Source organism: Galendromus occidentalis, unplaced genomic scaffold (genome assembly GCF_000255335.2).
Source record: "Galendromus occidentalis unplaced genomic scaffold, Mocc_1.1 scf7180000075612, whole genome shotgun sequence".
NCBI classification, from domain to species: domain Eukaryota; kingdom Metazoa; phylum Arthropoda; class Arachnida; order Mesostigmata; family Phytoseiidae; genus Galendromus; species Galendromus occidentalis.
Window position 1 is genome coordinate 571,671 of NW_003803602.1, and position 68,006 is coordinate 639,676.

The window sequence follows — 68,006 nt, forward strand, 5'->3', positions numbered from 1 at the left end:
CAATCCGAATACCTCGGCTGCACGGCACATCCCTGGACTATAATTGGCGAATTACAGGACACGGCGAAGCTTACATGCCGCTCCTTCATCCCGATTTCTCGAATCGGAATGTCCATTTTGGTTCTGTTAGGAGAACTTTCGGATGCGGCATCGAAATTGACAATACAGATGCATATTTGAATCATTCAAGATACCGAGAAACTTCTCTGAGATGTCCCGACTATGCTCATGCCCGCAACTAGATAGTCGTATACATATACTGTACAGGTGAAAGAAACTCCAGCCTCGAAGATATGAACAGGCAGGCTGCCTAAGCTACCGACATACACACATTCAGATCATTGAGATTGAGATGATAATGATCCAGGTCTGGAGTCCAACCTCTCCCGTCATTCCCAACATTCATACATCGATGATGGTAATGACGCACAATCAATGCTTCGCCTTCCCGGAAGCTCTGAACAGAAGATCTGACTTCCCCCGATCATGGGGTGGGGAGTTGCGGGCCTCGAGCTTGACATCGATGTCAACCACCATTCGAAACGTGATACAGATGTGCCCGTCGCAATACTGCCGTCACGTTCCGGATTCCCGCTCCGCGTTTTGAGCTCAGAGAATTTATCATTCATCATCTGCACTACAGACTTAATCTCCAGCTCGTGATTGTATAAACTCGGGGATTAAAGTCGGGTTTCCTGGGAAGACGTCCACATTCTCAAGGTGAGTATCGAGCGTATCATCTGGAATGGCGCGACGGGAAATATCGGCACGTGCGACGAATTTACCGACCAGAGAGATCCGGGAGACCCGGAAGCAGGCACTCTGACTGACTGACTGACTGACTGAGTCGGCAAGCCGCCAGTCAGTCAGTCAGTCAGTCCGTCCGTGCGTTCGACAGTGGGCGAGTCTGTATATTGGCTGCGGTGATGGCAGACCGAATCTCTGCGAGGCCTTCATTGAGCTCGTAAAGAAAGCCACGACAAGGAAGGCCGACGTCGGAAATAAATTCGAACCGGATTCGAACAACTTTTGAGAGAGAAAGCAGAAAGAGGAAAAATTGCTCGAGCCCACGGCGAAGTTTTTAGAAGCCTAGAGAGGGGAATTGAGGGACCGAGGGATAAGGAGGAGGGGAGCAGAGCTCGGACGAGAAACAAGAACGATTGAGCGCTTAGAAGAGGTCTTGAGTAAGAAGAAGAGGTTCGAGGAGATGGCTGGTAGTTTTCCTCTCTCGCTGTTACGAAGTTTGTTAAAAATTCGCGCTGTGTACACCGCTACCGCTCGATCGATGCTACGAAACCTTTGGCGAGAGGCTAATGCGCCGCCGAAGGAAACGTCGAGAAAGCACCAGATGTCGCACACCCGAGAAGGGTACGTCGTTACCTACTTCTCCGTCGAGCGGCGCCGTGCGAGGAACTTGGGAAACGCTGAGAATAGAATTCGCTGGGTTTTTACTCAAATATTTGGGGAATCGGAGGTGGATACTCGATTCACAGACGGAAAACACATGACTCTATCACCGTTTCGGAGCGGGCGAAGAACGATCCCTGATTCGAACGAGCTTCTCGATCCTCATTGACCGGAACATTGGGAAATTATTGCATCTTGAGCTCCGAACGCTCGTTGGGAGAGCGTGAGTCCCTCGGAGCGAGGAATGGAATTCCCAAGGACTTCTCCGTTCGAACATCCGAAGTTTGCCTCGTGAGAACCGCGTACGCGTCCATTCTTTGCGAGCTCCAAGCCTGAGTCCGTAAACTTCTCTCCCGCTGATCCGGGATCGGGTCTGAGCCGGGCCTAGCTCCTTGCGACATCCAACGAGCTCTCACTGATTATCGCCGGCGATAACAGCCGAGTTCCTTTTCCACAGTCGAACACACGGAGCCCATCCATCACCGACTGGCCGAAAGCCGGCCGAGCCTCTGTCATTCGTCTTATCGTCACCGCAAGCCTGACTTCTCACATACGCTCCAAATGTACTAGTTGAAATGCATCGGAGCATTAATACACTCGCGAGATTATTCTCGGGAACTTGCGACTGCTTGATCGAGACCGTCGACCACACCACGAGGACAGCAACCAGATCACCGGGCGAGCGAGCATCAGGGGGATGAGTTGCCAGACCGAGGCTTGTTCCTCACGATTCGCCAGAAACAGGCTTCCAAGCATCATAGATAGGGACGAATCCTCCAGCGAGTTTCGGCTCGAGATACAATTATTCTGTCTTTCTCGTCGTGACATCTGCTCCGGGCAGTCGGTGGACACCAGCTGCTCTGTCCCCGAAGTAAAACGGAGCAAAATCACACGCTCAGGAAGGGACAGCTGTTAACTGGACGTTAAGCCAACGGGGCGACGACGACTACTTTACGCGCCGTACTGTCGCAAAAGCTCGACTCTTAGCGTTCCCTCGATCAATGTGTCATAATACGGGATCGTGATGGCCCTGGTACTATCACTGCATCGACCTCCAACGGACCATCGGCATTTGAGCCTCGTACGCGTTGAACTTCCCTCGCATCTATGGTTTGTGAGAACTTTTAGTGTAATGGGGGGATCATCGTTTTCATTAGAGCTTCCCGCCTAGATTACTCAAGGACGCAATCGAGATTGATTTCTTTTCTTTCTCGCAGAAGTAGCCAGAGGAACCGAACAAAATGTTTGCTCGTAAGGGCTTTGTTCAGGAAACGTGATTTCCCTTCTTGCACCTGCTCTACCGGATCTGTCCTTCGTCGAAGTGTCGTACGGGCGGTTGAGGAGTCGTGGCGATGGGGCTCCGTTGAAAATGTCAACATCGTCCGCGGAGTCCGAGTACTTCGTGATAGAGGCGGGCCCAAGGAGGGGACTCGGGGAACAAACAAGGGAGGTGATCACTTCGGATGAGCAACGACTATAGAAATCTCTCTTGTTACTCATGCTGCTGGCGCTGACACATACAGCACCCTTCGACTCGTAGCAGGTAGCTGGTTCGATGCTCTACCCGTTGCTGAGCTTGCGTACTCTCAATTATGCTCCGTATGAACGTGATAACGGAACAGGTTGGATTACACCGCGTGACTTGTTCACTCGACATGACTGTCCCTCCAACCGGGCACATAGTTCCACGGAGTAACATCTATTGCCCAGGTTTCGACTGCTGATCCAGTGGCTACGAAAATACGGCGTCGCAACTCCACCGCGCAAAACCGTCGACTGCACCCGCAGAGGCCCGAACCCGACGATTCAATAAGCTGCCGTTCACGTTCATTAGATAGAGCGTAGATCGTGAGAGGGTACACATTTGCCAGATTCCACTGCGGATAGCAGCTGCCTGCTAAAGCAAAAATGAGCAATTGCTTAGCCGTATATAATAAGCAGCTCCCATATATATTATAGGCGCTAGCCTTTGCATCCCACCCTGGTCTACGGTGCAGACATTCCTTGTAGTCATATTTCTTTTCTCGTTCTCTCCGCTCGCTCGTGGCCGAAAGCACTTATACTGTCAACGGCACGGAGCACGGCATGATAGATGCAGCTTTTTTGATGATTTTCCTCTTCCCTTGCTTTGTCGCTCGTATTATTACAAGTGCTCATCTTCACAATAAGTATCTGGCACACAGGCAGGCGAGCACTCAGAACCCACGGGGACGAGGCGGACAGATTCAAGCGAGCCAGGCCATTCGACTCAGCGGTGCTTCCGTCCACTCCTTGCCAGCAGCTCACTCGACGGATCGCATACTCAGCGTGGCCGTCAGCGATGATCTCCGGTTTTCCGAAGTGCTGATAACGAAGGCAGAAGGGACTCGTTATCGAAGGTCGACCGACGAAACATTGCGTTGCTTAGAACTCGAGGGAAGCGTGCCTTGCTTGACGTATGTATGATACAACGCTACATGTATGACAGCGATCGCGACAATAGATGAAACCCCGTCCGAAGGTCTGGTTCTGCAAGGCTCTGACGAGGATTAGGAATTCTAATGACGGGTGGGTCGCTGTGCAACGAGCATCATGTGACTATGGGAGAGGGGCCAGGGTCAGCGATGGTGATCCCAGTGATAGGGAGGAACTCGCCGGAGAGGAACGCGCAGAGGAAAAAGAGACGGTCACCGCAATTACTGATCTCTGCAGAGGCAGCGGCACTGGTGGTGTTGTCCTGGCCTCCACGAGCCCATTATCGTTCGTCTCATTGCTCCTTCGTTTGCCACGGCAATTACCCGGAGCGAATTCGCAGGCTCCACTCGCCCGTTTCGCAGACCAGGACGAGAATATGGCCGACTCGGTCAGATATACTTCCTCGATGGTGTGTACGTTCAGAATTGCTTCCAAGCGTTGCTCCTATGCACTCCACCATATAGGTACATACTGAGCAAGGAATCGCTTACGCGGACGCAGCATGTCCGACTTACTCCCGAGCGTCTCGCTACAGTCCGAGAAGAAGAAGAAGATAGGAATTTATGTGAATTGACGAAACCAAGAATCCCGTCCTTGGCGCGGCGGAGATCCTATCCGTCACGGAGAACTCCGTCGGGACTTACGCATCCAGAAAATATCGTGTTGTCGGGAACACTCTAGATCTAAATGGTTATATGGGGTGGCATGGCGCTTGAGGGAGACGTTCCGTTTCCGTTGAGCAACACGGAGGATCTCCTTCACGGAACGCTTTCCAGACAATGAATCGCGGCGCGCCGTATCCCGCAGTCTCTGGACTCGGGCAGAGTGTCCGCGCAGGCTACTTTCTTTCCCGCAGTCTCCGGCTTGGAATCAAAAATCGAGGGGGAGTAGAGAGGTCCAACGGGTGATCACAAGCTATTCCTTCGATTCCTCGAGGAAATCTAATCCTTCTAGCCCGGTGTATATATCGTGGTGAACTCGTCTATCCATTCCTCCCTCATTCGTATAGCCAAATGTCCACCGTGACGGGTAAAAAAGTGGTCATAGGCTGCTTCCCCTCACATATATGTATATGCATCAGGGATATTCAGCTGAGGCCACTGCGTAACCGTCTAAAGCACGAGCGACTTGAGGCTGTGAAAGTTTTATGTCCAAGAGCGGCATTCGCCTATTCACGGTGTCGCTCCATTCGCTCGCTCCTCTTCTGAGAGAGAATAGTGTTAATCTGAAAAGAGGGAAGAGGCTCCTCCGTAAGCGGACGGAGCTGCTCTCAGGGAGAACGACAACGACGTCGAATACGACGACGTCGGCGGCGTCACGGAGAAGAACAACTTGGCGTTGAGCGTCACTAACGAGCTTTGAGATAAAAGACGCTCGCTTCCCGCGCGCCGATATAGGAATCGCTATCGCAAACCCATTTAAGCGAAAAGCTTCGGTCGAGCAGAAGCGGCAACCGCGTCAACGCTACCAACGACAGCCGCCTTGCAGGCAGTGGAGGCGTCAGCAGAGGCATCAACGACAGCAGAACAAAGGAAAACTTGCTCCAAACTCGCTGGTGATTCCGCAAGCTGCTCTCCCACACGCAGGTCTTTCAGATCACTCACAACCCTATCCGAATATTTGATCCGCTCTCCCACGCTCTCGCAGAACTCGATTGGATGCGCGGGCGGACGAAGCACGATGCTGGATTCGCCCTCATACCAGCGTAGTTGGCGTGTTGCTCTTTCCGTCGACGACGTGTTCCTCCGACTCGCTCACGCTTCATACAATCAGGCCTATAATTAGGTTGAGCCGATAACGAGCGCAATGCAACACGCCCAATAAAACCCCATCTGGAGAACTGCGGAGAGGCACCAGTACCGAAACGACATAAGGTAACGACGACACGATTTGTTTCTTCTCATAAACTCACGCCGGGCTGGAGGAACACTGTGCGACCACCCAGTTCGGCAGCCGTAAGGGCGACCCGCATCTGGTGGATCACGCGAGCTTAGCCTCCCCTCTGTGCTTCGCGAGTCTGTCTCCAAGAACTCAATCCTTAGCTGAGGCAACCTCGCAAGTTCCCGGAATCCGCCGCGATACCCTTCTCTTCATGTCCTCCAGAGAAACGGAATTCTTCGGAGCAGCATGCGAAAATGCAGATGCGGACTGAAATGGGAGGAGACAGAACTGTTGTCTCAATGTTTCCCCGACTTCGATTGTTGCCGTTTCGGAAGTTCGCGCACAGAGTGGGCTCAATCGAATTGTAACGCGATCTGGGGTACATAGTGGAGAGGAGGTGACGATTCAGGCGACGCGAGCTGATAGGGAATCCATTTTATTCCTTGTCCTCGATCAACCCTGAGCACAACACGTGGAGCGAATGGGTCGCGACGGCAGAAGACGGGTTGAAAGCATTCCGCTCTCGTCGCGAGTCCCATTCGTTGGGCTGAGCACGCAAACTCGCACGATCCTACCCGGAACGGATATTTGGGAACTTTTTTGAAAAAGATGGCGCATTGCGTTCTCCGAGGTGTCTACATGCTCGAAATGTGATACACGAGCTCGATATTTCTCTAGATTTCCTGCTCCATCAAAGCCCTCCGTCAAAGTGCCCAGAACAACCCTCGGGAAAAGGTCGAACGGAAACCAGGGAAGATTCTCTTTTTCGGGTAGCGTATTCACGGGAAGGCGTCATGTGTATGGAAGTACCAATCGAGCCTGCCGTCTCTCCGGCTAGTCAGCGTGTCAGCGGATTGAACTGCATCTACGGATGCCTTACATCCGGAGTCATCGATTCGCCCTTATTCTTCGTAATTCGCCGATGAGTTGTCCTTTCGTGCTCGCTTCCGGGGAAATAATGGTTTCGAGGGACCGGTGACGAAATCCAGCCTCGGTGGAAGTTTTCAAAGCGAAACTTTTTTTTTAGGAAAATAAGTTTCTCTTAAGACTACGCTCGTAAATCAACTCCGCTAATCCTCGACAAGATGCCCGTCGACGAAAATGAACATTCTTTAGCCACAAGTTGGGATCTCTCAGTTCTTGGGATTCCGAGCTCATAATGCGATGCTTTCATGATAAGAGTATTGGTCCTCCGATTCGGTCTCATGAGGGAACGACGGGAAAGGGGGGAGAGGAATACCGAGCGGCGACGCGATGGTCGCAACGATGTCCGAATCTGACCGTTGAGAATGCGATTGCATACCAGCTCTCGCCGGAGAACCACCCCGCGAGAGGGAAGAGCTGACTTATACATATCGAGCCCGATGAGTTTTCTGGTGATCGGATATCTGGCGGAGGGATAACTCGCGCAGAATGGCTCTGACGCTCGCGCAAAACTCGAACGCTTTTCCCAGTCAACGTCCCTTGCGGAGCCTCAGAGCCGGAGGTCAATCCGACGGTCTGCTCGCGGCTCTTAAGAGACCTGCGCCCCCACAATGGTCATCGATGACTCTGCGCAAGTCCACATGTCACAGAAAGTTTCCGAGAGTCGAGCCTGCCTACCAGGAGCCTCTCCTATGCTTCCGTTGTCCTTATAGGTATTCCGGTGCATCGGTGGAATGGAACGAGCGGCTCCCTAGGTCTCGTTCCGAGTCTTGGGTGAAATTCCTAAACTCTGTTTGTTCTTCGCGGAGCTCACTGCGCCGATCTCGTTTTCCCTCTTCTCCTCCCGGACCAATTTCTCTAATTGGAAGATTCGATCAGTCAAATTGGCGCCATTTGCTACCACTGCTCCGGCCACCCGTTGCTTTGCGTCGTTGATAACACAACGTGCATTACAAGTAGGTCGACACAGACGAAGCACAAGAACGTGACGGCTCCGGTGTCCCTGCAGTTCTCCTCGAGAGACAGTGGTGGAAAAAGCGAAGGAGAATGCAAGGGAGGAGGAGAAAGAAAGATCTGAGTTGGCGTGTTGACGTGATGACCTCGTAATTACGTTACACATACTTTCCTCCAGAAGTCACGTATTTCTGTGCATAAGTGCCCGAATATTCAATGCAGATCCTCCGTTCAACGTCTGTCTGCGAGGTCTGTCCGGAATGTATACGCGTTCATTCGTTTGAACTTCCGTTCGCTCTCGGAATTGAGTGGAGCCATTGTCTGAATTCCGATGGCAGCTCCGCGGAAAAAGGAGCACCTCGAGTGGTATCCAGTAACGGGAGTCGACTCTCCACGAGCTTCCATATTTGTAGAACTTCGGATATCATGGAGGAACAGTCTCGTTGGGTACGGATCGATCGAGGTTGCGGATACGGAGATAGGGATCCATCCTGACGGGGAAACGGATCGGGCCCGACTGATCGGTCTTATGCGGAAGCCTCGGGGTGAACGGTTTCCAGCGGTGCTCAACTCTTCAGGCAGATAATGAAAGGCTTGCTGTCGGTCTGATTGATGATTCGGTTGCATCATAGGCGTGCACTCTATGGCTCTTCAGTCTGAGTAGCTCTACGACTGCGTAGGCTGGACGCCTTTTATGGAAGACCAGGGAATAACCAGCAACTTCTCCGCCCTCGTCATGATTCGCTACGTTGTCATTGCTTCGTCGGGGTCGACACAGATTTGGAGAAGTGAAATAGAACGACACCGATCGAAGCCGAATCCGTGATGGGGAGCTCATATCCCTTTCTTGGGATCTCATGTAGATTTTTTTCGAACCTTAATGGCGCCCTCTACAGGGTTTCCAAAAACTCCGTAGAAGTCTCCCACACATTCTCCGGGCAAGTCTCGCTCGGTCGAACACCAACGTCGATAATAATCGATTCTGATGAGGGATTATTCATGAAGAATAATGAGCGACGCTCTCAAGTTGCACGTTCTTCTCCTGAGTTTTCCTTCTCGTTTCGCCATCATTCCTCCCAACTTCCATCGATGCGAAACGAGTCGTGTTTGCTCTCCGCAGGCGCCTTTGAGCTTGCGAACGAGGCCTGATGATTTCGATCCATGTGAACACCATTATGTACTAGACACGCCAGATACTGTTAGATGAACTACCATCGTACATTGGAGCTCTGTCAGGATGAATAATAATCCATGCCTTCATGAGTCATGTTTTTCCATGTTGTTCCGTGAAATAAGGGCTGCCTCCAATCTCCGAAGCTCAATCGCCCCCCGCAGAGATCTCCTGCCAGAAGCCCCGCGTGACCGGTTTCAGCTGTTCAGACTTGATTGTCTTGAATTGAGAAGGAGGGCTTGGGCTCACCATGCCAAGCTTTCGAGAGGGCTCGCAGAGGCATCATCGATCGGGGGGTGGGCGATACATCAGTTGAAAAAATCGTACGAGGACCAACCGGGGGCGGGTCCAGCTTTTTTTCTCGGGAGAGGGGGGGGGCAAGTCATATTTTCAGGGGGAACAGAGCCGAAAATGATGACGCGCCACCTCGCGGCCTATGCTTTTGTATAGGGATCGGAGATTCTAGGGGGGGCATGGCCCCCTGCCCCTTCCTGGATCCGGCACTGGGACCAACGCTCCAGAGTAGTGCCTGTGACTGCACGGAGGCCACCTGTAACTGTACACATGACGGAATCAGGATTTGCCTTCCGATTCAAGAGCGGCATGCGAAGAAGTTTATCTTATTTCGGAATACGAATATCATATTTCGCGAAAGGCAACGAACGAACGGACCAAGAGAACAATCACAACAAAGTTCGGGTATCGGGTAGCTCGAGTTCGAGTTCGAGCAGAACTCCAAGAATGGTTTCGGGATCCAGTCAGAGAAATCATGCGGGCTACTTCCGGACCATAAACCGAGACTTGGAAGATTTATTCGCGGGACAGGACATTCACTCGGGCTCTTCGTATTCTCGTATAAGCTTGTTAGCCCATATTTCTTCTCGATCGGAGTTAACGTAAACAATGTGCTACAAGAAGGCCCGGTGAGATAGCACCGCTGAGTCTTCGTTTCCGCTCGGAAAACAATTATGTCCTGCACAATGAGGACTGCGGGACTCCCTCCAACCCCCTTCCCTAGAGCCTACGATCAGCTATTCATGTCCACGAGGCACGGAAGCGTCATTTTCGTTCGAGTACGGGATGTTGGAAATCTCTCTACGGGGGATGCAAGCTTCGATTAATTTCAGGGAACCGCGAGTGTACGCGGTTGCGCATGAGAATCAGAGCGGGTGAGATCCAAACGAGCCCTTTTCCCTTTCGATTTCGGATTGCCCCCCGAAACATTGCGCCAATGTGAATCAATACGAAAGCGCTCCATCATGGGCGAGCATTGCTCGCAAGGCAATAGGGGTCGGGATCGCGAATAAATACATATATTCGATTTCCTTGAACGAACAATCGCAGACACTTCCCAGATTGGACGCGACGTACGGGGCTCCCCCGCTCGGGATGCTATGTTCCGAGTTCCGATTCCATTAAATGCAACCAGAAGGAAGACAAATGACTGACCCTTACCGATCGCAATGCTCGAAGCGAAACATACTCGAGGCTTTTTTCGGAATTCAGCCGGTTACCATCGGTCCAGACAGACGAATAGACACAGCAACACGGCGCATAGCGATGCCTCATCCGGTTGATGCTCCGGAGGGAGCGACGAGATTCATTTCGGAACCGGGTCGCATCGGGTGAAGGTTTCGCGAAAACTGCAGGATCGTCTCAGTTCACTAAGGACGCAGCCGACCCTGTGGCGATTATCATTTGGACAGGCGCGGCAGCCGGGGAGCACGACGACCCGAGATAGAAAAAAGACTTAGAATAGGGCGCGAGGAGGGGGAGTAAGGGTTGACCGCACCAGGCAGGAACCACGCTTGTTCCCACAGGAAACTATCAAGCATATCTGGTACTATTCTATGGGGGTCTTGAGCCTGTGTCATGGGGTCAGACGCGGTCGAGTTTCCCGGAGTTCGCTGATAACTATCGGATTCACATATGTGGGCGCCGAATTCTCCTCTTCATTGAACATGGGAAGTCTTGCAGGGCTCCTCAAGCAGCTCCCGAGCTGTTGGATTTGCAATCGACTCAGAAGCCCCTAGTTCGTTCGCCCCATTGGCAGCAGACACGGAACGATCGTCAGGGTAAGGGGTGTTGGTGCGCCATATCGAATGTGTACGGAAACCTTGCCGTTGAACACTGATCGAGGACGTCGGAGGCTCGTGGAAACTGATAGGGGAATACCACACTCGGAGATGTGAGCGGGGAGATTCGCAGAAGCTCGAAGCCTATCTCGTCGAATCGGAAACGCACTTCTTCATTATCCATGAGGAAGGATCGACAACGAGCTCTCGGAGATGTAAATTTGAAGACGAATAAACGGCTGGCTACTCATGATTATAAGCCAGCCGCCGCTTGCAACTGAGTGTCATCCCGATCGAGACAACGTAAGTCTGGGCACGCGGTCCGCATTCGGCACAGGGGCGCGTAGGAAAATCGGCTTCTCGGCGTTATCTCGCAAGCGTATCTAGCTTGAACTACTGAGTCCTGGAGTAGAGGTAACTTTTGATCACGTATAGAAAAAGTCTCTCCAGCGTTTGTGATTTTGCATCCGTCCGCTCCGATTCGTGATTGCGATCGAGAGCGATCCCTCGCATTCGTCGCGATGGACTCTGAGTGCCGGAAGTTCTTGATGGAAAACCCCTTTCGCGAAATACAGAAGAATTCTCCTATGTATTACTCTCCCGCGAACATTCGAGTGGGGGAAGAGTTTGCCACGAAGATTGATTCGGGAACTTTCAAATGAATTTCGACCGATGCAGTCGCAATCGTCACCGCCGCCCGCGATGGCTCCGATCCAACCTTCACAGACAGACGGCGACCTTGGATCGTCATCGGAAGGCCCCCGATTCGCGAAGTTCCGGGTCGACCCCCACCCTCGAGAATCCTGGCCCTCGTCAGCTGACGGAGCGTCGATTAGGTCGTCAAGAGACGATAATCTGGCTACAGTGGCGAAATCGAAAACAATCCATCGTCTAGTTGAGGGGTGTGCAGAGAGTTACCTAGGAACATAGGCGGCTTCCAGTCTATTTCGCGGATTGGGAGATATTCCCCCACGAAGGGTCCGCTTCGAGAAGCAGCATAAATTGATGCTCTCTACGAGCACTTCAAGACGTTCTGAGAGATGCGAGAGTTCAGTATGTCAGTGTCTTCCATGCAGCCTCCGGGCTGTGGCCTCCACAGAAGCGACTGAAGGACGGCCATGCCGTCACCTAGTCGAGAGCAGAACTTAAGAGACTACTTTGTGATGTAAATCTTTTGAGCGAAGAGGCCTTCACGGAAGAGTTTCTCGGTCAGTCAATGCTGGATCTGCCGAGGGCAGGGAAGCTCAGACATCATCAGCACGAAGAGGGACTGGAGAGGTCGCTCCCTCCCCAGGCCGGGCGACACATCGGGGGAGGTAAGACGTGGACTCTCAAAGCTCAGATCAAAAGTTCGCTTTCGTCATTCAACTGCTTTTCTGTGTGTGCCGCTTTCAGAAGTGTAATCCTTCTTCTTCTTCTTTTCGACGAATCTTGACTGTCTGGCTACTCGGGAAAACCAACAGACCGACTGGCTCACCGACTAAGCCAGCGGCAGAAGCCTTCTTTCCTGCAATGATGACCTCCTGTTCTCTCTTTGGAATCCTTCCGCGCATCTCTCGCCGTCCGATTCTAAGCCTCTCCCTTTCTAGCGTGTGGTGGCGGAATAGCGCTACGGATGTTCTGCACCAGAATCACGGCCGAGAAAGTCGCTCTGTCGTTGTTTGTTCAGCCGTTTGTCTCACCGACCGGTTTCTTGTGTGCGGGAGTGCCTCAGAGCGTAAGCTGAACATTATTCAAGGCCCGGAGCGAGACTCACATGGAGGGAAACTGAGCGTATTTTCCAAGTGAGCCTGAAGCTGAACTGGCCAAGGCTGTTCTTCGCTGATTCGCCGCAACAGAAGGGCTGGGTCTTCTAAGGGGTCAATCCATTCGAGGCTACTCGCTCAATGCGAATACAAAACAACCTGAGGAGCAAGCAAGCAAACTAGTTCGCAGGGGAGCGCGCAACTCGGCTCTCCAGCCGGCCTTCATTCCCTCGGCCACTGAAATATTTACGCCCCGCTCTGATGACGCGAAGGAACACAATCAAGGGTACGAATTGGCTTCGTTGTATGAGTGCTGAATTATTTTCCGTGTCCATCCCGGCTCCTGGTTCTGTAGCCTTCCCACGGAGGACTGGAAGTCGGTCGAGTCCATCAGAATAGCCGAGGGCATTGTCACGACCGACATCCCCGGATTTATTCCATTTTCCGGAATTAGTTTACCAAGGACGAAACTCCACGGCGATTCGAATATTGCAAAATTAGGGAAATGAAAACCAACGACAGGCCAGCATGTGTCTGGGAGAGCAGTCGGACGCATCAATAGGGCTCGCGAGAGACAAACAGCCCGCCGGTGAGGGCGGGCATCGCGTCGTTTCGAAAGTCTCGCTGGAAACCTCGTTCCCTCCGTTATCAGCTGAGGATGAGGCCATTAGGGTGTGTTGGGAAAAAGGAGATAGTGCCTCGCCGTCTCGGGAGAAATTTATTGCGCAGAGTGTAATGTGGAGACGGGGGAGACTGTCTGGAAGAACGAAAGCGAAAGGGTTTAGCGGAGATAATGTCTTCCCCGCAAAATAAGTGACATTCTCGATACTTCCCCTCTGACCGAAAACGGCGACGACGACGACAAGCAACGATGTCGATTCGGTTGAGCTTCGAGCCGGTTGGGCTCACAGTCAGGAAAACGCGCCAGAGCAGACGATGTGGGGAAAGGTCTTCAAAGGCAACAGCGGGTTGGCAGAGTTTATCTGACATTCCGCAGGGACAAGACACGGTGATTGGACAGAACAGTTGCCGATGAGAGCGGAATTCCTCACTCTTCGTCCTCGACAGAGCTCTGGGCCTCAGGGTCGAGCGGCACGATTTCTCGTTTGGAGGAGGTCTTTTTCATAATCACGACCCGCCGCGGAGCGACCGAGAGCTGCGCACGGTACCCTCATGCCCAGAACACGCCAGCGCCGCGATGATATTCACCTTTATACGTTTGCTCCTGAGTAGCGGTGGTAGTCCACGTTTTTACGAGCGATAAACATCCGCCGCCGTTACCAGCTGCTCCTACGCGGCGTCAATGCCCTCATCTACAGAGCTTACTCTCCCGCAGAAATTCAGTATCCCGGATATTGCCACTGGTAAGGAGTCGGTTATGAGGCGCGTTTGATCTACCGCACACAATGACTTCACAGGAAACGCAGCCTCATCCTATGACCTCGCGTTATCATGAATAGATGGATGTTTCGTTACATAGTGGACGCCAAGTTCTCGTTATTGGCACCATTTCTTCATCTGGAAGGGAGAAAGGAATCTCAGGTCAAGGGAATCACGCAGTCACGCGGAGACGAATAACAACTAGCGACCGCTGCGCTGAAACTCGCGTGTTTCCGGATCGTATTATCTATCTTCCTGGCCTGCTTGGAAAACCAATGCTCAAAGCGGTTCCAGAGAGTCGAGTCACCCCGTCCTTTGTTCAACTAATAGTTTCCCTTCCGTTATTCTCAGACTCTGTTGCTCAGAGAGAGATTCTTTTAAATTTGATTAACGAACGTGTGGGCGTTCTCTTCTTCATCAACGGAGAGCCCACTGGAGGCTCGCGCGAAGCTATTAATTTCCAGAGAGCAACAGGTAGGAAGAAACTGGCGCGGAAAAAAATCGACGAGGGAGCCATAAACAACGGTTTCCCCCAAGAGTCAAACATGGAAAAATAATCGAGTCAGGGGAAATCGATGATTGATCCACACGGATCTGGACTTCCTGCTGGAGCTCCCCGCGACAACTCCTATCGACTCCTGGATACGGACTCCAATCGCATATCCAAAGTTCCATACAGACTGGAGTCAACAAAGGAATAGGTTGCTCCGCAAAAGTCTAACGAGCATGGCGCGTATATTCAGGATTCGGAGGCGGGCTCAGATTCAGGAGATTGTGCTCGTCGACAGGTCGCCTCCACAACGCTGGGGGGTTGAAAAATGGATGGAAAGCACAGCACGACTTCAATGAAAGTCCAGGAGAGCTCTCCTATTCATGCGCTCCAGATTCAAATTCCAGCAAGAAAAAAAGTGCCGCCCGGCCGCTCGGAAGGACGAGTCGAATAGGCAGCTCGCGGAACCCCCCGAAGAATAAGCTCAGAATACGTGGACGAGCGAGTCAACCAGCTAGCCGCTTGTGCGTTGCAGATTGCGTAAGAATGAGTTCTGTTGCCCACGGCGGATCAGATTTGGGGGACTCCGTGGCAGGAGCTCTGGGCGACAGATGTGCCTTATTCTGAGAATTCCAATCTCGAATGGAGAATCAGGGACCGTTTGACCCCGATGATCCTAGTTCCGGCTCCGGCAGTGATACACCCGATGATGGCCTCATGGAATCGGAACATTTCGCAGCAAGCTACATTATTCTGTCGAGAAGAGAGTCTTCCCGATTCGTCCCGGGCGCACGCTCCGTATGACGGAGACTCTCCGTCGGGAAGGGTGAGCTTTCGCAGATATCGAATTCAGGAAACCCCTCTGGTTCGCCGAATTAGTCCTTCACCGCGGATCCGCACTACATGCAGCGGGCGGTACCGCTGCTGCTGCTGTTCCTGTTAGAGCACTCCTTATCGTACGGAAAAATACCAGAATTGCACCGCGATGACACGGCGCGGATTCTTTTTTTTTTGGTGTCGCAGCTCGCAAAGGGATGACCCTATAATTCTCAAAAGGAACTGCGAGTGCGAAAAGGGGGAGGGGGACTGGGGGGAAGCTAGGAGGAAAAGGTGAAAGAGCCATAGGAAAAAATGCATTGACGCACCACCCAGAAGAGTGGAAAATTCAACCGGAGTGTGGGGCTCATGTACATGATACCCACTAAAAAAACCTATGGCTCTTTACCTGAAGGGAGAGAGCGGATAGTGTTGGATTTGAAGAGTTTCGGATCGTACGTTGGAGGGAAGACATGAGGGGGAAGGGCATTCCATAGACGGGATGTACGGGGAAAAGAAGTGGAGGCGAATTGAGCAGTACGATTGGAGGAAAGTTGGACAGAGTAGGGATGCTGCTTGGTACTTCTCTGGATTCCTCGGCGATCCTTACCTCATCGAGCCATTGCGAGCAGGAGATCAGCTCCTTGAACACGAAGGCGGACGCGATGCTGGCGGCCTCCCTCCTATACTACATTCGGAAAGTAGCTGAACACCAAGCGGCTATCTGCGATGGAGACGACGTCGTGCAACGAGCGTCTACCGACCCTACTCCTGGAGACCACCCGCGAGTCCGGAGACTCGAGCGAGACGATCTTTCGCACAAAATGTTTTCCGCTCAAGCCTCCGAGAGGCATGTCAATCGGTGATTTGCGACCGTAACCTGACCGATCGAAGCTCGTTTCCCGCCAATGACGTCTGAGTCCGGGGCTTCATCCCGCGAATACACGTCCCCTAGGTGCTGGAATCTCTCATGAAACCAGAACCGTGCGTAGCGGCACGAAGATCAGAATAAGGAATGCATTCCAGCCGCAGGATTCAGACAGACTGACTCCTCTTGTATGGTTGATGGTGTGGGTTGCAATCGCAGCGAAAAAATGTCGTCTTCGTCGAGTTGAAAGCCGGCGGCCATAAAAGCGTACTTTGAATCGTTATTTTATTATTCGCCGTTGGTCTCGTTCCTTTTGTTCGAGTCGTCGCCTCGACGGCGGGGCCGAACGATGAAGCTTTCAAGAACTTCTTAGAGACTGTCGATCGGAAGAAGTCTCCGCTGGTGGCCTCGAGCGATGCGTTGCTCAAAGATCGTCGTTCCGACATGTCCGTTTGTCTATACTGGGCGCTCGAAGCCATTTCGAGCATCCGATTCTCCGTGTCCAGCAGCTCTCGACGTTTCCATTCCCGACCCGGTCGTCGCCGTCCGTCGTCGGTCTGTCGTTCGGTCGCTTGCTTGGTCGTCCCTCTAAGCTGTACAATGACCCTCGCTCACAAACTCAATCAGCCGAGTGGGCCAGTGTCCCTCGTCATTGCGACCGGCGAGCGCAGGAAAGAACTTGAGAGAAACTCTGCTTGGGAAGAGTGGGCAACGCACTCGAGTCGATCTGCGAGAACACTCATTGCCCGACCGCACATCGACTCCAGAGAGATCGAAGTCGAATATATATTCTTATACATATATCCCCTTATAGGAGATTCCTCTGTAACCGGGAGACGTCTCGACAGCGGCGCGGCGTCGCGTCGTAGGGTTCGTCCCTGGTCCGCGAGAAGGAATTAAGAAATTCACTCTCCTTATGCTAATAAGCCGCAGTGAATCTGACGACATTCCCAAAATGGGTCGCATTCCCACCATCTGGAGATTTCCGGGAGTATTTCCTTCAGGGCAGGAGGAACTCACAGGGAACTGATTGGTTCCGTGAAGAGCTTAATTATACAGCCAGAATCCGATGCATAACATAGTTCTTACTCGTCGGAGAATCCCATCTGACTCGGTCGGGAAGTATTCCATGCTGAATTAAAATATATTCACGAGATGCATCGCACAATCGGACGCTATTAGCTAGGCAGCACCGGGATGCGGCGAGCGCGAAGTGGGGGAGGGGAAAGGCAGAGGAACACCACCGCGGATGCGGGCACCGGACCTGACGGACGGTAAGGCGCACCGATGGACGAAGGGGATACATACAGGGTGCGAACGGAAACGCCGAAGGCTAATTCTCAATCAGTCGGCTGTATTGTGGATGCTGTACACGGAACCGTTTCCAGCGTCCCGCGTCGTTCTGTCGCAGCATCGACGAATGCTGGTCAATAAACATGTGTATGTCAGCCCGTATGCAGGAAGTATGCTGATGTCAATTTGACCATATCATTCGCTTCCCTAGGATTCTCGGGACTCAATTTATCCTCCAATCACGTTCTCCGTTGGGCCGTGATCAAAAACCGGTCCGGTCTTGAAAATCGAACTCAATGACGAACGAAGGGAAAATTTCTCATGCGGATCCTTGGTTCCACACGGGCGGCCAGTGATCTCCTCGTTGGCCGCGCCTGATAATTTTCGAAAAATAATTTTCGTGCCCATACTGTGGGAACCTGAATCCGCTCACCTATCGGAGAAGTTGATTTTCCTCGCTTGCCTCTTTTGTTACACAAAGCGATGAGTCGGGGATTTGGCTCAATGGGAAATGGGATCATACCTACCGCCTTAGAGACGATCTACTCTCATCGGGGATCGCTGCCTAGAATAATCTGTTCTGCATGCATTCAAGACGGGAGCCAACTACAGCACACCAAGGCGCTAGCGGACTTCAGTCGGACGGGGAGAAAATCAGAATTTCTCGGAGCATAGCCTTCGACTTCGTAGGGATTTCAATCTGCCGTTAGAATTCATTGCCTCCGGACTGCCGAAACGAGATTTCCGCGGATTAAAGATTTCCTTCGCTCGGGGGCGCGCTATCGGGGATCCGTATCATCGGTCGCTCTCGATCATCTAACGCGCGGTTTCCAGACGCTGAACACGGGCTCTTCATGGATGTCTCATGCACTCCGAACATTCCCAGCGGATTCGGAGTGACTTCTCCGAGAGGGAATCCCCTGGAACGCGAATGTGCGCAGCGAATGGAATGGTGAGTTTCTACGGATGATCCTCCTCCTATCCCGGTTGTCTGCAAAGCTCTTGGTTTACCGTCTGGCATCAGACAGAGCGTATTGAAAGTCCTATGCGGAGAAGGTTGTCGCTCCGATGTATCAATAATGTGGGTAATGATGATGAATGTAGAATGATGAATCTACAAAATACTATCCGCGGGAATCTCTCTCGGGATCTGTCCTCGGGAGCAGTGCCCCATCGGTGATATCCGGAACGTCAAAGGTTTGGCTGTGTGGTACAGGAGTTTTTTTCTTCTGATTCAGATCGCGAGCTATGCATGCCATTTCCCCGAGGTTCAGTCGTCATCCAAGGCAAATCTCGGTGCTCCGATCAGAAGGATCGTAACCGTTCCGCAAACCGAAAATCTGACCACGATGACGCGGCGTGGAAAACACGATATATTCCCGAAGATCGGAGGATTGAATCCGAGGCGTTCTGCTGCTAGTCACAGAAAATGCAATTCGGAAGATTCGTGTATCTAAAAGGGAGAAAGTTCAGACCCCATGAATTACACTTTCGATGGCTCGAGTCAGAAGACGGGATTTTTCGGAAGGGGCGCCGAATCCCGCCCGGTCCTCACACCGCCACGTCACGTGATTGCGTCGGGGATTCCTGCTGGTCTCCCGATCAAACTCATGCTTTTCCTCGCTCATTCATCAAGTGATCCGCTCGTTTTCGTGGAATGCGTTTCATGTTTTATTAAAATAATAAATCGGTTCCTCAATTGTGATCGTCAAGTTCTAGAGTTCCTTTCGACGACTATATCAAAATAATAATCGATCACTAAGCGTTCCATTTTTATATACAGACCAATGAAATTATATCTTCCTCAAACAAGCGCGCGCTCCATGGGAAAGAAGCGTGACATCACATCGATCTCCGCCGGATTCTTCAATACCCAGAAATGACGATCATTGAGTTGTAGTCAATGCTCGAGTATGCCCTGTCCTCCACGGGATTTCGATCGACCCGGACCCCCTCCATGCCTACGTTGCCCCACGTTCGACGATCACCGATGACCCGTATCCGGAAGAAATATTATCGATTGCGCACCTCACCTTCCTGATCTGCTCCGATCGTCAGAAATCGGTAATTCTGTGCGTGACGTCCGCGTGGTCCGATGTCCACCTCCGCGTCGACTATCAGCTGGCGGCAAATAAATATTTGAATTATTGTAAGGGCAGATTGTTGGCCTCGATCGATGGGACATTGAAATCGTTGCCCATGGACGCGTCATTTATTAATGAGTCCCGGTGTCGAAAGCATTAGTATACCGTGATAAAAATGCTTGTAACCTGCTCCAGGTCCGTGCCTTTCATCGCTACATATATATAGTATACACATTCATTGGAGACGTTCACAACTTTAACTGCCGCCTAAACTGTACACGTCATTGGATTCGGGGAGGTAAAATGAACAGTAACAGATTTGTCAGCTAGGGAAGACTGTGGTTCTGCATCGTGGAGTAGTTCTGGGATCGCGCTTATATTATTTATCTATAAATTTGACTCGACCCAACGTTCCGCGTGTCTCTTGGGCATTGAATCCAGCGAAACCAATCAGAAACTACTTTCGTGTCCCGCGAGAATGAATAGATTCGACGGTCCGGTCGGCTTGTCCACGCCACGACTCTCGACAACGATGACGCGTTCTCCGATCTCGCAGCCCGGATCCGCGGCTGTGAAACCGATGTACTTGCTGTTGTCCGCCGTGAGGACCCGGAGTATTCTCGTTGGATCGCAGATCTCCTGGACCAGGTCCCCTGTTAGAAGACTCTTGCCTTGCATTCCTGTGGAGGAGAGAAGGAATTAAGTCAATCAGGTCGAAAATCTCAACCCGGCTTTAGGAGTGAGTTACAGCGAAGGTTATACGGAGCAAGCGTTCGGAAATCCTCCGTTCTGGACGGATATAAGCCCGAACGTGCATGGAGAGTCTCTCACCGTTTTTGTGGAAAGCGAGTACGGAGTCAGACAGGCAGACGATTTGTTCGATGTTGAAATCGAACTCCAGGGTATCGGGCCGCATCGAGGTCGATTTGACGCGCCCGCCGAGGTTCACGATCTTAATCTCTCTATCCATGCAGACCAACAGTTCGTCTTGTTCGAGTTGGAGCGCGCTGAGCGCGTTGCCTTTAGCCGGAACCATTGTTTCCGCGTCTTCGTCGTCTGGAGAGCCGGTCGAGTTGACGAGATTCAGGTCGATCATCTCGAGCTTCATGTGCTTATGATTCGATGTGGCGTGCGCCCCGATACAGAGGATCGGAAATTCGGCCTCCGAAGAGACAATCATTTCACAGAATCGAATTCGCGGCGGCAGCATCATCTCCACCTGTTTGACGTGCATGAATTTCGCCATTGGATTGTACCATTGCATGAGAAAAACTCCGCCGTGCTGGAGAACTCCACAGAGATATTTAAAGCCATTGTAGGGGTTTCGACCGACGCAACACTTGAGGCAGCCTTTCGTGTCCTGCACTTTGGCGCTGGTCGTGTAGCGTCGCGGAACGAGTTTCTCGGGAATTCTGTTCAACGAGAAGGCGGTCTGACCCTTTCGATTGTGTAAAGCGATTAGATCGTGCCGGAAGAGCTGAGCGTTCTTCCCCGACAACGACATGAGTACGTCACTTATCACGAACAGCCACGTGGTCCGCCGGGGGAAGATCTGGTCCAGACAGGCGTCTCCAACCTCCTTCAAATTCAGAGTGTAAATTCCTTCCTCGCAGCCTAGAATAATATGTTGATCTCGGGTATCGGGGTGGATCCAACTGGCGGCCGAGTTCACTTTCAGTGGGCATTCGTTGAAGATTTTCGAGAGACCGGCACCCATGTGCACCTTGGGCGTGGGCGGAAGTCCATTAGTACTGATCCTGCACGCCGTTTCTTGTTGTTGACCGTCTTTCCGATCGTCCTGTTTCTTCCGCCGTAATCTCGGCGGAGGCTCGGGACCTTCGGGAGACGGAGTTTCTTCGTCGCTCCGGGGCGGGGACGTCGCCGGTACGGGCGGGGGGAGAGCCTCTTTGTGATGTGCCCACTGCGAGTTGCCCATTAGCGATTCTCCCATTGGGAGGGTGGCCCTCTGTTGGAGTTCCTCTTCGACGACTTCGAGTAAACTCTTTTCCAGATCTCTGATCTGAACCTCCTCGTCGAGTCTCTTCGCCTTATCTCGTGGCGACGGCTGCACGGATGGCCTCCGGTCCTCTCTGCCCCGAGAATCCACAATTTTCTGCGGGACGTTGTTCACCAGCTCGTCCTCCTCTTCGTCGTGCTGATATTCGGCAGCCGTGGGATTTTTGACCCTTTCGATTAGGTTTGTGATGACTTCTTTGCTCAGCTCGCCGATCAGGAACGGATGCAGCAACATCTTATCGGCCGTCGGCCGTTTTTTCGGGTTCTTCGTCAACGCGAGTTTCACGAAACTGTGGAAGTCGAGAGACCACTTCTCCTTGTCCTTTAGAGTCGGCGCTTTGAAGCTCGACTTCGACATGAGGAACAGTGCGCGCATCGGATGCAGGTCGAACATCGGTGGCTCGAGTTCCGCGAGTTCGATAGCCGTGATGCCCACGGCCCAAATATCACATTGTTGATTGTAGCCGCCTTTCCGTTCGACGGCAGCGACCTCGGGTGCCATCCAGTACGGGGTACCGATGAAGGATTTCCTTTTCGCGATTGTCGTCGTGATTTTTGCCGAAACGCCGAAGTCGGCCAATTTCACGCCCCCCTCGTCCGTAAGCAAAATATTGGCGCCTTTCACATCGCGATGCATCATGTTCAGATCGTGCAGGTAGTAAAGGCCTCGGAGCGTTTCGCGGCACACGTACGCGATCTGGTTCTCTCTCAAGGGACCCGTGATATGGTAAATGTCCTGCAGGGAGCCGCCACCGCAATACTCCATGCAAATCCATAGTTTGTCGCGGCGAAGGTAACTGCCGAAGTATTTGACGATATTTGGATGGGTACATCCCTGCATCATGAGAATCTCTTGTTGTATTATGCTGAAGTCGTCGCCGGCTTCGAGTTTGATGACCTTGATTGCGGCCATCTCCCCCGTGCTGATGCGCTTCGCTTTGAAGACATCCCCGAACGTCCCGCTGCCGACCCTTTGAATGAGTTGGTATTCGTCGTGCGGGTTGCGACGAGAGATGTCCGCGTGGTTAGGGGTCCCGGAAGACGCCATGTTGATCGATCCGACGGCAACAGCAGAATATTGTCAGAGCGCGTAGTAGCCATCGCCGTGACTAAGTCCGAAACATGGGACTCCCGTGTCGGTGGAGGCACGGGCGACTCATTACCCTGCAATGGAGAGAAGGCCAACGATCACATTAGATATTTGGGATCGTAAATGATGTGACTTTTTCCGGGAGTTTCAAATATGGGATCTGTTCAACCTGGAACTGTCGATCGCAGGTTCTGGGGAAACTTGGCTCGGAACTAGCTCAGGGGCTTCGATCACACAGTAAGACGCAGAATAGCAGCTCGGGGATTCGGTTACAGTGTTCGTCGTTTATTTCTATCTAGCCGCTGCTCGAAGACAGATCTAGTATATAGGATGAGAGCTATCCTCCGAGAGGATGCTTGATCACCTAGGGTGATCTACTTAGGCTTCAACCCCTTAGACAGACGAAGGAGTTTCGATCGGACTTGATTGATGGTTCCGGAGTCCTCTTCGTCTAGCTAAGTGTCGGGAGTCTGGAATCGAAAGCTCACTATCTAATCGAAATCCCTATTCCTAACAGGATCATAATCAAATTCTACACAAACTTCGAACGGAATTCAACCACCTGACACTACGCACAACGCTTTGCTTCCGACGACGGCGATCATAACGACGACAACTACCGACGACTACTAGTCGCACAATGGCATTACGCTGGCGCCGTCAAAAGGTCGGATCAAACCATCTGTTGCAACGAGGGCTAAAGCGCGAGAACTCCACCGTGAACGACTTCGTTCGGAACACTGGATCTCGAACTCGAGCTATCGGAGGACTCGCGATAGGATGCACAGGATCCTTGGACGAGTATCACGTCTCCGGTGGCCCTGAGATCCCGCGAGCGAGCGGTATATTTCCGGATACCGCATCGGAATTCACCCGTGCTTTGCTTCCAGAGACACGAGACCGATTTAGAGACAGACACCTAAACGACATCGGGCGGGCGAGCCAAGCCTGGCGGATGGCTCTCACACGGCCCGAATCGAATCATAGAAGAGAGCTATACGTTTCACGCGGCCACCAATCAACCAAACTTTCATCGGTTTCAGGAAAGTTCACGAATTAAATACGAGGAGGAAAGGACGTGAAACGAACAAGAGAACAAGCGATGGAAGCCTCCACCGATACATCTGTGACAAAGTCGCGTCGTGGGCGTCGACGCCCCCGTAGGTTGCAAACCTCTCCTGGAATTTCATAACACCCCAATCCTCGAGCAATCGGAGCGCTGGAAAGCGCTGTGCGCTGCATCGTAAAATATCAGTGCTTCGAAAATACCATCGATTCTGAACTCAAAACCATCACAAGCGTCGACTGTGCGTCTGTCGGAGCGCTTACACAGAGGAACCGTTGTGCAACGATTGAGGATCGGAAGTGGATCGCGCGAGGCTCTCATCGACTGTTTGCTCCCGATGCCGCCATCACCAAATCGCGGATGGAAAACAAGACCGGACATCAACTAATTAGTGAGCTGATTCTCGTCGACACGAAAGCACATTCGTAGCTTTATTACGACGGCCGGCTCCCGGCCGCGTGGGAAGCCTTAGAACAATGGATCAGAATCTTATGGAGAGTTTACGTCAGGTGGGTATCTTCGTGTATCGCAACGCCACCCACATAAGGACAGCCGCAGATCATCCATAGGTCTCTACCTCTAGCCTCCGCCTGAGTTGCGATACCGATGTGCCGAATTTTCGATCGGAGAAAGAGCGACCCCGCACAGCTACCCGAAATGATGTGTGTGGACTCAAACTCTCGAAGCAATACACGAGACAACTGAATGCCCCGTCTCACGCGCGACTTAGTCTAAATGAAGGTTTGATTCCTCATGTGCGGGGGTATTTCGAGTTCGTGACGATCACGTCCTCGAGACGCTCCTCATACCCTCGAGCGTGGGATCCTAGAGTTCCCGATTTGCTCGTCGAGCTCCCCACTGGAGACGGAGTTCCTGGAGGGCGTGAACGGGGAAAATGCTCGTGATGATTCGACACCTTTCCCCGTGGATGAGTTCCGTCCTCGCGGAGAGCTCCGCAGCGACGGAAGAGACAGTAGGCTATCCCATGAGAATGAAGGAATCGATAAGCATTCGATATTTTTCCTCTATATAAGTCGTGTTGGAGCGGCTAGGTTCTTACGTATCGCGTTCACCAGGTGGACGGCTTTTTTTTACCGTCTCGAGCACGAAGAAAGAGGGGCGACCGAAACAAAACAAAATAAATCGAAGCGTGGCCACTAAATCACGCCCTCTTCACGGATGCACTTACAGAGACACCTGCCAGCAGACGGAACAACGGGATGGATTTAGAAACGATCCTTAGGAGTTATCACGTGAAGCAATGCTTTGTTCCAGTTCGAAATACATCTCCGAATCTCGGCTTAATCGCCCTCGAGAGTTCGAGTCACCCACGAACGTCGTCCGGTACCCCACGACCGATGAGAGCCAAGTCGCCGCAAATCCCGGCCAGTCTTCACCGTATGATTCCCGCTACGCTCCACAGTGGAATGACTGCTGACCATTGAGGCTCATCAAAACCGTCATAAGCGCTTGTCAGAGATTGGAGTTCCAATGATATTTTCTCTTGTCTAAAGGCCCAACTGGAAGGCCACACAAGCGGTAGTCAACGGTATAATTGAGTCGCTGTGGGCCTCTTCGAAGCTCTTCAGAAAAGCGGCAATTTACGGATTTTAACAGGTCGCTCGTAGCAGTTTCTACGCGGTACTCTCGCGACTTTGACGCCTTTCAGAGACCATAGCCGAAGATCGACGCCGTGCCAGGAAAGACAAAGTACCGCATGCACTTAGCAGCGAATTTAATTGACAATTCAAGTGATGGCGCTGAAGCCGCTTCACCGAAGTTTGTTTTCGGCGAGAAATTCCCTTCGGGATTCAGAATCCGACTAACAGGTTGTTCTCGGAGCCCCTTCCAATCGGCAGGCCATGAAGGAGGCTGTCAATATGAGACAAGACGGGATAATCTTCAACTAACTCACTTGTTCAAATGCTTGCTCACAAACTACGAACGTATGATGTAGAACGACCGAACTCAGCAACCTACTTCACTGCTGTGTGTGTGTGAGTGTGTATGTGTGTGAATGAGTGAGTGAGTGAGTGTGTGGTGCTGGTGGTGAGAACCGTCTCGTCGCGCTCAGCGCTAGTGATCTGTGCTGAAATTTTGACCGGAATCGGGCGGTCTCTTCTACCATTTTCGACATCGCCATCTTCCTCTAGGATCGCTGATGCCACCTCGCTCGGATGCCGTCAGCTGTGAGATCTGAATCAATCGAACCATCAGATCGACCGGTTTCGGGCCGGAAAGCCCGAATACCCATTAGCCCGAGAGCTGAGTCGGACCCCCCAATCTCAAACAGTTCCTCTAAGCGGGAGAGTTTGGAGTTTGGAAGATCGAGGTTGCGAAGCCTGAACGTGCTGCGTGGTCTGGAGGAACAACTCTCGGTCTTCTTGCTAATGCACCGACAAAAATATTTCTCCCCCTTCTTCTTATCGACCTCGTACATGAAGTCATCGGCCCGGAAAAAAGGATTCTTGCTGGCTGACAGGATCTCTTGGACACTCAATTCCATATTCACTTGGACCTTAACTTGAAACGAGTCTCTGAGCCAGGCAAGGAACGAAGCTCTCTATCGGACTCGAGGGAAAATAGAACGCTGATATGTTCCCCTACGGGAGAATGTGAAGTCGCTTCATCCGCGAACGTGTGTACAGGCAGTTCGATCTCTTGGGATCACTCTTTCGTCGTAAACAGAATTGGTACATTTGATCTACTCCGACTAACAAGCCGAAAGCAGAACCATCGCCCCAGTAGACGATCGATGGATCGGCCAGAATATGCATTAGTCCAAAATGTCGAACAATGCAGTTGTTCCGAGCAATTGGCCTGGAGGTCGACGTCCAAGTTCTTCGCTTGTGCTTGCATGACAATCAGCTCGCAGTCGTCGTGGGTACCCACGGAACGAATTGATCACCTAGAACCTAGATCACCCGGGTCTCGCTGAGGAGCCCCGTCGGCTCTACTGTGGCTGTTCTCGCTGCTCCCTAGGTACCTCTTCTGGGGATGGTAGGACCTGCTGATCAGGCGGGACTTCATCTCGCCATCCAGATGGGGTTCAATGAATATCTCACGTCGGTCCCGGCGCATCCCTTGCCTCATCTCTCAACGGAACCATCGCCAACTTCGCAAATAGGCAGGCCAGGAGGGTAGAAACGCGAAAGTTTCCGGATGATCCATAAATTCATTAGTTCGTACGGGCACGCTCCATTAGACACCTGAGAAAAGAGTAGAGCGGGATCTCGCCATCAGATATCAGAGCTGAATCGGAATGTCACAGGAATTGGGCCGCTCTTCCAGAGAATGGGAGCTGCTTGTTGACGATGTATGTCGAAGACGATCAATGTTGATCCCCAGCTCGCCGACCTCTGGGATCTGATTTTGAGATACAACTTCGGTGAGTCCGCCCATGAGTGTAGATCCGGACAAAAATGCCTGAGTTGCCCGCAACTCGCAAGGTTTTGTTGCTTCGAGATACTCGTCCGCGACGGAGTTCAATGTTATCAGTTCATCACTCATCAGAAGTTCCGCGACTCTGAGGTAGAGCTCGAAAGTTTAAGCACTATGAAATTGCGCAGAACCGATCGACGAGAGAGTGGGAGCAGTCGGCATCGCCAAGCTGATGGCGATGTCGAAAATAGTGGAAGCGACCGCTTGATTCCGGTCACTTTCAGCGAAGACCACTAGCATCATTGTATACGCACTTCCACCTTCGAGGAATTTCATACTGCGTGCTCCTGGAACGCACTTCCCATGGACTCAGCATGCGTACAATTTCACGCTATCATAAGCATACGTACCAGCGCAAGAATCAAACGTGGCTCGTCGCGCTACTAGTAGAGCAACGCAGGACCTGATCGGTGGAGATTCGTCTGCTAACGATTGCTTAGAGGAGGGAAAGCCTAAGCGGAAGCGGCGGGAAGCCCGACGACAACGACGGCAGATGCGGAGATTGACTCAGGAATTCCAGATATTTCCCATTCATTGGTTATTGCCGATACGCAAGAGCTCTGAATTAATTGGGTTTCCCGAGCAATTCAGGAACATCATCGCCGGGGCGAGCTCCACTGGCGCTCGTTGTCCCCGAAATTCCGAAGGCAAATCATAAAAAGTGTGGGCACAGCTAATGAGAAGGTCGGGCGAGTTAAGGGAGGTGGGGGAGCACGCAAGCCGCGGGATGATTCACTAATCCAAGGAGGGCTACGTTATGAAAACTTCGACTTGAATAGGCCGATTCATGGAGCCTGTCAACTTGAAAAGGCAGGGCTTCTACCTTCACGACATTTCCAGCGGAAGATCTCCGGCGCAGATTTGATCGAGCACCTCATAGAGTTTGATTTCAGAGGAGCTGAGGGGAATGTCGTGGAGCGAAAAAGAATTAGAGAGAGCTTGGATCGCCGTCGAATTCAGCGATTCGAGTTGGGATCCGTTCCTTCAAGTATCCGCGCGGATTGCCTCGCTCCTCCCGCCCGTGATGCCGATGATATCCACCTGCCTGATCTCGACACGAACAGGAAGGGAGTCGATCTCGAGGAGCTCCTAGATTACTGGTCCCCAACCTCCGTCACGCCGTTGAGCCTGAAGCGACCCGAATTCCGTAGCCTTCCCATCGGGAAGAATGCGGATGTCTACCTGTGGATCGACCCTGGATGCAAGACATCGTGACGGGCGAGACGAGAATGATAATAATCTCCTCCGTCGTCGAAGCGACTTCTGCACAATACCTCAATCGAAGAAAATCTCACGATAGGGATCGTGAATCTCGTGTTCAAGTCTCCCGCAACTCCGAACGTGGCTCTAGATCGGCCTCCGAGGGACGAAATGAAACGTTAATCATGTGAAACGTCTAGCTAAAGTCTTCATTATTGTTCCGGAGGCTGTTGGAGTGGAGAACAATCCCTCACGACGGTTAGTAAATATACGTGAAGGATACAAGCCGAACACGGAGCAAAGAAGAGATCCTCTGGACCTGGCGTTCGGATTATTATCATCTGATTGTTACTATTATCGGTCGGCAAGCCGCTGTGCTTCATGATCGTCGAACCATTGCTCAGGAGTGACCTCGGTGCTCGATGTTGAACGCCTGTCGTAGCCTATGGGATCGTTCGTCTCTGCGCTGTGCATGGTGGACGGCGACGGTTCCCGAGCGAGCCTGAATCAGCGAGCCTTGCAATTCAGATCTTAATCGACGGGTATGCGTCTGCTCGTTGTCGCTCTAAACGACGGAAACTCCTCCTGAGCGGAAAGCGGGAACAACACGACGACAGGTGCGGGAATTCCTCGGGAATCTCGAATTCTCTTCAATCAACGCCCACGGAGAAGAGCACAGACATCCGATACCATTCTCGGTTGCGAGCGATATCGGAACTTGACGCCGGCGCCTGAGGCTACGCTTCGAGCTAGCTGTCCCCCGAGTTGCGTGGAGAGGCAGACCATAACAAGTGATGTCATAATCGTGGGAAAATCGAACCAGATAGGTGAGTGAGTTCCGCGGTGCTTCTGTAGGATGATTCGATGTTCCAAGACAGGCGGCGTTATCACAGCTCCGATTTGATTCCCAGCACGGATTACGACCATACATACGGCCAACGAATCGATCGAACGCTCCGAGCGTGAACGACTCAACTGCCTTTATTCGCAAAGCTCGTCAGAGGGGGTTCTCTGTCGCAGATTCCATCCTCGTGACGAGATATCGAATTCGAACGAGGGGAGAGGAGACTGAAGCGTTGACTTCCGACAGGAGCCCTACCAGAGCTTAGGTCCACAACCGCTCCGGTCTCTGCGCGGACATGGCCTCAGTATTACCGCCCGAGGCCGCCGAGGATGTCCACCGCTCGGTCTCTACGCTCGAAACGCTGAGGAAAAAATCGAAATTCGATGAGCTTCTCGAAGAGCGCTGGAAGCGAGCTCCACTGTGGTACACACTCGGGGCCTTACCGAACAAGCGTCTGGAGGGAAACTACGGTTTCGTTGTCGAATTGAACGAGCAGCGAGCGACGAAGAGGAGGAAAGCCGAGGATATCCAGAGCATTCGGCAACCCTTCGACCCGAGCCGTTTCAACTTCAACAAAGTTAACGATCGCGAGATTCTGTTCCGAGACAACGAGAACGCGCTCATCGCAAACGTCGCTCCCTTGGGTCCGTGCCAAACGCTTGTTGTTCCCTCGGTGTCGGCTTGTCTCCCGCAGATTCTAACCGCCGCAGGTCTGAACCTGACTCTGGACCTCATGTTTCGCTCTGGGTCTCCGGACCTCAGAGGAGGATTCAATTCTCTCGGGGCTTACGCATCTGTTAATCATCAGCACCTACATCTGTATTACGTGCGGCATCGGATGCTTCTTGAAACGATATTCGCAGAGCCGATCGGACCGAAGCTCTTCTCGCTCAGCGATTACCCCGCCAGAGGCCTCCTGCTCGCAGTCACATTCGATGACCGATCGAGCGTGGAATTGCTCCTACACGTGACCGACCTCCTGCTAGACAGTGACATCGTCTTCAATATCTTCCTAACGCGAGGCTCTGCGCCGGGCGTGCGTTATTTCTGTGCGCCAACGACATACGAGGTCATCCGAATATATCTGTGGGCGAGGAAGCCCCGGATGGGAGTGAAAGACTCTACTAAACTCAATCTGGCCCTCTCCGAACTTGGTGGGCACATTCCTGTCAAGAGCCAGGAGGCATACGACTCGATTTCAGAAAAACACATAGTTGAGGAGCAGAAATTACTATGCGACGAACCCTTTGAGCAGATGCGAAAACTATTGCAAGACAATAAATTATTGTTCCCCTAACTCGATGTTATCATCATCTCATCATCTTCACCGCTACCTAGGGCCGCCACGGAGGTCTAATCAGGGTATCACGAGCAATCCTGTTGGAACGTCTCGGACTCTCCGGGATTTTCCGGCATGCTTTCTCGTGATTGAGCAAATCTACCTTCATCTTGCAGATATGTCGTTCTTCAGGAGACCTCTTCATTATGTATTCAAAATCGCCGATCGCAAGGCTACCATGGATTTTTATATGAAAATTCTCGGTGAGTTCCGATCACCTTGAGAATTCCTCTCAAAACAGAAACCCCGAACTACGATCGATAATTTCCCAATGGCTCTTCAGGCATGCGTGTGTTGCGACATGAGGAATTCGAGGAGGGTTGCAAGGCGGCCTGCAACGGCAGGTAATATATGTATCTATTAATACGAACCAGTCTGCGGGCCGTGGCCAAACAGAGGAGAGGAATTTCGTATAACCACTAGCTTGGAATTTTCCTCGTAGATACGATGGTCGTTGGAGCAAAACCATGATCGGTTACGGATCAGAAGATTCGCATTTCGTCCTGGAGTTGACGTACAATTACGGGATTCCGAAATACAGGCGGGGCAATGAGTTCCACGGTATCGTCATCCAAGGGGAGGATATCGTTGAAAGGTAGGAGGCACTCTGTGGCTCGACATGGGAGATTTTCGCCGATCCACAAACCAACAAATAAAATTCTGTTCCCATATACATATTGTAGAGCGAAAGCTGCCCAATATCCAGTCGATGAGGATGACCACGGACAGACCTTTTTGGAAGCCCCTGGCGGGTATCGTTTCTATATTCGATGTGCTCCATCAGAGGGTGATCCGGTGAAACAGGTAAGACATGGGATTTGTATGCGTCGATCATGATCGACGACAATGAACATTATGAATAATCATTATTGTCCACTCAGCGGCAGCATTCTTCACCTGGAAGAGCTCTTGGCTCGGGGATCTCCCGCGTTCAAGATCAATTATCGTACATATGTCTTGTTCAATTTGGGTGCCTACCGCATTCCCTTCACTCGCAGGTCATCTATAATAGCTCCTGTATTGAACAGACAGAGCGCTTCTGGAGGAATGTCCTCGATCAGCCCGTAGAGAAGGGAGAAAACTCTATCGAGGTCTCCACTTGTCTCGAAGGTTTCACTCTCAAGTTTCAAAAGCTTCCATCTTCCCTCGATCGAGGGGAAGCGTTCGGTCGAATCGCGTTCTCCTGTCCAAAACAGAGTATACCGGGTAAGTCGCATCTTTGTTTTTCCGTTTACCGGGTAGAGACGACGGCTCCCTAGCCCCGATGTCCACCATCGTCGGCGAGGTATCTCACGATTCTTGAAATTTCTTCTCCTTTTACAGAAATCGAGAGTGCAGTGAAAGCGGCGGGGCTTGGGTCAATTATCACTCCCCTAATCAGTCTCGACACTCCTGGAAAAGCGACGGTACAAGTTGTCATCGTTGGCGATCCAGATGGTCACGAAATCTGCTTCGTCGGAGATGAAGCCTATCGGGAGCTTTCGCAAGCAGACCCCGGCTCTGAACAGGTCCTGTGGAAGAAAGTCGAGGAGTTCGAAGGCTGGAAGTCTTCCGGCACACGCTTCTAGTGCTTCATCGAGGACCTTGGGAACGCTGAACGCGATACTCACATCCTGAGTAAATGCTGGAGCTCTTCAATCCATAATCGCTGGCGATTGATCGGATATCCCTTCGATTCATCAGCTGCAATTTTCCCCACCAAGTGTTCAAAGTCGATAATGAGATCTGAAGGCTCGCGAGCCCGAGGGGCCTGAGAGTCAATGGCGTGTTCGATCATGATCCGTCGATGTTATTTTTCCCAAGAACGCTTCTTCCTTTCTCTCTTTTTCTTATTTCTTGAGTCTCGGAATAAAACACCTTTCTCATTTACCTGAATTAAAGTCGACCCAATCTCTTGCCGAAGTCTCGGATTGTAGATCTTATCGGAAAGCGTTCGGCATTTTGGCTGGAATTCGATCCTGGCGAGAAAGCGCGGTTCTGAAATCCGAATGGAGGATCAATGTCTGAGGAGGAATGTTCCGAATAAGGCTTCCGGAAATCTTATCGGAGTTGGGTCACTCCCGGAAGCAAACGGCCGATCTTCGATATCGATCGGCAGCAGTGAACTCTCACGCGCGGACTGATCCGTGAATATCTATGTAGAAGTCGGTTTTCGGTCGGCAATAGAATCGTCAATCGATTGCAGGGCCATATTCTCCGATCACCAAGTCAGGTCGGGAAGTAACCCAATGTTCACTTACTGATGCACACATCCGCTGCTCCATAGAGGTAGCTCGAGGTCCCCTGGAAAGAAGCGACACTGCGCACCCACGTCGGCCTACGTCGACGTGACGACCGGAATTTCAACGTAGACGCGACTCTGCGTGTCATGAGAATGTGCGGGACGAGCTCGGTTGCAGAGCATGATGCAGACTGAAAATCTTTTTGCGGACCATGATTTCGAGACAGATGCCTTCGCAAGGTCTTGACTCCGTCCTCGGTAGATTCCTCAAAACGCCGACCCACAAATGGAACCCGCGGTGATCTGTAGAGCATTGTTCGCCCTCGTGAACGCAACGTCATGGTCGTTCGTATACTTCGAGGACAGGTGGCACGACGATATCAAACGCAGTTCCTCTCGTCTGACCGAATTCATCAAAGCCCCCGAATGCGGGAAACAAACGTCAATAGTCTACAGCCGCATCGACGATCTTCGGGACTTCGCCGTGCAGTCTATGATGAAACGGCACTGGATTCTGGTGATCGTTCTGCACATGACCGCTAGTCAGACCCTGAAATTCCAAAGTTACGCGAGCGACCTACCCCTATCCCGTTGGCTGTTCATCGAGGAATCCTACCACGATCTCTCGTCTGAGTCTGAGGATTCTTTCGCGAAGTGCATCAGTTCCATCGCTACTCCTCAAGGATTCAGCTTGCCAATCGACTGGAGGAGCTGCACTCACGAAGTCGTCGCCAACGTGGAGCCGGAGTCCATCAGGTTTCGACCGAGCGAAATCGTCAGCGCTTGTGACGATCTCTGCGTGGAGTTTGAAGGTATCGACCACCTCACACTCCTCCCGAGAGGTCTCAATCTGAGTGTTTCGGACACTCGATACATCCACGGTCAGGTGAAAACGAGTGGAGCTCTGATGAACCAGGAGATTTTCGAAATGCAGCGAACTCGAGTGGCAGACATCAGTCTTCGTTTCATCGTCATGAGCTACAGCCGTCTTTCCAAAATTGACTTCTTCAACGCCGTATACTGGGCATACGTATCGTTCTACACCTGTCGACAAGCTGATGCACGCGCCGGTTTCGCCGGTCTGATCAGCGTTTTTTCTGGGAAGGCATGGCTCCTGCTTGGAACCCTCTTCCTCGCCTGCATCGCATTGGGAACTTTATTCTTTGCTTTCGCAGACATACTCGACGTGTGCGTGAGAATGTTCCTCCAGCAACCCTGCGACAAACCGTTCTTGAACCTAATGATCGCCCATTTGTTCATAATTCTCGGCACATTTGTTATGTCATCCGTCTTCCGCCAGGCGTTGCTCTCCTACCTCAATGTACCCGTTTCGTCAAGTCTGCAAACTATAAAGGATTTCGAAGACGCCCTCGAAAGTGGGGGCAGGTACAAAGTTTGTATCCGAGACAATGACTACACCACCGAGCTGCTGAATTCTGGCGCTTTGAGCGCCTATCGGAAAATCCGCAAGCTCCAGGCCGAGAACCGAATCATCAAACGTCAGACCGAATTCGCCTGTCAAATCGAAACGTGGCGAGAGTCTGTGGTCAGCGTGTTTTTGGATTGCAAAAAGTGCAAACTCGATCCGTTTATTTCCCCGGGAAAAGAGCGTCTGGAATATCTGATCAGCTCATTCACGGTGGCTCCCGATTACCCGTGGAAGCGACGCCTGGACCTCATCATCAGGAGACTATTCGAGGCCGATTGGTTCGGAGATCACGCAACTCGGAACGCGCTGAAAGCACAAGCAGGAGAGAAGGAAGCTGTATATGGCGAGGATATTCTCGAACTGAACGATGTCTGGCCGATAATGCTAATACTGATCGGCGGCTATCTCCTCGCAGCCGCCGTCGAAGTCTTCAATCTAATTCAAAATCGGGTCAGTCCCCGGGAAGCAGTTCCTCCAAGACCCCAGAGCTGCTCCGCGACTCAATTCCACAGACCTCATCACTCCGATTTTTACTACCACCGATTCACGACTCGTCATAGCCCGATCTTCGGCGAGCATCGCAGGCGAAGGAATTTCAATCTGACTGTGGGTCGAAGGTACAAATTATTATCTTGGAGATCGCCTCGCATCAACCCAGTAATCCCAGACAAAGACGGAGATGCCGTCCACCTTGAGTAGTTCCTCATCTTGTCGCGACCCGGCCCAGGGAAAGCAATAAATTGAACTTTCCCGAATGCCGTTCGATATCAATTCTGCGGGTCTGATTCCTAGGCAGTGACAGCCAGTTTCCGTGGTGTAGTGGTTATCACGTGCGCCTCACACGCGCAAGGTCCCCGGTTCGATCCCGGGCGGAAACAATATTTTCCTTCCCCCCCTCCCCGATCTGAAAAGGCCCCCACCAACGTCCTGTCGGGTTTCTGAAATCTCGCTTAGCGACTTTCGAGACGATGAGAGCGTACGTGCATCGCAGTCTCGGCTGGTGACCCTTTTGAGAGAGAGGTAAGCCTCGAGGGTAAGGGCTCACTGTTTACCCCGACGGCTTCGCAGAGGACAACGTGATATACTCGAAGAGTGAACGGACGCCCGACTCAGGACATTCTTAAAGGTATTTCAGTGGATGACAGAGAAGGATTGTCTCAAGAGACATAGCAATGTCATTGAATGGTCCATCGACATGCGGCTTTCTAATCCCGATCGGGACTCCGGAGACCATCGGATAGTGCCTTCCATTCATTAAGAATTTGAAGTCTCCTCTCTGCGTTTCGAGAGTACTGGTGTACAGCGAATATCGGAGGGTCGGAGCTCGAAACTGCCGAACGGCAAGCTTGGGCGAGAAGGGAATCTCCGATGGGACTGTCGAGTGGGAGTGCCAGAGTGATGCTCTCGACTCTCGACCAAATCGATGCAGTGGACAATCCTGCCCGGTGCGCTCAGGCGCCCATTCCTTTAGATCTACTCGAAAAGCTCGATTCCCTCTCTCTTTGTCGAAAGATATCATCTGTTGTTGTCAACAGACACTTGAGCAGCATCTGATTGTCAGTGAAGGGACTGCAACGCCTCCTCGACAATATTATGACTTTCACGCGCGGTGGCGGATTCTTCGCGCGAGAGGCAGGTCAGAGATCGCACTCCCTTCATGGAATTCATTTTTATTGGCCCTGAGCGGACAATCACTGAGGGATGGCAAGAAGACTGTCATGCATACAGGTAGTCAATGAATCAAAGCGTTTTTCATCGTTCGGAGGAGTTTCGAATGGTAGTGGTCGGGTCCCCAGATCACCTGGCTCCGCTGTTCCGCCAAGACCAGCAAGGCGGTGAACTCGAAGTTGTGTTCATTCTGAGGTTTGTACCAATCAGCATTGAGAGCCGCACTGAAGACTTGGCAAAGAAGGTACAGTGTGTGAACCGGAGCGACCCTCATTTTATCGTAAACTTCGAGGATCCGGTATCCAACCAGGGCCGCTTCTTCGTACCGTGCCAGTGTGCCACAGAGTGCGAAGAGCCCGGCGTTGAGACTCAGCTGCACGTAATCGTTCGGAGGTAGTTTTCGAACGCTATCCATTCTGGACATTTCTAGAAGCCCCGAATATTTCGTTTCGCAGTCCGCCGTATTCCGGAGAGACTCGACCTGCGACGCCAGCCCTGAACCACCGAGATTCGTTACGACTTCTTCTCCCACGCACCGTTGGCAGCAGCAGTCGAAGAAGTAACGCTCCCTCAATTGTTCCCGACGAGCATCTCGGGGCAGGATGAAGGACACGTATCCGATATTAAGCTCATGCGGACCTTTTATCTCGACGTTCTCCAAAGCTTTCATGACGAAATCGCGACCGTGGAAAAAATACGTGATCTTAGGGTTGGGGGAGCACGAATGATCTACGATTGACCCGCCGAGATACAGAGCGCACCCCATCGGTCCATCCCATGAAGTGACTTGATGTGTGTTGATATCCATTTTGAGGAATATCGTCACGAGCATTTCGAGCGACGGCCGATCCATTCGAAGAAGGAATCGATTCACCTGATTGGGAAAAGCATCGGAATAATTTCACTCCCGAAACGGTCCGTCATCGACGAGAAGACTGAGATTTATTTGAGAAATTCGAAGTGCTCGCATAAGATATCTCGACCCCGAAAATTTACACCAACCTGTAGGCCTATCTCTTTCTCGATCCGTTCGATGTATTCGGAATCTCTCTCGTCGCGATGCGTCATTAGGGAGTCGAAGCTCCTCACCGTCCCGAGTACCGATTCCTCGGAGGGACTAGCTCGCTCCCGTCGCACTCGGAACCAAATTCGGCATAGGAGGCGAGTCTCCGCATCCGGAACCCACGGATGCGAGCGGGATAGGGCCTCGCATTCGAATTTGTGGTCGTCCGAATCACTCTCCTTCAGAATGCAATGAGGAATTATGAGGGAAAATGATAATATTGCAAATTCCAGAACTCGTTAAAATTCCCATCGAGCCCGTCGGGACATCGAGTTATGAACGAGTCAGCATCATGTATGGATGTCTTTGACGAGAATTTCAATCAGGATCCAAAATTTTTTTGTGGAGGGAGAGAAAGGATTCCCCCCGGAATCGTCACCTGACACTGATCGCTGCAGTAGAAGACCGTGGAGCAAGCGCTGCATTTCTTGAGCTGTGGTTTGCACGTCAAACAATACGAGCAAGCTTTGCTCAGGAACTCCGTCTCCAGAGCCGCTCCATAGGGAGCGCTTCTCAAAATTATGTCACCAGCACAGAACTGCATCTATGTCGGTCACTGTATCGTCGAGCGCAGCCGACTCCAATCTGCGGCTGGCACATCTTCCGCCACCAGACTCATGGTGTCTGGAGGAAGGCATGCATATGCCCTCACAAGCGGTAATTTAGACAAGGTCAAGTGTCTTAGCGGGGCGTCGCGACGCCTCTGTCATCCATCTGCGATATTTGAGGCAATGCGGCCCAAGGGTCTCGCGAAGAATTAGCTCGAGACTCATTGTTGGCGATCAAGGCCCTCGGAGTGACTAAGCCGCGTCGTAATCACCATTATGCGCACGCCATGTACGCTTTCGGGCCCTCGGTTCCTTAGCTATTCTCATCGAATTCATCACTGCCAGAGCGAATTTTTTCTCATCGGTAGAAGAAGCGTCTGACGAAGACATCGACTCGATGCGGCTCGAACTTGATGTCGACCCCGAGCCCGTTGCCTGAGGGAGAATCTATCAGGACGGAAAAGTTTCATTTCGCCGCGAAGCTACGGAGAGATGTCCTTCCAGGCATTAAATCTACTCAAATCTCCGGGATGTCAGACATCGAGCTTTCGGTGTTCCAGCTAGAAGCCAATCGCTCATATGAATCCGAAATCTATAAAGTTGCAAAAGGTGAGTTCTATCGCCGGGGAAATCGAACCCCCCAAGCAGTGGACTTTCGCTCACTGGAACCATTGAGCAGTCAATTCACGGGCCTCCTCATAGAAGAATGTGTTCTCGCCCGGCAGGCTCCACCGTGAGGTTCACCCTAGGGCCCTCTCTCTTCGGCCACGAAGTTTCCCTGTTCACCAATAATCCGCTGCAGAAAAGCGCTGCCTTCGAACGGAAGTCGTATCGGAAGCTGGAATGGAACTTCCATTTCGCGGAGTTCGCCGACGAGGGCAATGCCTTTGCTGATTGCACATACCCCTCTGCGGGCACTTTTAAATTCTATATCACGCTGGATGACAGGTTAGGACTCCTCTCAGACCGGAATCTCTTGCTCCTTTGGAGTTGTCCATGTTCGAAGGATCGCCTGAGGTTGTTGGTCAAAATACGTACGAATTCCTGTATGTTTGCAGCAAAGAAGAATCTTCGTCTGGATTCATTCTAGTGGAGCCTCAGCTCACATTGCAAGGGAATCCGCTGCCCTTGGACGGCATTCAGTGTCAAACCGTTCTCTCGAAATGCTTGGGACCCTTTCCGGATTGGGAGGGGATAATCGCTGTTTCGGCCGCGGCTGGCTACAATGTTGTCCACTTCACGCCGGTTCAAGCTCTGGGTGGATCGAACTCAGCCTATTCACTCAAGGATCACATGGCTCTCAACGAGACGTTCAAGACGCCGAATAAGAATCCGACCTTCAAAGACGTGCAAGAGTTCATCTGCGAGATGGAGAAGAAGCATAAGGTAGGAAATGCCGGGCATTATTGGAAGGATCAATTAATTCAGGATACTCGTGCTCGCTCTTGATCGGGAGAACTCCTCATCCGGAGAAATATTTGAATGGAAGATGCCCTATTTGAGCTCTGTGGATGAGTTGATGTCAATGCCGGTTAAGGATTATCCAAAGGGTTCTCTCATCCTCCTCGGGACGTCATCCTTCGATCTTTCGGAAAGCGAAGCTAGGACGAGACTCGTGCGGGAAGAGTCGATTACAAATGATCAGCATCTTACAGCTGCACTGACAGATTTGGTTTCTATAGCTCCTCTCATTGACTGACATTGTGCTCAATCACACGGCGAACGAGACACCATGGCTTCGAGAACACCCAGAATGCTCGTTCAACGCCCTCAACTCACCTCATTTAAGAACGGCCATGTTGCTAGATCAAGAGATCTATCTTCTATCCATGCGCGCCATGAGAGGAGAGACATTGTCTATCGGTCTTCCTCCACAAATCACGGATGAGGCGCACGTTCAGGTGAGCAGAGTTCGCGGGTCTTCCGATCCCTTTTCCTCGACTCCTCGAATGCCCGGTTCGCCGGTCGAGCTCTGAAGTTCCGCGAGAATCATCGCCAAGAATGCTTTCAGGCGGTCAGGCTTCAAATCAGAGATGAGATACTGCCGAGGCTCAAGCTTCACGAATTTTACCTCGCAGACATAAACGATCTCGTGACGAAATTTGAAGGTATGTTGCGTATGATATTCGTACATACTATGAACGTCCAAGCCATGGAGCCGCTGCTCATTCGGATTTTATCGCAGCAAGCGCTGAACCCGTAGCGACATCGAGCTCGCACAACTTGACGATGACGCAAACCTACACAAGATTCGGAGCAAAATGCAACATCGCGGAAGCTCGGAGGGCTTTCGTTGACTCTACCGATTTCCGGAGGTTCCTCGAGGACTTCAACTCGCAGAAAGTTCGTGAGACTGAGGAACACCTGAAGCACGCCGTTGAAAATATCCTCAAAGGACTACGTTATCACAAAGTGGACTCCAGGGGTCCCAAGGAACACAAAATTACGAGGATCGCGCCTATCGTTGTAAGGCGAGTATTACGCTGGAGCGATGGGCCGAGCCACAGGGGTCTCGGAGACTTCGCGGCCATGCTCGGGAGAGTGATTATAATGAGGAAGCAATATTACATTCCGACAGATATTTCCTGCCGAATCACGACTCAGTTTTGGATGAAATGAGCTCCACGGAAATGGAAGCTTGTTTCAGCAACGAAAAAGGCGCTTTCATCATGGCGCACAACGGTTGGGTCATGGGCGACGATCCCCTCCGAAACTTCGCTCTGGAAGGTGCGCCTCGCTGACGTATCCTCGAATCTCGCGCTATTGTGGAGGTTTTCCAAGCGAGTTCCCTGAAGGAGAATGCATGCCGGAACGAGTTGGAGGCCCTTAGTATTGAGAATCGTCCGACTTTTTCCCAGGTTCCATGGTCTACCTCCGACGCGAACTCATCGCGTGGGGCGACAGCTGCAAACTCAGATACGGGGAGAGCCCGGCAGACTGCCCGTTCCTCTGGGACTACATGAAAACTTACGTGAAGAGCAGCGCCGAGATATTTCACGGTCTCCGATTGGATAATTGTCACAGCACACCGATCCATGTCGCTGAGGTTGGACGGTTCTGAATCCTCGCAATTTGAGTACTATACATAGTATAGTGCGATGAGAAAAATCACCTGGAAGGGAATCCATGTTCAGATATAAAACGGAATGATGCATTTTCTAGTACCTCCTCGATGCCGCGCGATCGGTCCGTAATGATCTCTACGTGATAGCGGAACTATTCACGTCCTCTGAAGCCGTAGACAACATATTCGTGAACCGTTTGGGTATCAATTCTTTGATACGGGAAGCTCTGCAAGCCGGCGATTCACACGAGTTGGGACGGCTCGTCCACAGATATGGGGGGATCCCCGTCGGGAGTTTCTTTCATTCAAAAGGTAGATGTCAACAGCTCCTGGATAGATGTAATATGAGGTGACCCCTCCCCGGGGGAGTCGCCGAAATTCTCTCTGTGAGGGATCCCGCTCTGTCATCCCGATTCGCAGAGCGGACCAATCCTCTGGATAAGTATTCTCGGAGACTGATTCTGCGTCTGGCTCGCTAGGTGTGGCTCCTCTCATGCCAGCTGTGGCTCATGCCATCTTCGTTGACATGACTCACGATAATCCTTCCCCGTACGAAACGCGGAGCGTTTACGATTTCCTCCCGAGCGCTGCTTTGGTCTCAATGGCATCGTGTGCAACGGGGAGCAGTCGTGGATACGACGAGCTTGTTCCCCACCACATACACGTCGTTAACGAAAATCGCCGCTTCCAAAATCTCGACGAAGTGGCAGATCAAGGAATTATGCAGGCGAAAAAAATCCTCAACGACTTGCATCATCAACTGGGTCTCGAAAACTTCAGAGAAGTCTATGTCGATCAGCTCGATTTCGATACCGTGTCAGTGACGAGACGATGTCCCCTCACCGACGAGTCGGTCATCTTGGTCTCGCGCACATCTTTCCAAAAACCCGAAGATCCGAAGAAGAAAACTTCTCTGAGACCTCTCCAAGTTGCGGGTGAGTCTTGGGCTCCCCACAATCTTAGAGGAGCCGGTGCACGAGAGGGAAAATTTTCGCTCAGATCGCACACGTTCATGTCTTAATCATCTTCTCAGGTAAAATTAAGAGGGTCATCATTGAGGCCAGACTACAGGAAGATCAGAGTGCCAAAGGAATATTTGAGCGGAAAAAAACTGTGATCAACGGACTCGAGGGTTTCAAGTTGATGGTCAAATCAGATATCCCCCTGTCCGAATGTACGATGGTCCGAGTGGAAGAATTCGACAATGGAGAAAGATGCGAAATCAATTTTACCGATCTAACGCCCGGCTCCGTTGTTGCTTTTAGGTGAGTATTCCACGAGCCACGAGTCATCGTTAATGTCGACTTCGTCACCCTGTCCCCAACTCTGAGCCAATGCGGCGACGCTCATTGCAAAACTCTCGCTTCGATTTCAGGGTGGAAGTCGGTCCGACAGCGAAGTCTTGTATGGAGGACGCAAGGACTCTCCTGAGGCCCTTCGGATACTTCAAGGGTGCTGTCCAAGTTCCGCAGTCCGTGCGAGCCGTCATCAGCAAACTCGACATGGACGACCTCAACCGAATTCTCTTCCGTGGCGACCTGGAGGAGAAGTCCGATGGTCTCGGCATGGGAGCTTACAACCTCGACGCGGTCGGTCCGATGATCTATTGTGGTCTACAAGGTTTGTTCGGAAACGGGAACAAGACTTGAGGGGACACATTGGTGGAACTTTCATCCTCATCTGCCTTTCTATCCTAAGGTGTGATGACTCATCTGTCGTACATAAGACCGCGAAACGACCTTGGCCACCCCCTTTGTTCGAATATCCGCGAAGGAGACTGGCTTATCGATCATATGGTGAACCGTCTCCGTCCCCACAAGTCGTGCAGCGAATTCGCTTCTCTGCTCGAGCAAATGCTCAGACCGATCAAAAAAGTGCCTCACTATCTGAAACCGTGCTACTTCGATGCCATGGTCACTGCGCTGTTCAATCAGCTCCTCGATGCGGTCTGGCAGAAAATGTCAAAGTAAGATAAATCGAATCAACGGGGAGGAGATCTCAGGGTATTCGGGCATTTCCTTGGCGCCCCGTCCTCTCCATAATATCGAATATCGAGCCTTCTATTCTTCTTTTGAATTTCAGATTCGTCTCGTGCGGATCGAACTTCGTGCGTCAGATATCTTTGGCTTCGGTGATCTTGACGGGCTTCGTCTATGACTCGCCGCTACCCCCTCTCAGCACTAAACTCAGTCCGTCCGCACCTATGAAACACGACGTCCATTCTTCCCTGATCTGCCAGCAATGTCCGACCCTCGCGGCGGGTCTTCCACATTTTTCAACCGGTTACATGCGGAACTGGGGTCGGGACACCTTTATTTCCCTCCGAGGTCTGCTCCTCTTGACCGGTAGATTTTCGGAAGCGCGGTGAGTGCCTCACGGTGGATGCCATGAGTTTTCAGTAAAGAACTCGAGCTGTACAACGCTCAATCTGTGGATGAAGCTGAAGTCGTAGAATCTCAGACTAATTCTCGAGATGCGCCCTGTCTGAGCTCAGCGATTTCGTTTCCGAAGGTGTATCATCCTTGGTTTCGCTGGAACCTTACGACATGGATTGATTCCGAATCTCTTGGATCGAGGCACAAACAGTCGCTACAATTGTCGCGATGCCGTGTGGTTTTGGTTGGAATGCATCAAGCAATATGCAGATATTGTGCCACAAGGAGAATCGATTTTGAAGGATCCCGTCTCGAGACTCTATCCACAGGACGACAGCGACGCGCTTCCCGTCGACACGGTGGTGAGCGCCTGCGACTCCAATCGAGCGATCGGATGATTTTTCTCGTCGGAGCAAGCCGACATTTTTTCTCACGATGAATTCTCTCCAGATCATGCCTCTCCACGATGTCATGCAAGAAGCGCTTCAAAAACACTGGAGTGGGACCAGTTTCCGTGAAAGGAACGCGGGTACAAGAATCGACGCGCAGATGAAGGACGCAGGCTTCAACGTCTGCTTCGGCGTCGACCATGAGACAGGTTTCGTATTCGGTGGGAACGAATTCAATTGCGGGACATGGATGGATAAAATGGGCAGCATTCCCGGAAAGAACCAGGGAATTCCTGCGTCGCCACGGGACGGTTCGGCCGTGGAACTCGTTGGGCTCAGCAAGTCTGTGATAAGTTGGCTGCACAAGAAGAATAAGGAAGGGACCTACCCGTACGCCTCAGTCGAGTTCGAAGGTAAAAGTCAGGAGCCTCCGTTCCCTCAAACCTCATCCTATCAATGATCGTCAGTTTCATGCCAGGTCGAGCGGTTTTGCAAAGACGTCAGTCTCTTCCAGGAGCCAAAACCACTTTCGCTGAGTGGTCCGATATGATCCAGGCGCATTTTGAGCCCTGTTTCTACGTGCCGGAAGAAGGCTCGGGACCTCTCGACGCGAGACCGGACCTGATTAATCAACGAGGAATATACAAAGACACTTTCCGGTCACAGCAACCTTGGGCTGATTATCAATTTCGCCCTAACTTCACCGTCGCCATGGTTGTGGTAGGTGTAGGGACACGATCCCGCGAAAAAGGCAGATCCGGGTCGAGGATGAGACTCTCAAGCCTCATTCGAATCTCTCCCGCGGCAGGCACCGGAACTCTTCAATCCGGAGCATGCAAGAAAAGCTCTGACGGAGGCGAAGCAGGTTCTTAAGGGGCCGCTTGGTATGCGCACACTGGATCCGAGTGACATGACATACAATGGAAACTACGACAACAGTGACGGGGACGGCGGGTTCAACTACCACAGAGGACCGGTAATAATGCCCGAGAGCCACGGAATGTTCATTCCGGGCATGATCGAATGATTTCGTTATCGACGCTACGCGTTTATGTTTCTTTTGATATCTTCAACCATTTCTTCCTCCCTAAGGAATGGTTGTGGCCGATGGGATACTTTCTCCGAGCCCAGCTCTGTTTCGCAAAAGATTCGCTCGCTGCGCGGAAAGATGTCCGTCGCTCACTGCAACCTCATCTCCAGGCTCTGCAGAGTTCCCCGTGGAGAGGGCTGCCAGAATTGACGAACCGCGACGGAGCCGTCTGTCATCATTCTTGTCCGATCCAGGCATGGAGTCACGCCTGCTTACTGGAGCTCTTGTATCAACTTCATGATTGAAGTCTGATCGTGTTGTTTCCAAAGGACAGCTCCCGGTATGCGGAGCTGATATAGAGTTTAGCCGTATATGTGTGTATATGAGCCTGCACGTTCAGCTCGCGAATCGTGCACTCGTTAATCCCGATCAGATGGGATGGTGGGAAGCACCTCTGATGAACCTGTGAGAAGCGGCAATGAAAATAAAATTCGTTCCCGGCGACATCCTTGTGCATAGAGAGGTCGGAATGCGCTTGCGGAGCCGGTCGACACTTATGGAGTATCGCCCGTGTTCCCGGAACGCTGAGACCTCGAGAAGAGTTCGGACGAATGTCTAAGCTCGACGTTCAATCACCGGCGATCGGGACGCAGGAGTCTACTTCGCGGAGGCACTAATGTGATAGAAATCCCCTGATCATTCCAGGGAACCCTCTTATATCCAAATAAACATGAGTGACGTAATCCGTCGACGAATGTTCCACGTCGCGAACGTAATGAGAAAGGCGAGGATAGAAAGTGAGACTTTATTTGGCTCACATTTCAGAAGGGCGCCTGTCCGTCTTGAATTCACGAACTAGGTCGGCAAATACGATTTACATCGGCATGTTGAGTCTCGACATTCGACGCGGCAACTACATCCACAGCAGTCCCCGTTTTTCTGAGTCCACTCTGTGAATCGGCGGAAAACGATCGGGAATTCGCACCCTCTCTCTGATCTCAGGAGTCCGCGGTGAATGGGGATAACAAAGGCGGCGTGAGGATTCACAGCCTCACGAAGCGCCGGCTTTAGATTTTTCCCATGTGAATTGGAATTCTCATGGAGTCAGTAGGCCGTGTTCTGAGTAGACGGATCCCTAATCTAGGCCCGGGGGGCACGGCTCATCGCCTGATGTGTCACGCACCATTTAGGATCCCCCATTCTCGCTACGGATCGTTAGGCCCGTAATCCATAACGATCGAAATGTCCATTGGGGCACCGATAAATTTCATGCTCCTCCGGCTGAAGCGTGAGGCTTCTGAAATTTGAAGTTATGGACAATGTCCGGCCGTACGACATGCGACTCGGCGGAGGATCGTACTCGAGCGACGAGCCCATTCGCGTATACTCAGTGGAGTATTCCCCGCTCATACTCCTACGGTCCTTCTGTTATCTCATTCGCTGGAAAATCGATGTTTGCCCCATAGCTTCTGCCGTAGGTCCAATTCCTCGTCGGAACATTTTATCTCGCCGAATGCGCGATAAGTCGTTCGCAACTTCTGGAAGAGAGCAGCTGAATTTGAGACGGCAGCCAACGGAGGATTCGCAAAGAGCCAGACGCTCGTTGCCATCGGCGTCGAGCTCGCTCTCGACATTCGATGGACGTGGATTTGCATGTTTCAACCCCAGCACCCCTTTAGCAGTCTTCAGTAACCCCTCTCGTGGCCTATGGTGGAAGCACGAGAGCCGTATTCTCGGTGAATTCGGCATTCGGCATGCTCCGGGGTTCTCCGGTGAGAAATCAGAACGAGTAGCTCCGTCTTCGGCGAAGCGATCCACGAAGGCTTGGAAGGTGGTCGATGTGTATTGTCAACGGTCGGCTCATAATATCCAAAGATGAACGATCAGAACCACTCCGATTTTAAAAAAGCGCGCCTCCTTCCCTCTCGTCCATCAGAACTCTCCCACGACCAACGAACGAGATGTTTATCCAAGTCTTGCGCTTCGCTGCTGGTGATCGTGTGACTTCAGCTGCTCGTCGTCGTGTATGTAGTGGACGGACAGCCGAGCGGCCGGAGCTGGCTGGCTGGCTCAGACTGACTGACAAATTGATTGGCGCAGGATTCCTGAGCTGCAAATCTTCTCTCCAGATTTCCGAGCCCCTCTCGGAAAAGTGAGAGCCTCCGTCCACGAGAGATGATCTGACAGATTCGATAATCGTCCCCATGAAGTATCAGGTGGGTGAAGAGAAGTCCCCTCGTTCGATTTCTCCCACTGAATGGCCTCCGGGGACCTTGAGGATTCGGAGAATCTAATTTAGGCACGGCCTGTTCTCTACCGCCGTATTGGAAGCCAGCATGAAAAACTAATGGGCGAATGATGGCGCTTCTCGAAAACGAGAAGATCGAGAGCCGACTCTCTGAGGAGCTGGAACAGTGGTCCATAACAAGCTGTCGAGGGCATTAGCCACGTTTATGCAAGGTCAGCCGCTGCTAATCGTGACTTGAGACTGTCAACACTCCCAAGCTGGTTGTTTCTCGAGCGCCGCGCCAAAGGCAGAAGTGCGATGCTGGGTCGCCGACAGGTTCTCGTTCTCCACAGCTGGTTTCGCTCCGAAAAATTCCTCTCGAACACACTGGTTCGGGCTCGACAATAATTATTATTCAGGCCGCAGTCTGGCTGAATAATTGGTCTAAGGAGAAGATCCCTTCGGAGTCTCTGCAACGAGGGAAAGTTTCAGTCGGCTCCTCGTCCTGAAGCGGCCTGTTTGAATCCGGGATGCGTTTTGACAGCGCGCGTCGTCAGACTCTAACGGCTCTCTAAAATTAGGTACTTCGATTAGGGCATTCTCTTGCTTCTCTTTAGCGATGTGCTCCTCAGAGCAAAGATGTCTGCGACTGTCATCAATTTCCTAGTTCACCAAGTTCGCAGCTGCCTCGTTCGAATAAGTTTAATTTTTGCGTCCATGTGAGCCCCGCCGCGCGAAGTGAGTAGAAACAGGAAACTATAGGGTCTCACGGGTGTCGTCTGCCTTCTTCTCCTCAGTAGAATCAAACGCCTTTGGTCGCTCTGGATTCGAGCTCTCTCTTTCGGGGATTATATTCTCGGTCAGTTCGGCCATGTGTCCGCAGAACGAATTATCGGAATCGCTCCGAATCACAAGTATCGCGGCCGCGCCTCCGTATCGATCTCTGTTCCGGTCAATGAATCAGCCGATTCCGGGCGAATATTTTATGGGACTACTCTCAAAAGACGGAAACAAACGTAGCAGGCGAGCCGAGGCCCATTCCGAAATATGGAGGAACACTTCCGTAACCTTGAGTTGGGATGTCCCACAAACCGCGGTCATTGCAGGCTCTGTGTGCCGAAGCCGCTCGTGGGTTTCACGCAATGAGTCGACGGCAGCCACATTGAGAAATTCTGCTTACACTCGCTCCGGATAACTTCTCCGTAGGCTACCCGAGGTCCCGCGGCGAGAATCGATTCTGAGAAATCTGTTGCGGCTGGGCTGTGTAATGGCGCGGCATGACTTTCGCTCCTTGGTTTTTGATACTCTGCCAGACCAAGAATTACTCGACAGCCGATCGATTGGTTCGATCGGGTGCGACCCGTTCCGGTATCCCGGAGACTGATCCTGAAGAGCAAGACGTCGCGTGCGTCAGAACATGAATTCACGGATGTAAGTCCAGCGGCCGCGGAATCGCGGTAATCGATCCCGAGAAGGTGGGCGAGTTAACTCGACATACAGCTACGCTTAGTGCCTCCGTAGAGAGAGGATTGCGTCTCTGACCTCCGAAGGTGAGGAATGGAGCTACGAATAGACTACTCTACGCGATGGGGTAGGATGTTTTAGTCATGATTTCCAGCGGAGAGCTTGCGGTACTCAAGATACGACATCAGATGATTTCCTCTGTTTGTGTCGCTTGCTAACCAACGCGCGGCCGCTCCGACCTACATAGATATACTTACGTCGGAAACTGTCGCATATCCACAAACCCGCATATACTCGCCAGATATTCGGGGATACCCGCGTCGAGTTCAGATTACGTTGAGACCCTGGCTCACGGGATGTTGGTCCGTGTCCTTGAATTTAGGCGGGAAATAAATGAAACCGTGTGTCCGCTTGAAAGCTCGCTCGACAGCTACGGTGGCACGTATTCTGGTCTCATGATCGTCGATTCAAGCGAGTATGTCCTCCTGAGGACTTCTCCAGCGGGTGGATATCTTGGCCGCGAATCCTGCGGACATTCATTGAGCAGAGTCGACGGGATCGGAAGACAAGGTCCGTTAAGTTTCTCGCCCCAGCCGTTGAACGACCTTGATACCAGTATCTCTGAATCTGCCGTGTGAAGAACTATGCGCACGATCGATTCCGAAGCTGTCCATCGGTTGGCCATTCAACAGCTCCCTCCACTCCCGAGTCGATATACGTCTCGAAACGAGTCGGAGTATTCTGATGTCTCCCGATCTGGTACCCTCGAGGTCGTTCGGACAGGCGATCGTTTTTCTCGTGTATGTAGCGGCAACAATCTCCATGTTTCGATCGTTTCGCAGCCACAATCAAGTCGGAAATCGACCGGTCTGATGGATCTTCGCGGTAGTCAGACCACTATATTCCCGAAAATAGCTCCCCTTGTCAGATGTGTCAATGTTTGCGGCGTTCGGCCTGTTCTAAACTCGATCGCACACGTTTGTGAGACACATTGATGTGTAAAGAGACGGATCGTATCTCGCGTCTGGACTAGGACCGAGGACCAACAAAACATGTTCCGAAAGATGGAGCCTGCATCTTCCACAAAATCAACTTCGACCGTCCTGTCGCAGCGAAAACTTAATCGATGGCTACATGCTCCCATTGTGTCTTCCGAGGCCTACCCTCAATGCTGCTACGACGATCCAAAGCGTTGAACGCGACTCTCTGTCAATGTGACCCATCAATGAAGAATGAGATATGTTTCAATACCAGATCGATTTAGATAACTGAGTGAGATGCACGAGTTCCGTGAGGCTTCTGTCCGGATTCCTGAGTTCCCAATGAATTGCGAAGTGATTCACGAGAGGAACGATTTCATTCAGCAGTCCCTCTTTCCGTTCTTTCACAGAAGCTTCCTTCGAGAGATGACTTGGAAATTCAGATTCCCTCGAATGTTCGACCGGCGGTATCGTCCGTTCACGTCTCAGCTTATTCAACTCGGGCTTCGGTGAAATTCGGGTTGTTCTGCTTCGTTTTCATCTCGTTATATTGTCTCATATACAGGTAAAGAAATCTTGCATGATTTTCCATCTTCCATTAATGGGCTTCCCAAGATTTATGGATATCCGGGCAAGATTGGGAATCCGTAGGGCAAAGGGGAGTGATAGTGCATCAATACAAAGATGCGAATTCTCGATTCCAGCCCATTGTCCGCATGGACAACGGAACCAGGCATTGCGCCCAACTTGACGTGGGTTCTCCGGCAACGCGAGTCCTTCCTGTACATACTCCAACCCCAGAATTTCACGGCGATCCTGGCTCCAACGGAAAGCCGCTGTGATCCCCAACGACTCGTGACAATCGTCGTGTGCTCAGCTGCAGGGAATGATGTCGCCAGGCGGGCGATCCGCGAATCTTGGGCAACAGAATATCCTGATGATAGTCGCGTGTTCTTCCTGGTGGGGAAAGGTGCGCCCAACGACACCAAGCTCCAGGAGAAGCTAGAGGTCAGTCTGCAAGTTCTCGGCGGCATCCCCGATTCCGAGTGAATTCCCAACGCGAAAATTCAATACGTCATTTTGTGACTATGATGTGATTCTTACGGATGATGTTTTGTACCAGATGGAGGCGGAGCACTATGACGACTTGATTCAGGAAGACTTCTTCGACTCGTACAACAATCTGACGCTGAAGTCAGCTTTCTTGCTGAAGTGGGCGAATTATTCAGGTTGCGCCGCTTCGTCGCGGTATATTTTGAAAACCGACGACGATATGTACATAAATGTTCAGAATCTTGTCAATGTGTTGCGAGTCAAAGGGAAGAGCAGAATGCTCCTGGGTAGTCTCATAACGAAGGCGAAGCCCGTGCGAGACTTCAAATCGAAATGGTAAGTGTCTCTCAGCAGTGGAACAGCCTCAGCTTGAGATGCGCTCTGGCTGGAAAATGGGGACGTTCTAAAGAGAAATCTCGTTCCTTCACAGGTACGTTCCATCGTATGTCTTCTCGGAAAAGATGTACCCAGATTATCTGTCGGGTACGGGTTACGTCATGTCGACAGACATCGTCTCGGATCTCTTGAGGATGACTGAGAGTACACCCTTCTTCCACATGGAGGACATATATGTCACTGGTTGGTTGACTTCAACATACTAGCCGAGATACCTCCAACTCCATTCATATTTCCCAAATAGCTCCTTGTCGCCTCTGTTGGACTATTCTCCTGAACAGCTCTTTCCTTCCATCCACCAGGACTATTGGCGCGTCGCCTCGGGGTTCGAAGACTCAATCATGAAGGCTTCAAATACTTCAAACGAAAAAACAACGTATGTGTCTTCCGGAGGCTCATCTCCGCTCACATGATGGCGCCCTGGGAGCTTCGTAAGATGTTCGCAGACGTTCATGACAAAACGAAGTCCTGCAGGTAGTGCTGAAATGTCCTAGATATGGGAGTCCGGCCTGGTACGTAGCGGAATTGCAGAAGGGCGAGTGACGTCTTGATGATCGGGCCCACGAAGTAACTCTCCGAATCCACGGGCTTATACCGTCAGACAGGAGCCCGAAGCCAAAGAATTTCGGAATTTCGTCGTCGTAGAAGCTCTTTGTGCATTTGAAGTGATGTTGCGCGAGAGAGTATCGCTTGAACAATGTTGCATGATTCTCGAAGCAATGCTACGAACTTGAGAAGGAAGAAGAGACTACATGAAAGATTCCCCCACCGCGAAACACCGAATGCCTAGATATCACTCGGGGCGTCGATTCTTTAGTACGATACTTGCCCCTTTGCAATTCCGGTCGAATCAATGATGTGATCTTGCCGATGAAGCTGAGTTTGCTTGTTATTATCCGATGATGATCTGCTGCTCGTCCTTTTTTTAGGCTGGAGAACGCGTTTCTCGGGATGCAGGACACTCTTTTATGCTGGATAAGAAACTGTGGTCTCTAGGGTTTTCTATGCTTGCACGAATCGAAATCAATTCTTCTTCTCACTTGACTCTCGCGCCTTAAAAGTCAGTCATCGACTTTCACGTGACCAATTGACTAACCAGGAAAGCACAAATGCACACAAAGCAGACTACGACTGCATGCTGTCAACAGTCATTCATCAAGTTTTAGCGTTACGATCATCTTGCAAAGTGTACTCGATGCTATGAAGTTCCTCGCAATGTCCCGTCTGGGCTAGACTTCGAATTCTCTATATGAGGCCGTGATAGTGAGGTTCTCCTCGGAAACTTCTACTGAGAGGGAAGAACACGCGTCGTCATCCCGTCCTGCCTCTGGGACACGATCAAGTTCTGCTCGATCGTCCTGCGACTCATCACGTGGGACTCGCACTCTCCCATGAACATGTTCCTCTACACAGATGTCGGGTTGGAGTTCCTAAAGGCCTAGCTCTGTCACAAGTCATGCACATGTTTTGCCAAACTGGGCACATAACTCGATGGATAGTGTATATTGAGCGACCGCAACCTAGAATTCCGAAATGATTCAGCTCCCCGGAGACTGAGAGTGACAACCGGAGGCTGCGCAGCAGGCATTCACCTAGCCTGGTGTCTGCATTCCGGGAGTTTCCTGCGCCATTGAATCATTGAGGCTGTCGATACCGAATGTAAATAAAGGCGAAGTTCGAGATATGAATTTCGGGAGCTGTCTTTCGGGGGAAGGGCCACCTTTCTCGCCCCTTCAGAGAGGGATTCCCAAGAACTGGCCGGCCCGGCGGGATCGAACTGGATGCGATGCTGAGCCAGCCCGAGAAGGAGTCAAGCAGAGACGAAGCTCGACCGAGATGTGATTCCGTAATCGAGGAGTCCGGCTTGTCTTGGCGACGGGTCGTCAACCACCTCCTCGTTTTTTGATCACTTGTACAAGGATTATGAATTAGGGGAGCTCGACGCATGACCGAAGGAGGCGATTATCTTTCTCCGACGAAATCATTGAAGAGGCGCGATGCGAGTTCGATGGACAGCGATTCTATTCAAATTACAACGATCCTGAACTTATGCGAGTACGATCAATCCGGCGAGCTACCTGCGCTGGGTTAGCTGGGCAGGAAGAGACCTCGAGAGCGATCCTACTGACCAAAATGATTCGACCGGTAAGAATGACCGTAAACGTGTGGTTGACCAGGTGATGGAAAAGACGGTCCTCCCCAGTCGGAAGTAGTTTCCCCGGAGATGATGACGCATTGCTGAGCTGGATGAGCTGCTGTCAGCTCGGGGTTCTCGAGTACCTCGGGAGCTCCGTACAAACTGAGAAGGGCAAGTTCGATTTGAGTGAATCATTCCTTTATCAAGTGAGCTTGTGTTCTATCGGATTCGTGGAATCCCCGGGAGTTCCTCGGGGAATGGATCGGTACCTGCTGGCAGCCGTAGCTGTGGTTGTTATGATATTTGTCGTTTGTTGAATCACCGACGTGACTCCCGTGTAGCAATTCGTTTCGTAGAAAATCGCAACTGGGGGAGAGGTTTGCGGCACTATTTCTGCCGAATCGTCAGAGCGTCGAAGTTTCGTTTTTTCTGCAATGATCAAAATAAAGAGAAGATGGCTTGACTCCGACTTGTGGAGGAACGGGAGCCAGCATTTCAAACAGGCTCGAAGCCCAAGATTGTGTCCGTCTTGTACCTTGAAGTTGTTGAGTCACCGTCGTACACAACTGGACAGGTTTCGGCTCCGACGATGCTCCGCTTGGATGAGATGAGTGAGTTTTGGGCATCAGACTCTCAGTGAGGAGGGGGCATCCATAATCGACGAGATTAATCAAAGAGATATCGAGTGAGCAATTTTGCTGGATATTACTATGCAGGTCTCGCACAAGACATTCCTCCAGAACAGTCGAAACGCTGATCCGAATGTAGTCGTCGCACAAAATACGTAAGAGTTGGAAAGACGCTGTAATTCAAATCTTCAAGTGAGCTCCGTAATAAAGTCGCGTTAGGTCTCTCCACTGACACCTTGCTTCGATTTGCGATCATCAGCGACTTACGGAAATGAGGGGTCTCCTGAATTTCTCGAAAAATTCTCTGGGAACATTCGGTCCACGCTCGCAAGAAACTGCAGCTGATATCACGCACCATTTGGGATGTTGCGGGAGGACGACTGCCAGGGAAGTTCTTTGTCCGCTTCGCATGACTCCGATTTCCCTATAGCCGGAGAAATCAAAGACAAGGTCAGGGGGAGAGCTGAACGAATCGAAACTTGAAGTATGATCGCATGGATCAGCTCCTCAAGAAGCATCAAGGAAATGGAAATGGAGGTTGCTCACCCCGCTGGTAAACTTTTCCACGACGGAGTCCATCCACAGGAGCAACGTCTCCAGACTGTTCGATGTCTCCAAGCAGGACTCCAATTCCGACAGGACTGGGGGGAGTCAGGAATAGGGGGATGATGCCATTCTATCCCGTTACTGTCCCGCAACAAATGTACAAGACATCGCTCAAAACTCACCGGATAGAACGACGTCCTGATGGCAGAAGGTCCTCTCTTTTTGGAGGATCAGCAGTCCCCGTCCTGCTGACATTCTCAGGGCTCTCCAATCGCTTAACACTTGCGTGATCAACTGTCTATTCGCTAACAATATCTTCGATGCTTGAGACAACTGATTCACCTCAACCCTACGTCTCAGTTGGCCCATGAAATGCTTCCCAACTGCGGAATGACCAAATGGAGGAATGAGAGGAAGAAGCGAGAGTTTTGACGATTTGCCTCGAAACCGATACCAATGGTACCAAGTATTCTGTGTTAGGACATTCTGAAGCAGATTCCGCTCACATTCCATTTTGACCTGCTGCAAGGCTTTAGGGAACCCTCCCAGAGCTCTGTCCAGCCAGCTTTCGTAGTCTTGAGTGAAGTATTCGATCATCCGCACGAAGCTGGAACGGGAGAGGTTGTCGGAGAGTCAATTCGGATAGCTGCCAGGGATATGGACAGAGAAACTTCCCGGTAGTCACGGGAAATTCCTACAAACCTTTCGGGCAGGGGTTGAGTCAAAGACGGGACTAATAAGTTGCAAACAGTCTTATACAGCGTGGAATCACAGAGAGCGACCAAATTCACTAAGACCGGGGATCCCAGTCCCGAGGCAAGATGTTGCGGAATGCCGAACCAAAAATGCTGAAGATTGACTCGGACCTGAAAAACAGAACACGGGAGGTTTTCGGTGGGACGATTCTATTCATGTGCTCACGTTTTTCGTCACCTCATGGTTGGCTCGAATGCGACTCCTCGCTGAGCAAAGAATATTAGGTTCTGAGACTTCAGAGGAATCACTCGCCTGTTCTAGACTCATGGATAGAATCGTGTCCAGAACCCTCTGACAGTGAGCTCGATACATAGTCAAGAAGCTCGCCACCTTGGGATTCCAAAAGTTTCACTCCGTTATGCGTGTGAGATCGAAATATCAGAAAGTAGGAGAGAAAACAATGAGCGGGAACTCACCTGTTCGCGGTCGACCGAAGGGCTCACGCTCAGTGTTCGGAGTGAGGGGAAGTTCGGCAAAACAGCGCTTAATTTTACCCGTTGAGAAACATTGGCCACTGCCGATGCATTCTTAGCGAGGAGCAAAAAATTGCGAGTTTGAGTTTCGGCAGTTTCCCGTTTATTTGTGCGATACGTAGCGGGGGAGTGCTAGTGAAGTTCATCGAAATTATTGAATCTCATCATGGTAGAGACTCACAGATTCCTTATGCAGCTCTCTCTTCTGACCGTCCGGCGTCTCGCCGGATTTTCTCGAGTAGGTGGGCTCGAAATAAGGTGAATGCTCTCGGATTGCGATTCCATAATAATGATATCTGAAACATTCCGATTCCAAGGACCGTCGACGACAGGCGAAGCGTATTTCCGAGGTTATTATGAGATTCGAGCTTCGTCACCACTGACCTTGATTGACCTCGTGTTCCCAAACGACGCGTGGTGAGTGCAGGAAACTGTTGACGAATTATCTGGAAGAAACTCGTGGCATGAGGAGCTCCACCGGAGCTTCCGACGTATGCTGAACATTCGACTTCCTCGATCATACCTTTCCAAAGCTCGCGGCGTTAACCGGTTGCATCGAATTCTTGGCACAGAAATCCACGTAATGGAGGTACAGAGTGTTGCGTGGAATGCACACTCCTTCGGCCATCTCGTAGTTCTCATCTAGCCTGCATTCAAATGGGCCTCACTCAAACTCCCTCCAAGATGAAGCTCGAGCGATTCTTATCCTCATATTCTCCCTCAGTAATTAGCAACAGGTCTATTACGCCTCTTACCACAGAAGTGTTGCGGGAGTGGAATGAGGGCGAAGGTTCCGGTACTTGACCGGTTCCTGGAACGAGCCTGAATAAGAACGGACGTGTGAGAAGAGCTTCCTAGACCTAGACAACACAAAACCGAGCGGATTCGATGAGAGCATGGGCTCTGGAGATCGATGCGTTGTGATTTCTTGATACCATATGATTGGCGTCCCGAAGAGGATAAGCCCAGACGCAGCTTATGGGCACCTGCATACTCGAGCGGAAAGCAGGAGCGGGCAGCACTTATTCCCTCTGAGCTCCCCCGCTCGTGTTCCAGCTTGATGATGGGAATCGTGGTCAACTCTTTTTAGGCGGGGGTGCTAGCTCCCCAAAGGAGCGCGGATCCAGCTTGAGATGAAGCTTCTATAGGGAATCGCGAGGAGAATCTGCGGTTTTCGCGGAGCCATTTCACGGAACACGATCTATTATGCTCCTGTCGATGATCAGAGAACGAAAAGTTTCGAAAATGGGTCGGTTCGGGTCCCCCCCGCACCACGCTCGACTTGAGTATTTCGATTTACGCTCGGAGGGCGGTGCCTTCACTCTGTTTCTCGTCCCGAATGTTCCGTATGGTAGTGGAAGATCACAGGTCAAGAGCCGGGTTGACCCTGCGCCGCGCCGCCGCGATGCATCGTTTCACTCATTTGGAGGTTTCTCCTTCGCGCCTCAATCCGACTACTTCTCAAGTCGACGGAAGAGAGCCCTCGACTCCCAAGATTCGATGACAACTTAGGACCCCTTTTTAGAATCGGGTCGACGAATACATGGCTTGCCATAACGAGCGACTCGCTCAGGGATCAAGTCGTCGGAGGTGGACTCGTCTGCAGCCAAGAGAAGACATTCGCAAAATCGAATTAGTTCGCGCCTCAAGTGACGATGAAACCATGCTCAGCGTGAGGTAATCCTGAGCTCGGAGCTCTGATTCAATATGCGAGCGGTCGAGGCGGAGTGGGAGAGGCGCCGCTCCGAGCTCGAGGGCACCCCAGTTGACGAGCGGAGGAAACGAGCTGCTTCCAATTAGAACATTGCAAGGACACGTGTCGCCAGGAAGCATGGGATAGCATTCAGATGCAGGAATTTGGCGCAGAGAGGCGCTTCGCGCACGAGTTCCTGCTTTCACGCATCCGAAGTTTCCAGCTCCAAGATTTGCTTTGCTCAGCGAGACGACGGAAGTTCCTCCGGCTGAAGCTCCGGTATCCGAATCGGCACCGAGAGCAATCAGAGAATCTCTACCCGCAAGAACTCGATGATGGCGTGGGCTTCCTACGCGATAATTGACTACCATAGAATCCGAAAATTCTCAGAATCGCCGATTAGAGTGAGAATTCCGCCCTGCTCATAAACAGGGGTCGCTTGAGAGCCTGTGTAACCCTCTCCCAGTAATCGAGAGCTGTATTCGAGTAGAGTGTGATCAAACTTCTGAATTCGATGAACTCCACTCCATCATCTTCTCGGACATAGCGAACATGAAGGGAACATTGATTTTGTTTTTCTGCCTCTTCGGCGTTCCGTCGTGGATGACGTCAGCGGGAGCCGCCCCGGATGCTTTCGACGGTTCGCGATCAACCACTGAGGACCAAGTTCCACTTTGGAGAAGATTCGTTAGCAAATTTCCTGTGCCGTGGTGGGGGCGAGAGGAAGAGGTCACACAAGTGCGAAGCTCGGAACCAGTGTCACGGAAGCGATGGTTGGAGACTTTGATGGAATTCACTCCCGAGTTTGAGCAGCGCTTCAGCAGCATCGTGGTGAAGAAGGACCCCTTCAGGAGACGCTTGGGCTCGGAATATGATCCGAGATTTTTCGGATCGTCCACACTCAGAGGTGATATCATGAGAGATATCGATCTACTTTCCGACGATGAGATTCACAACATTCTCAGAGGAGGAGACAGCGGATCTCCAGGAAATCGAGGGTCGGGAAAGGGACCCAAGAAACCCACCAATGCTCCCAAGCGATCTTTTTTCAAGAAAGTGTGGCCTTTCAAGAAATCTTCCAGTAACCACGGACAAGCGTGTCGCTCTTGGGGAATTTTCCCACCGGACCATTTCTGGAAACCAAACTTTCGTTTCGCAGAGAGGAATAAAGAGAAGACTCAACCAATTCCTCTGTCTGATAAACAATTGCTGTATCTGGCGAGAGAATTGACCAAACGGAAGGAGCAGCGCGAAGCGCGCCGCAAGGCGGAGCTCTTCATCCGCGCTGTATCTGAACTCAACGACGACGAGTGCGTAGAGCTCTTACTCTGCGAGATGGGTAATCAGAAGGATATCTACGAACGTTCGCTCAAACACATAGAAAACTTCTTGGAAAACTTCGTCTCGTACAAAGGAGAAATTGGATTGAGAAACCGAGCCACCGTGTTCCTGAGGGCGATTCGAATTGGTGTCACCGCGAAGGACATCAAGTGCTCGCTTGCCTACCCGGAATGTCACGCGAGCTCTGTGGAGCTCCGGCGAGCTAAATTTCTAGCGGCAGCTCCGGCGAAAATCGACAATTTGACGAAGCGTTCCGGATATGTGATCTACAAGATGTCTTAGGCCCAGAACTGGATCGTCCTCCTGGACTCGATGAATAAAAGTCTTTGTTCCCCTGGATTTAATACGGTTCCATTAAGATGTGGTGAGTGGTGAGGTCTCTTACTTTCGGTTCGGAAATTCGACGGAGCCCTCGGTGGGTATCTCGGAGCTCTCACCAGAATAAATTACTTCGATATCCTTAAGGAGGGAGCGAGCTAGCCAGCCAGCCGAGTCAACGCCCTGTCTCGCATGATTAACGTCGTATCACTGGAAGAGCCGGCGCGGAGTGCGAGAACTCGCTTGCGGACCGGGAGCGAATTCCTCAAGTCCATGGCGCCTGACCGCAGAGGCTCCTCTCTGACGCATCTCTCCCTCGGGAGATATCGCCGTTCCCCGTCAACAGCCGAATTCGGGGAAAGCACCGATAGAGATTGTCATCTGGGGAGGCGGGCGTCCGAGTCCCGGTCCAGAGACCGGAAGTTCATCAAATTGAGAGGCTAAGTAGCGAGCTGCGACCGTAGCCCCGAATTTCAGGGAGTCGACGCGTCGATGGCGTAGTCTTATCAGTGTAGGATGTCTCACCTTCGTAGGTTAGAGGGCGGCTCGGTTCCGGCGTGAAGGTCCTCTCCGCTTTCACACAAACAGGATCCTCAAGGTTATGAGGTGGAAGAGGAAGTGGGTCGTAAGCTCTCGAAGGATAACACTCTGCACTCAACCACGATGGGTCAACGGAGTTGGGAATCGAGCAATCAGGACCGATCAATCCGTTGCCGCAGTAATCGGAGACCATCATTTGACCTGCCAAGGGAGTATGATATCGTGAGTCGTGATTCGAGCCGGTCCCCAACAGGTGATACGGGCTCGAAGAAAATTGGAGCCGGCGGCACTCGATGTCCGCGGAGACCGCGGGATCCAGTCTTCCCGCACCTGATGCATCCTGTGTAGCCGTCGGAACCTCGGCGCAATGATGCGGATGTTGATTTAGGTGCGGCGGATGATGGTGCTGCGGTTGTGGCGGCTGTTGATGCTGCTGCTGTTGCGTGTGGTCCAGGGAATGATGTTGTTGTTGGGGTTGTTGCTGATGATGATGAGGCTGAGTAATTGTTGTCTGGTTCTGGGCATGGCCAGTGAGGGGAGTTGCGGCCACTTCATCCATTACGCTTAGGCGCAAGCGATCGAACGAACGAGACGTATTTGTCGGTTGTTGCGAGGAGACGAGCCCTGGAGCGTCACCAAGTCGGCCGTGGTTGTCGCCCGAGCAGCTAAGACATCGGTGCAGTTGTAGTTGCAGGACAGAAGCGGAAAACGAACTGTGACGTTGTCACGGACGAACTGATCTCCGTGACGAGCCCTGGCAACCTCCGGGAGATTCACTCTGTCGAGGTGAACAGTCATGCGCCGACACGCCTACCACGCTCGCAAACCCCGCCTTCTCGACCTGAGACTCCCGGCAATAGGTTGAACAAGCCCGGGATCTCATTTTTCCCCTTACGACATGAGGCCGCTCGATCGAGATTGTTCCAGCATCTGATGTCTGGAGTCCAGGCCGGAGACATGCTGCGAAATACGATTCGCTCGACGATGACACGAGTTCCCCGGATAAGTCCGGAATTCATTTCATCGAATATCTTTCAAATAAATATCGGCGAGCTTCCATCTGAGCTCGGATTTCGAAAACAGCTGACCGGTGGTATCCTTCCCTGCCCAGGGACCCAATCGGTACCTCGGCGGAACCCTCGCCCCCCGGAGATCAACGAGACGAGCCGGGAGGTCCGCATACCTGCATCTATTAACCTGGGACGAAATGATGCCGAATCGACTCCGATAGCTGGTTGCGTGCTTTCAGCCCGAGGGTCGAACTGATCGTTTTTTCTTCTGAGCTCCGTGGACTGTAGATGATGGATCGAGGACTCCGAGGACTACATTCTCGTGAAATGTCGTTTGGAACTAGATCAATCCGCGTGAGAGGTGAACTCGAATCAATGGCCGCATGAGCCTGCGCAGAGCGATGCGATGTATATCCCGGCGTGGATTCGCTTTTGGCGCGCGAGAGTTGACGCAGTTATGCCTCGCTCCTATCGTCCGCCGAGTACGCTCCGCCCATAGATGCCCTGTGTGGGCGGGGCTGCCGTTGCTCGGACTCCGCCGCCGATGGAAGACGAGTCGTGCAACGCCACATAACTCGACAATTAGTGACACCATTGTCACCAATTACAATCTCATTACTCGCGAGCTCCTTCGCCGGCATCGCTCGATGTCATGCACTGAGATTTTTACCCTGTCGCTTGTCTCGCTCGCCCCCGCGAGTTCCTCCGTGCTCTGCGAGGTTCGTTAGAGACAGAAAATCGGGGCGTCGAGGACGAGACTTCCGAGGCCTTTGCGTGGACTCGATGCATGAGGGGGTCGCGCTCACATCAGAGGGACGCTCCTGATCGTGGTGGAAGGCAGGAAGGAATGCTTCATTTTCGTCAATGAGAGTCCACCACGGACTTTTCGGAAATCTTCGATGTGCCAGCGATTATTGCTTTCTTGTCAGCTCTTCCGCCGTCTGGAATGATCTCGTTTCGTAGGGAAGAGTCAGAGCGAACTCCCGATTTTCCTGAAATGGGTCAGCCACTCACCATCCAGAATACTGCAATTCGAAGCTTGCTCGGAATACACCGATCAAACCCGCGACGCCACCCTTGGAGCAGGCGAACAGTTCGGGAAACTAACGAAGATGCTCTAGGAGTAGAACTCGATCTCGCAGTCGGGCGACATGGGCTCGGGGCTTCACGAGACTGAAAAACTAATCGAAAACATCTATTCAAATTGACAATATTGGAGGTTTGAGTGGAAAGACAGCTGCCGCTGCTATTAAAATCTGTGGTGCCCACCCGCGCTGCCCCTGCGCTTCTCGTGTTTCTCTTCAATATATGTCAACCTACCTGAGATTCGTTTCTACGCTCGGTCGTTCGCTCATTTGGTCGTTCGTCCTGCGGCTGCCAGCTCCCCCATCCGCTCGCTCCCTACCTCGCGTGCATGCTTGCTCAAATATTACCGCATTCCAGTGGCTCACAAAGGGGATATGGGAAACGTTGGTCTTAATTGGAAATATATTACTAGGCTCGCTTGCGGGTGGAGACGACCGTCGAGGAGAATATTCCAAAAGAGCCGTCATCGACTTATTCGAGGATAGGGAATTCTTCCCCCTGCAGGACTCCGACCCGGACGCCCTGCTTCCTCCAGGAGACCGTGAGTCCATGCGGCGAGCCAAATCCCGCCATTTAGGAATCGGCAGACAAATCAAACTCAAGGGTAAAAAAAAATGAGTTGCGTCTCGGTTCGAGTGAGATCTTGCCCGCCGGCATTTCAAACGCTACGATTTCTCGTGCGGACCTTCTCTCACGATTCTTTGGTACCGGATGCTGGCTTGTCTTCATTCAGGTCCGAGCTACCTTCCAGCAATGCAGAGCCAGCCTGTCATAAGTCCTGAATTCGCGTCGTCCCTATGCATCCACTAATCTCGTTCTCGAGATTCATGTCGCCCCCGAGAGTCCGTATCGACCGGTGGCAACATTATCAGCCTTGGCGACGGACTTTCAGGCTCCCTCTAGGGACTCGGAAGTTTGACTCAATTCTGCCAATGGTGCCCAAATAGAAAGGCGCCAACACATCCTGGTAGAAGCTCTCGGGCTGGAGCGGAGAAGCTCTGCCCCCGTCGTTGCTCCGTGATTCCGGAATCCATCCCGCTTACCGGCTCTTTCGCCCGGTTGGTCAGCGAGGGGGATCGTCTTGCTCAGATATCCATCTCCCGTCAGTGTTCTTGGAGAGCGAAATCGATCCCTCGAGTTTGCGGCACGTGGCGCGTGCTCATACTTCTCGTCCCCAAGCGGAATCTGGAACCGCGGAGGGCCGCTCATCATTCTTATTCCGAATTATTCGAGCAGGTAAATCTCTTCGGTGGATGATTGGAAGTCAACTATGGCTCGCATCAGTGGAACGTCGAATTCGTCGACCGAGTTTTGCTCACTGAGAGATCCACCCCAGAAGGTTTCGACTTCCGACTTGAAAGGTTTTCCGGATGTTTTCTCTCTTTCAGCACAGATACATACATACAAGGAGTTCATGATCTGTGCGATTTCGACCTCCTGGCACATCGCTGACTGCCCCTAGATATCCAGCCAGCCCCACACGGCTGAGAATTCACAGCTGACCGGAAGCGGATCAGGAAAATATACGTATCTGGTCGGGGTCACGATGCGGATAATACCGAGTTCCTGCGATATCGTGCGCCCTTTGCGAGGACTCGGCATGAGCAGAGAATATCCCCTGAGGTCTTTTCAGCTGAATTATCTAATCCGTACACCACCGACTCGCGGGCAATTTCATCGAGAAAGCAGATCCGTTGAGCTGAGCTCCGATCTCTTCAGTAGTGGCCGCTGTGTCTATCAATAAGACGGAATCGACATTGAGGAAGAAACGTCAACGTGGAGACAGTCCATCAGAGGGCAAAGATTGAGTCCATGAATTGACGATGCGCGATCGGAAGCATCTAGAGTGGAGAAACGGCCAGGCAGATGTCACGTTTCCCCGCCCAGAGTTCCCGTCCCGTACTGCAATTGTTGCGCGAATCCCGAACTTAGACTCATCATGAGAATGAGCCAAATGATAGAAAGTCTTGGCGCCTCGAGATGATACGGGAATCTACTCGGATAACGCGCGAGCGCCTTCATTTCTGCAGAGAGGGGGGGGGCAAGAAAAGCTTCAACCTCGAGAAGCGCTCCTCTCTCGAGTGGAAACATTTTTAGTGGCACCTCATTTGACATCCCGATGACTCCGCTCATAAGATGATATGATATATGTGATGTCCTCGGAATGAGCCACAAAAAAGGATTTGCTGGAAGAAGCGAGTATCGTAGAAACCCGATTCCGCGCGAGTGCAGTCGACGCCGCCAGGGCTCCGAGCGCGTTTCTCACGCCTTTTCCGTGATGGCGAAGGCAGACCAGTGATTCGTCTCATTGTTGGTTTGATTACGGCATTTTCCGAAGAGGATTCATCCTTCAAGGACGAGTGGACACAGAGGCCAGTCGAAAACAGTAAGATGCGATCTTTTGTCAAAGCGAGTTCAACGTTTTCAGTTTTCGGGCTCGACGAAGCGAATCGGTTTCCTGGATCCACGTGAGAGGCTTCTGGTGGAAAGCAAACAGAGCTCAGAAGCGCCGCTCACGGCACGATTGAAGAGGAAAGCTGACCATTCGGCGGTTATTTAAGCGGCTCTCCCATCGGACAGAGTATCCACTTCGAGCCGAGCCTCAACAGCCATGTTCAGTCGCGTGGTGAGTATTAACGAACTCCGTGAGGCAAAGGAGAGAATCTGCTACCACGGAGGGTGTAGAGCGACTAGTATTCCAACTCAGACTTCAACATATTTCAGTTAGTCGCCTTGATGCTCGCGGTTTTCGCAGCCGCAGTGCTCGCGAAGGAGGCCACTGAATCGACACCGACGCCGACGGTCAGCCGAGTCAAGAGGAGCGCTCTCTACGGAGGCTATGGTCTCGGTTACGGAGGATACGGAGGGTACGGTCTCGGATACGGCGGCTACGGAAGCTACGCATACCCGGCCTATCGCTCCTACACCTACGGATATCCTGCCTACTACAGCGGCTATGGGGGATACAGCGGCTACGGAGGCTACGGCGGATACGGTGGCTACGGCGGTTACGGAGGATATGGGAGCTACGGCGGATATGGAGGATACGGCGGATATGGAGGATACGGTCTAGGTTACGGATATTGAACAGTGTGAATTTGTGCTCGCAGGAAATAAAATTTCGAGACAAGGAATTTGCTCAATCAGACATGTTGTTCTCGGTCGAGACTCTCCGATGCTCGCGTCCTCGTACAGCGATTGGCTGCCGAAGGCCTGCTTGAAACTGTCTCCTCCCGCTTCGAATGGAAATCCGAAATTGTGTGACGGAAGCGGTACCTTCCGAATGTGCTCGTCTTCGGGGTCGTGTAAGGTGGACACGATGTGTCTCCTCGGGGACCAGGATTCCCGCTAAACGGGACGAATACATCATCGGACGAATCTGAGCTCTCGATCACAGGTTGAGGGAAGCCGCGAGCCTGCCGAAACAGCTCAGCGTCCACGTGGAATCGATCGTTAGCTCCTCCGGGAAACCTCATGAATCTTTGATGCACGTCCATGAACCACAATAGTGTGGTGCTGCAAGCGCTCAACATCACAAGCAAGAAGAAGATCATCAAGATGCTCTCGATGTCATTCTCACTATGTCCTCCTAAGAACTGCTCGCCGCTCTCCGTCATGACCTGGGCGGCCGAGATCACCGGCTGGATTTTGTCTCTCACTCCACACGTCGAAAGTCCGAAATCGTATTCTATTCGTATCGCGGAATCACCCATGTTTCATGCTGCCAGGAGCCGCTCTCGATAGGATTGAAAACGACGACATCGGCGCCGCATCATACAAGCTCACAGCTTCTCGAAGAGAACGCAATTAAGATCTGATCTCTGAGTCTCTGAACTAAGAGAGAGAGATCCTCTCGCATCAGGAGGCGAGGAACGATAAATCGTCTCGCAGCCCACATTCTTCGAATGACGCATCAGGGAAGGTATATGTATTCCTTCAGAAACTTTGATCAAATCTAGGCGAACGCGACAGAAGATTCCAACCGATGAGTACATTTCGAGCCGCATTAATATTGTGATGTCGATGCTTGGGTGATTACTGGAGTTCTTCGTCTACTCAGTGAGAGCTTGTAGTTGCGCAATGAGAAGCATCATCCGAGTCGGGGAACTGATACAACGGAAACCACTTATGAAAGCACGAACAAGCCCACGCGAGATGACGCCGACGGCTTCTGGGATAGTGAAACGCGGCCTCACTTATGCAAAGATGGAACACATCATGTAAACTTTCTGGGAGACTTCCGAGTTATGAGCATCGGATAGTGCAACTCTCGCCGCTCCTTCAATCCTCTTTCACAGGGGAAATGCGTTTTTTTTCGTATCTGCGATAGACAGGGAGCGGTTTTCCCCCGCTATGAGCGCGCCGCCAGTGAGACTTCTGCCCGGTCGAGCAGACGCAGACGCCGGTCACAGTAACGGTCATCATATGCACTAAATAGTTATCATGGGAACCCTCAAACGAGGAGTTTTCCGTCGCATCCGTTCATCTGTCGGTAAGAAATTCCATCCTGTTCTCTCTGATCGAGTCCGCCTCTCCTGCGATTTCTTTTCGGCGTGGGTCCTCCTCAGAAGCCCTCGACTGTGCTCGGGACCCCCAGCGATATGATTCAGAAGGGACTAGTCGGTGGCTCCGCCGGACACCATTTGTCCACCACGTCATTGGATAAGCACTCCCTGTGAACAAAGTGATTCTGCGTCACGGCTGGTCGATATTCTCGCACGTAATGTCGAAAACATTCTCCGGAAGATCCCGGCATAACCTATTTTCCCCGAGTCCCCGAGAACGGGAGCCGAGAACCCCGTTTGGGAACCTCAGGTCCCAGATGATGTCCGATCGCGAATCATATGCGTGCGTATAGACACTCGGGTCAAGTCGAGCTTCTGGGGCTGATGCTCAGAATTGGAGCTATCGCCCACAGAACCGCCGAGACCGCGCACACATGACCGGCAGGTTCGGGGACGCGTCTCTTCATTCATTGATTTTTTTCCAAAACTTGTATCCGATGCGAAAGCCCATTTTCGATCAGATGGGCGCTTTTGAGGCATTGCAGCTCCCGCGGATGTTTCGATAGCCACAAGAGCTCTTCCAACGCGATTCTCGCGATGATCTTCCGCGGCAGACAGAGGAAACAAATTCCGACACAAAGGCAGAATCTCATGCGTGTTCGGACATTCGCGTGGTCTGCGCGCGTCGACCTTCGAATTTTCATGCCCACAATTGGTGTTCCAATCAAGTGAATTCGATTCTTGTCTCTTCATTGCCAGCGACTGATTCGCGGTATCGGATACCCTAGGCATCAATGAGCTTCGGCACGTAATTATGATGGTTTCCTGAAGTTACTCGGAGCTTGACCATATTTTTCGTGGAAGAAAGGGCCGAATTTTCGATCGTCGACTGGTGCCAGGAATCACTCGCAACGCTGGTGGCGATCCCTTGTTTTGATGCTTGACTTGGGAAACTGCTTGAGCAATCTAAAGCCTCGTTTATTGGGGATTATCCGCTGAAACGGTAGCTTGCACTTTGCGGGGATACGGGGAGAGCTGTTGCAAACCTGGATGGGGGAGGGCGCCTCACGCCATCCCGTTGAGGAGGCTCTTCTTTCGCTCGGTGATAATAATGAGGTGAAATTGTCTGGGAAGAATTCGCCTGATTCCGACGAGAACCTCCGGATCCACATCTTCCTGTGACCCTTGTCAAACGATCAGGAAGCAGGTGTCCACTTGGGATTGGCGTGTTGATTGAACGTAGGAATGTTTCGAAAAAAAATCCGTGCCGAGGTCCAATGGGATCAGAAACGTAATAATTTTGTTCTGGAGTCCGAAGAGCTCTTCTGGATGCGAGACGTCGCGTGAGCCGACCAATTCCGAGCTCTTGTGTCCCATGCTGCTCGCGGCCACCAATTGGTTAGCATTGGAAAGTCTCAGATGAGGCTGATTCCATGGGCAAATGTCCTTCCGATTGACTTCCCGGGTGGAAATCGCCTAAGCACATGGATTTTTTGTTCGCATGTAGAACCGGCCCCTGAGAGCATTTCGTAGGAAGGTCCGAAAACTCGGTCCCAGGCCGAACTAAGGTATGGCTCTGAATTCCCGGTGAGTAGCTCATTTGTCGATCCCAATGAAAATTATGCCCATTGATAGACTCGTCCTCCCACTGAAAGCGACGCTCCCGTGGGACGCCCGATCGCTAAGAGGGGAAACCATCTGCGACGTTCCCGAATGTTGGTCGCCGAGCAGAGTCCTGCCTCGAGAGCCAGAGTTGCGGGGACCGGAGAAGTCCTGAGTAAGTGAAAGCCAGACTTCTACGAGCCGGAAGGGAGCTGTTCTCGATCGAGATGCATTTGTTCAGACGCAGTCCTCAATCGTCATCATCGAGGATACGCTCAGAGCGGTAGCGCGATGGTTCACGTAACTAGTCACTTCGCACTCGTTTAACGTTGTGCGGATGTCTCCCTCCTCTCTCTAAGAGGAGGGGGAAGAACCTCGTTGGGGTATACGTACTCCGAATGTGGAAGGATCACGCGACTTCGATGTGGCTCGTTCCCCAACCATTTTCCAGCGGGACTTTGGAGTAGCCGCTGTCCGCCCCATGCAGCACGAGTTCCCATTTCCGGAAATAGGGCGACGCTTCCATGTTCCTGGAGGAAGGTCCGAGCATCGCGCTCCGTGTCGTGCAACAGTGATCTGCGAGTGCATCGAGACCTTGAAAAAATGCGAAGATGAGGGAGAAAAGCGGAAAAGCCACTTCTCCGAGACGGGTAGGCTCCGATGGAGCTATCGCCTGAAAGCAGGATCTCTAATACGCGTTTCTGCGACAGTCTGAAGGGGGAACTTGAATCAGAAGCCTCGACTGAATGCTTCACAAGCCTGGGCTCAAACTGGAGGAAAGTTCAAGTGGAATTCGTTATGAACTCCGACTAATGCGGCTCGGAAAACTGCGGACCAGGAATCGAGCGAATGATGAGAACGTTCGAGGCCGGAGGACTCATTAAGGATTGGCGCCCTGATCGGGATTGCGTGCACGAAACTTGAA

The 68,006-nt window shown here is 51.8% G+C and overlaps 8 protein-coding genes and 1 non-coding gene across 9 annotated transcripts; 6 read left to right on the top strand and 3 right to left on the bottom strand.

Annotated features, from left to right (window-relative positions):
• Window positions 1-19,945: 19,945 nt before the first annotated feature.
• hppy (MAP4K3-like protein hppy) lies at window positions 19,946-25,689 on the bottom strand. Its single transcript, XM_003737754.1, has 3 exons — window positions 25,630-25,689; window positions 20,374-22,722; window positions 19,946-20,222 (listed from the first exon to the last, which is right to left on the bottom strand). The coding sequence occupies exons 2-3, from the start codon at window positions 22,604-22,606 to the stop codon at window positions 19,993-19,995; spliced, it is 2,463 nt and encodes an 820-aa protein (XP_003737802.1). The 5' UTR covers window positions 22,607-22,722; window positions 25,630-25,689; the 3' UTR covers window positions 19,946-19,992.
• A 3,430-nt stretch (window positions 25,690-29,119) lies between these two features.
• Window positions 29,120-32,371, top strand: LOC100900857 (glyoxalase domain-containing protein 4). The gene is made up of 7 exons (XM_003737755.2): window positions 29,120-29,182; window positions 30,655-30,741; window positions 30,822-30,882; window positions 30,981-31,133; window positions 31,222-31,342; window positions 31,537-31,744; window positions 31,862-32,371. The coding sequence occupies exons 2-7, from the start codon at window positions 30,657-30,659 to the stop codon at window positions 32,104-32,106; spliced, it is 873 nt and encodes a 290-aa protein (XP_003737803.1). The 5' UTR covers window positions 29,120-29,182; window positions 30,655-30,656; the 3' UTR covers window positions 32,107-32,371.
• LOC108864392 (GDP-D-glucose phosphorylase 1) lies at window positions 29,178-30,496 on the top strand. Its single transcript, XM_018639939.1, has one exon. It carries the CDS (start codon window positions 29,495-29,497, stop codon window positions 30,494-30,496), a length of 1,002 nt encoding a protein of 333 aa, XP_018495455.1. The 5' UTR covers window positions 29,178-29,494.
• A 2,622-nt stretch (window positions 32,372-34,993) lies between the features above and the next one.
• On the top strand, window positions 34,994-35,066 carry TRNAV-CAC (transfer RNA valine (anticodon CAC)). The gene has a single exon. It is a non-coding gene; the product is annotated as a tRNA-Val (tRNA).
• An 854-nt stretch (window positions 35,067-35,920) lies between these two features.
• On the bottom strand, window positions 35,921-37,463 carry LOC108864393 (N-lysine methyltransferase SMYD2-like). Its single transcript, XM_018639942.2, has 3 exons — window positions 37,299-37,463; window positions 36,859-37,098; window positions 35,921-36,730 (listed from the first exon to the last, which is right to left on the bottom strand). Exons 1-3 carry the CDS (start codon window positions 37,461-37,463, stop codon window positions 35,921-35,923), a joined length of 1,215 nt encoding a protein of 404 aa, XP_018495458.2.
• A 534-nt stretch (window positions 37,464-37,997) lies between these two features.
• On the top strand, window positions 37,998-44,820 carry LOC100901005 (glycogen debranching enzyme). The gene is made up of 19 exons (XM_029112149.1): window positions 37,998-38,076; window positions 38,193-38,415; window positions 38,526-38,853; window positions 39,150-39,368; window positions 39,479-39,575; window positions 39,653-39,938; window positions 40,046-40,194; window positions 40,326-40,513; window positions 40,630-40,843; window positions 41,011-41,466; window positions 41,565-41,796; window positions 41,907-42,151; window positions 42,230-42,497; window positions 42,614-42,895; window positions 43,043-43,268; window positions 43,357-43,714; window positions 43,813-44,015; window positions 44,104-44,271; window positions 44,388-44,820. Exons 1-19 carry the CDS (start codon window positions 37,998-38,000, stop codon window positions 44,628-44,630), a joined length of 4,464 nt encoding a protein of 1,487 aa, XP_028967982.1. The 3' UTR covers window positions 44,631-44,820.
• Window positions 44,821-46,292: 1,472 nt separating this feature from the next.
• Window positions 46,293-50,923, top strand: LOC100901142 (beta-1,3-galactosyltransferase 1). Its single transcript, XM_029112152.1, has 6 exons — window positions 46,293-46,541; window positions 49,407-49,561; window positions 49,701-50,004; window positions 50,120-50,385; window positions 50,480-50,628; window positions 50,748-50,923. The coding sequence occupies exons 1-6, from the start codon at window positions 46,530-46,532 to the stop codon at window positions 50,921-50,923; spliced, it is 1,062 nt and encodes a 353-aa protein (XP_028967985.1). The 5' UTR covers window positions 46,293-46,529.
• A 1,643-nt stretch (window positions 50,924-52,566) lies between these two features.
• On the bottom strand, window positions 52,567-59,437 carry LOC100901284 (transcription factor RFX4). The gene is made up of 16 exons (XM_029111844.1): window positions 59,209-59,437; window positions 58,864-59,079; window positions 55,742-55,808; window positions 55,510-55,633; window positions 55,371-55,432; window positions 55,168-55,282; window positions 54,930-55,118; window positions 54,766-54,843; window positions 54,460-54,623; window positions 54,264-54,364; window positions 53,940-54,140; window positions 53,758-53,852; window positions 53,479-53,635; window positions 53,118-53,384; window positions 52,852-53,011; window positions 52,567-52,744 (listed from the first exon to the last, which is right to left on the bottom strand). Exons 1-16 carry the CDS (start codon window positions 59,435-59,437, stop codon window positions 52,567-52,569), a joined length of 2,403 nt encoding a protein of 800 aa, XP_028967677.1.
• Window positions 59,438-63,585: 4,148 nt separating this feature from the next.
• On the top strand, window positions 63,586-64,061 carry LOC100901426 (prisilkin-39). Its single transcript, XM_003737759.2, has 2 exons — window positions 63,586-63,600; window positions 63,699-64,061. Exons 1-2 carry the CDS (start codon window positions 63,586-63,588, stop codon window positions 64,059-64,061), a joined length of 378 nt encoding a protein of 125 aa, XP_003737807.1.
• Window positions 64,062-68,006: the final 3,945 nt, after the last annotated feature.

Bases quoted from the DNA above. Each gene is read 5' to 3' on its own strand.
- hppy (XM_003737754.1), bottom strand. From the start codon at position 22,606: ATGGCGTCTTCCGGGACCCCTAACCACGCGGACATCTCTCGTCGCAAC. The intron at 20,223-20,373 runs GTGAGAGACTCT...TCTCCTCCACAG, and splicing joins ACTCGCTTTCCACAAAAACG to GAATGCAAGGCAAGAGTCTT.
- LOC108864392 (XM_018639939.1), top strand. From the start codon at position 29,495: ATGGCCTCAGTATTACCGCCCGAGGCCGCCGAGGATGTCCACCGCTCG.
- LOC100900857 (XM_003737755.2), top strand. From the start codon at position 30,657: ATGTCGTTCTTCAGGAGACCTCTTCATTATGTATTCAAAATCGCCGAT. The intron at 30,883-30,980 runs GTAATATATGTA...TTTTCCTCGTAG, and splicing joins AAGGCGGCCTGCAACGGCAG to ATACGATGGTCGTTGGAGCA. The intron at 31,134-31,221 runs GTAGGAGGCACT...TACATATTGTAG, and splicing joins GGGGAGGATATCGTTGAAAG to AGCGAAAGCTGCCCAATATC.
- LOC108864393 (XM_018639942.2), bottom strand. From the start codon at position 37,463: ATGCAGTTCTGTGCTGGTGACATAATTTTGAGAAGCGCTCCCTATGGA. The intron at 37,099-37,298 runs GTGACGATTCCG...TGCATTCTGAAG, and splicing joins ACTGCAGCGATCAGTGTCAG to GAGAGTGATTCGGACGACCA. The intron at 36,731-36,858 runs GTTGGTGTAAAT...TTTCCCAATCAG, and splicing joins AGAAAGAGATAGGCCTACAG to GTGAATCGATTCCTTCTTCG.
- LOC100901005 (XM_029112149.1), top strand. From the start codon at position 37,998: ATGTCAGACATCGAGCTTTCGGTGTTCCAGCTAGAAGCCAATCGCTCA. The intron at 41,467-41,564 runs GTGAGTCTTGGG...TCATCTTCTCAG, and splicing joins GAGACCTCTCCAAGTTGCGG to GTAAAATTAAGAGGGTCATC. The intron at 42,498-42,613 runs GTAAGATAAATC...TTTGAATTTCAG, and splicing joins GTCTGGCAGAAAATGTCAAA to ATTCGTCTCGTGCGGATCGA.
- LOC100901142 (XM_029112152.1), top strand. The intron at 50,386-50,479 runs GTAAGTGTCTCT...GTTCCTTCACAG, and splicing joins CGAGACTTCAAATCGAAATG to GTACGTTCCATCGTATGTCT. The intron at 50,629-50,747 runs GTTGGTTGACTT...TCCATCCACCAG, and splicing joins GGAGGACATATATGTCACTG to GACTATTGGCGCGTCGCCTC.
- LOC100901284 (XM_029111844.1), bottom strand. From the start codon at position 59,437: ATGGATGAAGTGGCCGCAACTCCCCTCACTGGCCATGCCCAGAACCAG. The intron at 55,809-58,863 runs GTGAGACATCCT...GTTCTTATTCAG, and splicing joins CCGCCCTCTAACCTACGAAG to GCTCGTTCCAGGAACCGGTC. The intron at 53,385-53,478 runs GTAAGTCGCTGA...TTTGAATTACAG, and splicing joins TCAGGAGACCCCTCATTTCC to CGTCTTTCCAACTCTTACGT.